Below are 72,089 nucleotides of genomic sequence, written 5' to 3' on the forward strand. Positions count from 1 at the left end.
CCTACAGTGAAAAAGAAATTAAACAAAAAATATTTTGCTCAACAGAACTCAATTGAACAAAAATATTTTTGCATGAGAATATCACTATTATTAAAGGAGTTTCAATTATTACTTTATATGCCTAATATGAACTATTTCACAGTTACAAATGAATGTATTCCCATAGTAATAAATGCTTCCAACTTTTATAGTCTATTTTCTATCAGGATGAATTTTCATGAATCTCCAATCAGTCTACCTTGGGATGGACCATCAGATTTCTTAAATAGAGAAGGCAATTCCCTTTAATGTTATCTGTCATTATGAGCTTTTCACAGGCTTCTTCTGGAATCCTCTCTTACTAAACATAGGAATAGAAGAAGAAGGGAAATAGAAAAAGAAAGAATAAAAAAAAGATAAAAATCAGAATCTCAGAAGACAGCAATTATAATGACTACCATGTGACTGAGAATTTATTATTTGTATAATGGATCACGAAATTATCTGTGATAAAAAGCAAATATACAATAATATATTCTACCTGATTCATCCAGTGTGTTTGCTTTCATGTTTACAATAATGATTCTGTGGCTCACCAATTCAGTATTTTCCACAAACTTCCATATCAGAGATACCTGTGACATCTTTGTGGTAATGAAGATTTCAGATGGTGCCTCTATTATTACATGTTAAAAATGTGAAGTACCACCTTCACTGTGCTGGTGCAGAAAGTTTTCCTTCATAGCCATGTGAAATACATAGAAAGTCTGAGTATATCTTTCAACTTGAATTTCTTTGCTTATGGTAAGGCTATTCACACATAACAAGTAGCTAAGCTTGGTGGACTTCTTCCACAGTTATCGTGGGTTTAGGTGCTATTGCTATGAGTTTGCAGAAGTTCCTTCAAATTCTTTTCCTGTTACATTTCTGATGAACTCTATGTATTACTCTGAACTCAATATTTTTCTTAGTTGACAACTGTGTCTCAGCACCAGACTACAGAGGCTTTTTTTTTCAATTCAATTTCTTTGCAAGCTAATTTCCATGGAAGTTCATGAACATTACCAGTACTTTGCAGAAGTCCAAACTGTTTTGCAGAGAATGGGATGGTCTTCCAGTTCTGATTTTTACTGTTTCTTTGATTACAAGAATATCCAGATGTCAAAAATATGGGGCAAACACAAAAACATCAGAGTTGTCTAAATGACCTGGTATCAACTATATACAAACAGTGATGCAATAGAAGACAGGTGACACATCAGTGTCATCGGTTACTGGTATGAAAAGGTTTGATGGGTAGATTGTAAGTCAGTTTTTAAGTCAGTTTTTTATTTTAAGTCAGTTTTTCTATTACACCAAGTAGAAAAAGAATATTTCAAAACAAGGAAGTTTTTAGCAGTCCCTTATCCTCAGACTAATCACCAACAAGAAGATGTACATGGATATTTCACATCTCGGTGCCCGAAATATTAATTAAATATGTTCACTTAGGTCTTCCCATGGCCTTTATAGCAATTAAAAGAATTATAGAAGAAAATGTTTGAAAATCTACCAACATCTTCCCATCTTCCCAGGGTTCTCAGTTCTTAAATACATGCAATCCAATTGCTGACTCCTAAGTACCAGTAGATTTTTAAGAGTAATGTGAGAAGAAAACAGTTTTTCCTATTAGCTTGATAGTTGTTGTCAAAGGCAACAATTGTGAATAATTCTGAATAATTTTCTATTTTGCTATTTATGTAACAATATTTTTCATAAAGTATGAAAATTCACAAACTATGAATTTTTTTTAATATATTTTGCTTTTTCATCCTTTGACAAGGGTCTCAAATGCTAATTAGTTGAATGAGCAGTTAAATAAGAATGAAAAATAACAACAAAACCCTTAAAAAATGAAATGCAAAATATTAGAACTCACTTGAGTAAGAAGATTTTAACAAGGAGACCTATTCCTAAAAATGCCAGAGTTTTTTAACGTTTCTACTTCTTTTAGTCTCTCTTGAAGGATCTACTAATAAATTTGAGCATTACATTTACAAGGTCATTTGATAATGTTCAAATTCAGATTTCTGTTGTCTTAGTTTAGCATCCTGCTTCACATACAAAGAAGTTGCATATTTTTTTAAGCTAACTTTGTGCTAGAAGTATTCCCGGCCATAACTAAAAAATTGCAAAGTGGAATGTGGTAATATCTTTCACTTACTGGGACAAGGAAGCCAAATTAGGCAAGTCTGAGATAAGGGAAAACAAACAAACAAAAAGTATTGTTTTTATTATTACTAAATGTATTTGAAACATGGTTGGGCTTTTTCTGTGTGCAGATCATAGCCTCTCAGAAAGTGGTGGAGATTAGGAGATAAACTGATGGGAATTCTAGTGAAACCTCTTTCTCCCAGTAAAAATTATTGAACCAAGATTTTAAACTTGAAAGCCTTAATGCTATCTCAATATTTGTAGTGCTTGCACCTCATATTCCCATGTTCCTCATCTCCTTATAATTATATTTGTGTTTTGTAAAAAAAATATGACTTTTGTGTACTATTAGAAAGGAGTTATAGTAACTAATAATTTAGTACTGTTTAGCCATAAGCTACTGAAATCACAGATAGTAACTTCTTAGAACTCATAAAGTGAGCTTTTGAATCACTTTGATTTAGCTTCGGGAAAAAAGACAGCTTCTGGAAATGTTTGCTTTTAAAACAGACAAGTTATCTTAGCTTAAGGAGGTGATATTCATTTGTATGATTTGGGATCTTAATAGTTTATTTGCTGACACCTGAATCTTTCCAGTGTAATTTTACATTAGTATTATTTCTTTCGATGCAGAGTATTTGGAACGCTTAGGGAAGGAATTAAAATGAGTCCATAATCCTTCTATGCTTACTGACTTGATAAGTAAATTTACCTTTACATTAATATGTACCTAAAGGAGTTACGAGCAAGTGCTAATTTGACTTTGCAGACTGACATGATTTTTGGTCTGGGATTCATTACAGCAGACTGAAAAAACTATGTAGATTGAGTTGTAGTTTGGATTTGTTGCTTCATTGTCATAGTGAGAGGGCAGTGAACCTCAAGTCACAGCTAGAACAGCTGTTAAAAATTCTAAACTGACAGTTTAAATTTTACAAGCAAGGAAAATACATACTTAGCTCACACTATAAAAAAGATTAAAAAAATTTATTCTAGGGTATGTGGTTATCATCAAATGCTCACAATCCTGGATGTCATGGACTCAGAACATTCCAGTTCATGGCAACCACACCATTATTCTGAATCTTTTCTGGCCTAGATAATGAAAGCCATACTAAGCTGGATATAATTGGCAAAGGCACTAACCTCTTGCTTCAACATTTTAAAATGGTTTTCCTTTTCTTTTGTTATATCTTTATGTTCTGTTTTTGACTTTTATTGATAGATTTCTGTCTGCACAATGCAGACATTGTTCACAGGAATAAATCTACTTCAAATACTTGCCTGACATAGTGGTACAACTATTTCTTTCACTTCCATGAGATAAACTAAGAAAGCTACATATTTATGCACTGATTGTTTTGGAAATTTGAGATTCCTGAGATTCCTAGGTTTCTTTCTTAGACACTTAGATGGTAAATCATTGAGTTAGTGTCCAGCCTTGTAATTTTCACAAATCCTTAATTTTCCTTCTAAAGCAACCATGATTTCAACAAATTTGAGGACTTCATCAAGATAGTTTATTGCTCACTTCGGAAGATTGTCACTCATTTCCATAGGAGATATGATGTGGTCAGACCTCTGAGTTGAGGCAGCACATACATGAGTCTTGTTTGATGCCTACAGCTCTCTCATTCTGGGCCACCTTTCCTTAGGAGACTATGAAAAACAACAAATACAAAGGAATAAGGGACACAATCTTTGGACCTTTTGCTCTCAGCCCTGCTGAAAGCAGAAAAGACTACATCTGACCTTCCCATTGAGGGTTCAACAATGCTCAAAAGACAAATTGTGGAAATTTTGCCTTATTTGTCAGGAAAATTAAATTATTAAAATTCAGAATATGTAAAAAGCAGTATTAAGCTGCAGAGAGGATTTTTACAGTAGGTTGGATTATTCAAGAAACTAGAAACCAGTTTGCTGGGTTAGAAAATTTTGTGATTATTTCATAGAAGAATTACTGTATTTGTTCCTACATTGTATTTGCTCCAACCAAATTCTGTTAATTAATTTCATTTCACCCCAGACACATCCGTCAGATGATTAATGTCTTTTCTTTCTTCTTTACTTGCCTTTTTTTTTAATGTCTCCTTTTCTCTAGTAGGTTCAAAGCTTTCCACTTGTTTACGAAAATCAAATTAGCATGTCAAGCTACTACTAATAATAGTATATGAGTATAGAATATGACAAGCAGGTTGTGAATAAGCCTTTTATAATAATAATTAAAAAAAACAGACAAAAAAATAGGAAAACAAAAAATCCTGGAAACAATGTACTGGAAAATTTTTAGGTAACTAGATGAGCTGTGGAAACTGTGATAATTCTTGAAGAAGCAAATAGATATCTAGATGCAGAAAAAACAGACCAAAATTTTGTTAAATAATGTATGTATATTATTAGTTTTTTTCTAAAATACATGCAAAGTAGCTATTTAGCTAATATATTCTGAATAGCTAATTTAAAAAAAAAATAACTAGATTGAGTTTTTTCTGTGCTAAAGTTGTGATACTTTCTAACACCGTTTGTTGTAAGTAAAATGATATCTCAAATATACACTCAGTGAAGAGTCTTTGGAGGCCGTATTAAATGGATGTCTGGTGAACACTCACCAATAAATTGAAAAAAATCTCTCTTGAGCCAGCAAATGAATGTTACAAGATGGCTATGAAATGGCTGACTCCAGTAGATGGCTACTATTTGCTATTTCTCTATGACACCTTTACTTCTTCAAGGACTTTTTTTCAAAGAAAAACAGTCATTTTGAGTAGGAAGCAGAGGGAAAAAAGCTGCACCAGGCTCAAACTACAAAAACCAGTGGACAAAGACTCCCCTGCAGGAGCATTTTGGAGGATGAAATTGTGAATCTCTGCTCTCTTTTTCTCTTTTCCTAAAATTGTGTTCCTAGGTTGCATCCCCTTCCCCGAGTACTTCATCTCTAAAAAACATGTTTCTCTTCCACCCTTCCTCCTCCCCTTTTTTCTGTTTGGGGCACACCTTTTACTAATTAAGTCACTAAGGACACACTTTGTTTTTCGTTACATGAAGAGCAATCAAGTCCACATTGTTTATATTCTTTCTCTCATTTACCCAATTATTTAGCTTTTCCTAAAATTCTATCCCCTAACTGGATGTTTTCCCTTAAATAAACCATTTGACTCATTTAGCTCTTAAGTTGGCTGTTTTGCAATTTGTGGTGCAGAACGAGCAGTGACCTATTTTTCCTCATAAACAAAATATAAAACAGTTATGGTTACAGTCTTCAGCATTTTAATTGGCATAGTTGGGAGGATAGAGGAGGAAAATATTGGAGCCTCCCCCTAACAGTGCTCTCAAATTGGAAAACTAACTCTTCATTAAAAATTAAAATTTAGATTACTTCTGAAACGGACAGTGAAGCTGTTTGTGCTAACACCAGAGGGGTTTAGGAACAGGTATTTCCCTTTTGCGAAGAGGAAGAATTTCATGAGGGTCCATTGGAAGAATCTCAAAACACATAAATACATCCCAACAGAAGGTATGAACAATTTGGTTTACAAACAGTATAAGAAGAGAGACTTTGAAGCCATTGTAGGAACCCTCAAATCTTTAGACAACTGTGCCACTCTCGATAAAGAGATGACAAAAACAAGTTTAAAAATTAGGCATAGATTATTTTAACTCTTGCTCCATTTTTCAGCTGGCTGCTAGGGTTTGGCAGGAGAAGGAGGAATTGCAAAAGCAATTAGAGAACAAATTAGAGATTTTATAAAATTTGACAAGTCTTGTGACCAGGACTTTGAGGCCTGCTGTGGGTCTGATCCACTAATAAAATTCCCATACATTACAGAATATATTACCAATGAGATAGAACCTGTTCCCCAAGAACGGCCACCTGAGAAATTTGTGCATTTTGCTTCCAAAAAAGTGAAAAGCCATTCCTCTGTTTTAAAAATGAAAAAGCATCTACAAGTGGCAAACATGCAGCCACTCTCCCACTCCCCCCTCTAGCCAATAATTTGCTAGAGGAAGGAGTAACAAAGTTAACCAATTGGCTCAACAATTTCATAGAATCTGGTGCTAAGAAAATTTATAAATCAGAGAAAAAGCTCCAACTTCCTGTACTTGTGTAACATTCCTCTAGTCAGTCCTGCTCCTACCATGATACTTCTGATAACTCTTAGAAGGATGAAAGAAATGTAAAACACAAATGCCTGTGCCTCATATTATGGTCTGAGCATGCCTATGAATGAGACACAGGACAGAGGCAGGTAACGTACAAAGAGACTCTCTATTCTCACTTAGAATTGGTACAATTGAAAAAGCAATTTAGTAAACTGCCTTCCAAGACAGATACTGAGTACGTAATCAGGGACTCAACCTCTCAGGGAGACAACATATTTCTGTCAGAAAATGCAGCCAGGATGCAGGGGGCCAGGAGCCATGCTAATTACTGGTGGTGATAGAGCTCCTTAGCCTCTGACACAATGAGATTCTTTTAATGTTGGATTAATTGACCCCACATCAAGAGGTGAACCCCATGTCTTGTGGGAAAAGGCCGCCACTGTGGTGGAAAACATACATAAGGCAAGTGTAATTCAAATACTTCATAATCATGTTCTGATACTCCAGATACTGACAGCCCTCTGATGCTGAGGGTACAACCAGAGAGGATGGACCAGAGAGGATAATTTTTCTTATCTGAGGGCAGCCCAGGGAATTAAAAATCAAGTGATACAAATTAAGGCTAAAATTGAAAGTTCATTAACGGGCACCAATTACACTCAGCCCACCTGGCAAATGAATTAGCTGAATGCGGCTGCAATTACAAGGTGCCAGAGGTTGATTATTTAAAGAAATCCTCTGTGAAAATCCTTCAGGCCCTGTCAAGCAACAATCAAAAACCTTCTTACGTTGCTATAGCTGCTATGCCCCCCCCCCCCGGAGCCTTTCTCCACAGGGTGGGGGAAGACACAGGGTGAATGGGCAGTTGTGAGCAGAGGTAGCAGACAACAAAACAACACACACCACAGCCAAGATCCCAGAGGCAGAGATGCTTTACAAAATGGGCTAAATTGGGACCTTTTGTGAGGCTTAAGGAGGAAGCCAGGAGAAAAGGTATCCCGTCTGCACTTTTGTGCCAAAATTTTATGTATGGTCTTCTAAAAACCTTAATAGAGGAACAGCCCACAAGGTCAAGTTCAGGGGAGAGATCTAGCAATTTGAATAATTCAGGAAACTAAAAAGCCCTAACTCTGCAAATAAAAAGAAAAAAAAAAAAAAGTGGCAAAGGGAGGAGAAAGGTAGGAATCTCAATCTAGTTAATTTAATTGACCACCTGAAAATTAAAATTATTGGTCAGAAAATAATAAACAATCAAGTCCTAAAATATCCAGTCCTCTAAAAGTTTGGCAAAATGTGATGATATCAGTTCAAAATAAAAATGGAGTTTTGGGATTTACGAATTGGGAACTTGGTGCTGTTGGGCCAAAACCTTATCTGTCACATTTGTGACAGACACAGGAGCACAAATATCCACACTACAAGCTAATCTGGCTAAACAATGTGGCATCATTTCGTTCCTAAACAAATATTTGTATGTGTTGCATTTGTCAAACCCACTTTACAAAAAAGAGCTAGAGTGTCCCTAAAATTGCTGGTAGAAGGAGAGATAATTCAAACCCAAATTGTAGACAATATTCCTTACAATTTGCTGGGAATGGATGCTCTCATGGGCCCAGTGTGGAGAGATAGGTACAGCCACTTACGGAATTTCAGCACATCCACAGTAAAAGTTGGATTGTTTCAATACCCTCCCCACTTGCCAGAAAGCAGGATTTCTAATGTGCGAGAGTATTCTGTCCCTATTGCTGCTAAAGAAGGCATCAAAGAGGTAATTTCTGACTTAAAACAAAGAGGCATTATTGTACCTTGTCACTCTCCATTTAACTTCACAATTTGACCTGTAAGAAAATGGAACCGTAAATGGAGAATGCCCGTAGACTACAGGAAACTGAACGCCGGCACCAGGGAATTTGGAGCAGCTGTGCCAAACATTGCAGACCTGGTGTTGGAGATCCAAGAAACAGTATGGTCTGTGCTTGCCTCCCTCAGTGTGAAAGATATGTTCTTTCAAATTCCCAGTGATCAAAAATATTTTGCCTTCACTTGGAATGGAATAACAGATGCCTTCATGAGGTTGCCTCAGGGATACAAACACTCACCTACACTGGTTCACCATGCACTCACACATAAGAGAAAATATATCCCCAGGTAAAAGGCAACCCGCTGTAAAGATCTATCACTACATCGATAATGTCCTGATAGGGGATCAGAGTGAGGAGGAGGTGAGAGCTGTTTACAATGCCATAGTTGGGCACTTAATGTGATGGCAAATAGAGATCTCTGAGGAGAAAAGATGGCCTCTGTCCCAGGAGGCAAAATTTCTAGGGATTAAATGGAAAGGGGGGACATGGAATATTCCTCCAAATACTTTGCCTCAACAAGGAGAAATAAAAGCACCCACAAATAAAAAGGAGTTGCAAGAAATGCTGGGGACCTATCCCTGACCTTTCAATAATTACCTATCATAGAATCATAGAATTGGCTGGGTTGGAAGGGACCTCAGAGATCATCAAGTCCAACCCTTGAACCACTACCGCTGCAGTTACCAGACCATGGCACTGAGTGCCACATCCAGTCTCTTTTTAAATATCTCCAGGAATGGAGAATCCACTACTTCCCTGGGCAGCCCATTCCAATGCTTGATCACCCTCTCAGTAAAAAAATTCTTTCTAATATCCAACCTAAACCTCCCCCAGCACAACTTAAGACCATGCCCTCTTGTCTTGCTGAGAGTTGCCTGGGAAAAGAGACCAACCCCCACCTGGCTCCAACCTCCTTTCAGGGAGTTGTAGAGAGTGATGAGGTCTCCTCTGAGCCTCCTCTTCTCCAGGCTGAACAGCCCCAGCTCCCTCAGCCTCTCCTCTTAGGATCTCTGCTTGAGTCCCTTCACCAGCCTGGTTGCCCTCCTTTGGACTTGCTCCAGCACCTCAATCTCCTTCCTGAACTGAGGGGCCCAGAACTGGACACAGGACTCGAGGTGTGGCCTCACTAGGGCTGAGTACAGGGGAAGAATCACTTCCTTGGACCTGCTGGCCATGCTGTTCGTCATACAGGCCAGGATGCCATTGGCCTTCTTGGCTACCTGGGCACACTATACTTAGTATGATTTATTAAAGAAACACCGACACTGGCAATGGGACCAATCCCATGATGAGGATTATTGCTATTAGAGGTAAAAACATTCCGAACACTGGAACCTCTTCACACAGATAATCTGACAACTTTAATAAACAACAAATAGAGTGAGGACTTTCTGCCAGTGTTTTATCATGTCACTTTTGGCAACAGGGACCTACTGGAGCCACAAGACCAATAGGTTTCTATTCTCAGTCTTTAAAAGATTCAGAGAAACGGTGTTCTATTCTGCAGAAAGATTTGCTGACAGTAACCATGCACTTAAGGAGGTTAGCAAGATCATTAAGGAACAAAAGGAATACTGCAAAAACTCAAAAGTCAAAAATATACAGTCAAATTGACTATTTTTATGAACTTTTAAAGAAGGCCCAGATAAACAATTAAAATTTCTGGAACAAATTGGATCCACAAAGGACAAAGATTTAATAATGAAAACCCTTAGTCCTATTAAAGAGTCTCCAGAGTATAAAAGTGAGAGGACAAACTCTTGGTTTACAGATGCTTCTTCCCAGAGAGAGGGGGAGGTCTGCTTATTTAAATCTGCTGCGATTTAAAATCACCTTCCATAGGTGAACTAATACTAAATCTAGATAAAGGTAATGCCCAGGTAGAGGAATAGGATGCTGTCTTTAATGATTTTGTAAAAGAAAGAGCCTCTAAGGAAGCCGTGTACACTTTTACAGATTTCTTTGCAGTCTTTAGGGGCTGTGTGTAATGGATGTATTTTTGGAAAACAGCAACTGGGAAATGAACAGGGTGCCAGTATGGCACAAAGAAAAATATCAGCAGATACTTCAAATTGCTAAACAAAATCCTAATTAATCTAATTTAAAGGATGAAGCTAGCAATCGGAACATCCATGCTGATGAATTAGCTGGCATTAATGTAATTGAAATCAGAGCAGCTCTCAATGAGGTAAAGTGCAAGAATGGGGAAAGCTGCTAGAATGGCTCAACTGTAAAAGGGGCCATTCATGTATCTTTGATCTGTATAAAAGAGCACAGCGTGCAGATGGCCAGTCACCTCTGACCAATGTAAAACAGTAATTTCTTCACGCGATTAGTGTAAAATTGACCAGGGGAACATCCCCTCACTACTGACAATTTGCATCTTGGATAAGGAAAACCCCTTAGTGGTTGTCTACCTGACAGGCAGATTACATAGAACCATTCCAAAAGTTGAGAAACAAAAAATATATTATTGCAGTTGTGGAAACTGTATCTGGATTAGCTTGTGCTGAGGCTTTTACCAAAGCAAATGGGGAAAACAGTTTCTTTTTTGCAAATGGTTTTTGGGGTTTTGCTTAAACCCACTAGCATTCAACCTGATAATGGAACCTGTTTTACTTCCCATCTTATGGAACAGTGGGCTCAAAGCAAAGTTGTCAAATGGACATTAAATGTCCCTATCACCCAAAAGCTACTTGCATAGTTGAGCATAACAATGGGTTAATTAAAATTAAAATTAAAAGACTGATCAAATCCCAGAGTCTGAATGGGATGAAAAACCTAATTATGCTGTTTCTACTGTTAACAATCGATGGGAGGTAAATGACATTGACCGCTTTCTTTTCCCCAACACCCATTCAAGATAACAAAGCTGATAAGAAGTCTCCAAGGAAAATCAGTCTCTACAGCAGGGTCAAATTGTTTTGATAAATTTGCCTAAGACCGGTACAATCAACCATACCTCCACACCCCACTGAATCCAAATACATCAACAGCATCTGATATGAATAATAAGCAACATAAAATTAGCACAGATTGGATAATTTATGTGGAATAAGAACGATGTTTTCTTTTACTTATGTTTATTATGAATCAATAGGTTTTTTCAGTTTTTTGTGTACTTATGTTTTGTGTGTTACTGTCGAATGATGTTAATATGTTGCAGGTCATGACAATTTAGGAAATCAGAGACACCCTGCATACAGCATCAGAGCTGACTAATCTGCTTCTGGATGATGGACAAGTTACTTAGTGACAGCTTGGCAAAGTGTAGTAAGTTGCAACATCACGTCTCTTTTTATGTCTGCTCATGGACTGTTGTTTCTCATATACTGTCTTGACTGTAATATCTGGTTTGGTTAGTGTGCAGAGGGTTATGTTGGTCCATGAACCATAGGACAGAAATTTGTTCATTAATTAGAGGCAGAATACAAGTAATGTTTTAAGTTTACAGGGTTGTTGGGTTTGTGGATCACATCAGGGGTTCACAAAATGGCCATGGTGGTGCACCCCATCCACACTAAATGGATGTTGCAGCCTAGTTCTAAAGTTCTCATTCTGTTCATTAGGATTTATTAGCAATTGAAGGTCATCAGTTTATTTGTGGTCACAAAGCTTACAGGAATCTACCATGGACATAGGCAGGTACATGCTATGTGGGGGTAATTTGGCCTTATTTCAAAGTTTTCCCTAATTAAATTACACTGCTTTTAAAGTTGGCCAGCATGTGGAGGTCCATTATTATAAATTTGACTGTGGCAAAATCTGGTCCTCAAAACTGGAAAGGTGACGAGTGGAGCCCTGAACAAATTATTATAAAAATCCAGCAACATGGAATCCCTACAAGATTATTAATGGAGCATGTGACCCAACATTTAATCTGAATCGAATTATCAAACTAGAAGTGGTGGTAGAATTGTTTGCTAATAAAAGTAGCCAAGCCCTGTGTAATGGTCCCTAAGTATTATTATTTTTGGTTAGGAGGAAATATTATCCACTGCACATACCTACCCCATAAATTGGAAAAGTAACCAAATTTAAGATTTAAGTGAATTAAAACATTTATTTAAAGGAAAAGAACACCACGCTGGAAATGGGAAGGAGTTAATAGTGGGAGAAAAATGCAGGGAAACTCTTTTTTTAAACAGATGAATCACCCAAGAGAGAGCTTTTAAGAAAAAAAAAAGTAAACAGATTATTGGTTTTCATCCTCTGTAGTCCCCAGAGAATCGCTGTCTCACTTCTGCCGTCGCTGTCTCGTTGAAGCTGATGATGTGGAAGGAAGTGGAAAAGAGTGGAGAAGTGGAGTTTGAGTGGAAGCGGAACCCCAGAATTTTCTTTTTTTTACTCTGAATTTTATAGTAAAAATTTTTCTGTTTCTCATCAATCGTTACCAGAGACTGCAAATTGGTAACTTCAGGCCTTCCATTTCATATTCAGGCATTCCAAGAATTCCTCGACTCTTGTACTGGACACCAATTAGTATTACCCGTCTGGCAACTTTGTATCAGGAGTCGTTCTGATTTGCATTTTATCTTATCAGCCTGTTGCTTCAAGGTGGTTGTTGTCATATCAAAGGAGAGGGGATATGCTGCTGAAAAAAACTTTGGTATCTTTTGAAGCGTGTAGTTAGAGCAAATGGCACTCCCAGCTTGGACATAATTTTGCTAACTCAAGAGACAAATTTGTACAATTTACTGATATGTCTATGACACCTTGTCCTTGCTAGCAGATGAATTAACTCATTTGCGAGATGCAGTTTATCAGTGAAAATTAGTGTTATATTATCTTTTAGCTTCTGAGGGACGAGTTTGTGCTAAATTATATCTCACTAATTGTTGTTGCCTTTAAATATATGATAATGGTAAAATAGTTTAAAATATTGCCGAAGAATTGACTAGAGTAGTCCAGTCTAGTCCAGTTCGAAACTTTTTTTTTTTTTCCATGATAATGCCAGGGAATGGATCTAAATGGATTTATGTCATATTTGTGGTTATTTTACTCCTTTTATTCCCGTGTATGAACACCATTTGTTCTTCCTAGATTAATTGTGTCTGAATGACATGACTTCAGCAGAGGCTCTCCCCCAGTCAGCTATGTCCAGATGCAAATGATGAACATTCCAGGGTCATCATTTGGAATTGAGGGAAGTGTGTAATAAATAATCAAAGCTTATACCTGTTATGCTTGTTAAGAACCTATGAACTTCAGTGCTTATTTATGATTAGTTGTTGCAGATATCTCTGGTTACACCTTGATTCTCAGTAAATGAATGTTATTGATGTTGTAAGCCTGTCATTTAAGTTGTTAAAATGTAAAGTTGCAGGTATGTTTTCTATTGCATTTAAACTTAAAATAGCTGTAGGAATGTCCAGTAATATTGACATTGTTGGGAAAAGTTTCCCTTGTTCCTTGTTAAAAACTGCAGCATCTGTTTTAGCCTCAGGGAAGGATTTGGTACATTGTTAAAAGGGGACTTTAGACCAGCAGAATGCCTGTAAATGGACACAAACTATCCTGAAAACACTCTTCTATGCCTCGAAAGCCACGGATTGAGGTGTGGTGAACAGACTTTGTTGCTTCAACTGGGCTATTTTCCTCATTTAAATTTATTGATTTAAGGTCCAGAAAGGGACCTGGACAAACACAGGGGGAGTCGCGTGGGTTGATGGAACACTTGGTGTATTTGGGCTGGTAAAATAAGTAGGATTGATGCCGGTCGCTCCCTGAATGGGAGACCTCTGGAGCTGAATTGTCCCGGGAAAGAGCTACAGGACCCAAAAAGAGCCATGCAGTGCAACACAAAAAAATACCACACACAATGGGATATGTATGCTAACTCAAGAGCCACAAGGTGAAATGTGGTGAGCACCCACCTATAAATTGAAAAAAATGTCTCTTGAGCCAGCAAAAGGCTGTTACGAGCTGGCCATGAAATGGCTGATTCCTGTAAATGCCACTCTTTGCTGTTTCTCTGTCACACTTTTACTTCTTTAAGGAGTTTTTTTCAAAGATAAACAGTCATTTTGAGTAGGAGGCAGAGGGGAAAAAATTCACATGGTGCAAAACTGCACTGGGCGTATACTATAAAAAACAGTGGGAAAAGACTCCGCTTTGTCAGACAAGACCAGACGAGGAAGGACAAAGTCAGACAAAGAAGACGAAAAAAAGAAGGAAAAAAAGCTGCAGGAGCATTTTTGAGAGTGAAATTGTGAATCTTTGCTCGCTTTTTCTCTTTTTCTGAAATTGCATTCATAGGTTGCATCTCTTAAAAACTTGTTTCTCTTTCACCCATTTTTTCTGGGTTAAGTCATTCAGGACACACTTTGCTGTTCGTTAAGTTGTTAAGAGCAATAAAGTCTTCATTTTTTGTATTGTTTCCTTCATTTACCTAATTATTTACCTATTCCTGAAACTCCATTCCCTAACTGGATGCATTCCTTTAAATAAGCGGTTTGATTCATTTAGCTCTTAAGTTGGCTGTTTTGCACTTCTCACTTGTGGAAAGTGAGAAGTGGCCAATTTTTCCTCATAAACAAAATATAAAATAATTATAATTGCAGACTGTGTAGGGTAAAAGGCTAGGCAACAAGGGAGTAGCAGTGTTTAATAAGTAAAGGAAAACAGTATCTTGTTACATTCAAAATAAATGAAATCAATCATTGTAATTAACATAAAAGCCAAATGTAAATAAATTTGTTTCCTGCTATGCTGTTAATTGAAAACATTTCTTTTCTGATTAGAGCAAAGCAGATTCATAACTGTCCACAAAGCACCAGTTTTCCATATCTACTGTTTCAGTTTCAGGTTTTTTGCTATATAATTGTGATTTCTCTAAGACATTTCTCAATATTTGGGAAAGTTTCTCCAGATAAGCCATAACATGAGCTACAAAGGTCACCTAAGGGATATTCCCCAGAAGAACAGAGAGGTTTCCACTCTGGAAAGAGGTAGAAATTTCTAGGCTACCAGATTACCAAACCAGTAAACTCTGGTTTCTACAGAATACCATACAGACTATTTTGTCTACCATATTTCTCATTGTCACAAATTAAAGGATTTCCACATTATTGCTTAGTATCTATCTCTTGTTTCTTAGGCTTTTTTCTATTTCTATTATTTCTATTGTTGTAACAAAGTTTGGAAGATACTTTCAGAGGGGAAGAAGAGAGGAGGCATGTTCTGCTGAGTCTGAGTTTAACCATGAGAAATAATTTTTCTTCCTTCTCTTACACTTTTTTTTTTTTTTTAAATGAGAAATTGTTCTGCCTGTTGAAGTATTCAGAAATGGTAGATGGGTTAATTTGCAAGAATAGTTACGGCCTCTTAAGGCATGATATTCATCCCACACACCTTCAGTTATGTCAGGAGTCACAAATGCATGTGGTAGCAATTGTGCCAGCTTAATGGGGTTCAGGTGATGTAATCTTTTGCATGGGTTTTCTCTGGCAAGGTTTTGGTAGTAGGTGTGCTACAGTGGTGGCTTCTGTGAGAAGATGTTAGAACCTTCCCTCACATCCAATGGACTCAATGACAGCCAATACCACTGGCCAAGGCTGAGCACATCAATAGAATCAGTAGTGTTTCTGTGATAAGATATTTAAGGAGGGGGAGGGGGAACCTGCATAGCACAGCTGGAAAAAGGAGTGAGACTCTGAGAGAAACACCAAGGTCAGTGAAGAAGGAGGGAGAGGAAGTGGTCCAGGTGTTGGAGTAGAGATTTCTCCACAGCTTTTGATGAAGACTGTGATGAGGAAGGTTGTGAGTGCAGCAAGTAGGTCATCACATTGAACTTGAAAAGTCCAAAGGCTTTTCCTCATTATTTGTAGACCTAGCTTTTCACAGTACATGCATTTGTTTGTATCCTGTCTCTCTATAGTACAACACAGCAATTTTATTGCCAAATGGGATCTTCAAAATCTTCAAGCAAGAGGAGAGTAAATTATGCAGTATTGTTCCCCTTAAAGAAATATTTTGACTGAGGGTTTAAATAACCAACCGTATTTAATCAATGAAGATTAAATTTTAAGAAGCTTTACAGGTATTGGCATGCAGTATGCGAGGATTTGGAAAATTCGTGTCTTCTACAGAGCATCTGGAGAATGAAATAAGGATGAAAAATAGGCAGAAAATCAGCATGATCTGAACAATAAGGAAACCATGCTAGACAATAATACTCAGGGTTTAAAGTTATAAATATTCTGTAAAACTAATAATGTTGAAAGACTTTCCTTCATTCTACTGCTATATCTTGTAGCAAGCATGAAAGAGGAAATAGTCTAAAAATCGTCATTTTATCAGTTTCCTTCAAACAACACTGCATAAAACTTAGCTTTACTTCAATGTCATTTGCATTAAATTTTCACAGAAGTATGTACTTCATGTTGCTTTGTGGTAATACTTTTCCTCCCTTTTTTACAGGACCCAAAAGCATTTGTTTACCAGCATCATATTTCTGAACTGCTTCCAAACCTCAAGCTCTTATTCTCTCAGCCACATGAGAAGCTTCCTAGGAGCTTGACACTGAATATTCAGAGAATATTAATTGCATCCAGACAAGATTTTAGACTAAGGCTGCTATAGGATTACCATGTAGAATTTCCCAAACTTAGATTATTTGGAAGTATCAAATTATTGTATTCATAGGCATGAATTGCACTGTAGTTGAACATTTGCTGGCAAGCTGGTCTTTCAGTTTAGCTTTGTACATTGAGAGAAGTCTGATGTCATCTGGTTTTCTTTTGAGCATGTTCTTTAAATACTTTCCTATTAGATCCACTCTCCCTAAAAGTAGCCTTTATATGCCAGCAAGAAGAATCCTTTATACGATCTAATCTTATTGTTTAGAAATACCTCATCTGGGAAAAAAAAAACCAAAACCCCCCCAACCCCCCAAAAAAAAACCCCAAAACCCCAAAAAAAAACCCAGAAAAGGAAAAAAAAAATTTAAAAATGTATTATCAGTATTCACCATTCAAAGTGAAAAGTTCCTATAAGGAAAATGGAGGATGTGCTTCAAATTGAATACATACGTATTTCTAAGTGAAAGTTATGTGGTGTTATGATGTTATTATGCTAAATTAAGACTCAGGGGAATAATGCTACAATTAATTTTCCTGTTTGTTTTTTTGTTTTGTTTTTTTTTTAATCAAATGTTTTAATTTTAATATATAAATTATAAGTATATTGCCTTCTATACAACTTAGGCCTGAATATTTTCTTGACCAAAGCTTGCTATGTAAAATTAAAAGAAAGCTTCAGCACCTTTCCCTTAGGCAATATTACCAAGCAGGTTTGGGGGCGTTTTTTGTTTTATTTGGATTGACTTTTTGGTTAGTTGTTTGGATTTTTTTCACTGTGGCTGGTTAGCAGGAAACTAGTTATATTCTTACTTTGGAATTTAGGTTACCAGATATTGATTAGCCAGCAAGAGGTATTTAACAGCTGGTATGCTCCTTTTTCTACATCTCTGGAAGCAACTATCTCAGACACATATATACAGTGAAGAGTCTACCCCTGTTTTTGGTATGTTTTTAAATTTTGTTAATTGAAGTGGGTTGCTTTAAATTATTAAACAAAGAGGGGATTTGAACTAGGTAGTTCAGTAAAATTATGAATTTTACTTATTTGTGAAGACATTAGAAAATTGTCCAGTGAGTGTAAGCAGGTCAGTGGAATGAAGTCTCTTCTGAAGTCTAGCATTTGAGAAACAGCCAAACAGCAACAGTGCAGGTAAATCTGTTTTCCACTTTCAATTTAGTTTTGAAGAAAACAGAAATATTTTTTTCTTATTTAATTTTTCTCTTGAGTCCTTTTTAGCTTGTAAACTATAAAAAACAAGTGATTTTACTTCATTCTCATTGCTCGTTCATGAATGCAACGTATTTGTTAAAAGGTGCTAGTAGCTTGTGCATGCATATATTTCAATAGACTATATCCTTGAGAGATAATTTCATATTTATGAAGACAAATAAGCTTTATTTGGAGTCCTGATGTTCACCAAAACCCACAAGGATTTATTGTTTAAGTTTTCTCTTTTAAAAGAGAGCTCAGTGTTGAAGATCTCTTATTTTATATTATTCTTCTTTTGTGATGTATTTTTACTCAAGCTCTATCTTGTCTCTGGGATAGCATAAAAAAATTTTTGGTTTTGCCCTTCCTGTTGCTGAAAAGTTTTCAGTCATGGATTTTTTAAATTTTTTTTTCCAGTGAATGAGAATATTAGTTTAGTCCCTGGACTGATCAAGAAATATTTTTTTTCAGTTTTTTCAGATTTAGATCAGGTTTGACACTCACAGATTTCGGTTTCACTTCTGGGAACTCCAACATATGTCAATGATAGCAGAATATAGTGGGTGATGATACTCTTGCAAGTCATTCTCTTCCCTAGAGAATTAATGTACAAGTATAGCTGCTGTTAAGAGAAATCTTAGTCATAATCCTCTGTATTTAACTGTTATTTTATTCTTTTCCTAAGTTCTGCTGGGTAGCAAATTGACAATCTTAGCAATGGCACTGAGAGCCTATTTTATTACACAGAGTTTCCATTAAATTGCCTGTTCTGTTTATATTTTTATATGCCAGTGTTGCAAAAGAGAGAAACTGCACATTTTTAAAGACCTCTCCTGTTCCCAGAAACATTATTGCTGGCCTTATTGACAGCAGCTCAGCACAATATTGCTGCTTCATATGTACCAGTCTGACAATACCAGTCTTTTATTTAGGACAAAATTCCCTTGGTTTATATGTATACTCAGGCTGACTGTTAAAACGCTGTTGCAACAGTCTTTCATAATGCCTATTCTCAGTATATTCTCAGCATAGGTTTTAACTGCTGCTTATATGGTTGCTTCAATACATGGGCTTGTTACAGTCATGTCAAAGTCCAGTCCATTTAGTGACTATAAAATGTGGTTATGAATCCTCACATTTGCAGGACTTCTCTTGTAGAGAGTGAGTTACTTTTGTTGAGCCTGAGTATGGATTCTAATTTAATAAAAATAAGTTAAATACAAACAAAGAGGTGATAAATTAGCCACTGCTCTTCTGTTTTTAGACTCAGAATGCACACCTGGACTAGATGTTATCTCTGATTTCAGCAGATGGATAACTTGAAACTATATAGTATTTGAGATCTTCATAATTCTTCAACTTTTTATTTTCAGAGAATGCTTCATGTGTAAGAATGAACAATTACACTCATATTATAAGCAGATAGCTGAGATTCAGAGGGCCAAATCTGTGCAAGAGCTGAAAGGGATATATTTAATCCCCCAATCAAGGAACCAGCAAAGATTTTCTAATCTTTCCATTAATCTAAATGCTTATGTTTCAATACCAGAAATTAATTTCCTACTGCTGATGTACAAGGTCAGGCTACTGCTGTGCAACAAAAATTTCAGCAGATTCCATATTTTAAACCCTTTCAGAATCTCCAGCAAAATACGGTGGCAAAGAAGCAGCATCATCTGTTTTACCATTGCAATTAGATAGCATTAAGTTCTAATTTACTCTTATTTGAAGCAGAATTTGACTGCTTTCCTGGTAGGTCATAAAGGTAGGTTCATCTCTAGATCCAAATTTAAAGGATATCTCTTTCATTCTAGACTGAATAATGCAAACAACGGAGCATTCAGCAGAATGGACCAGGTTCATAAATCACATATGGAAGAGAATATATATGAAAACAGCTTAAGCAGGCGTGCTGTGACACTATTTACTTAGAGGAGCCCTGAAATCCAAGTGCTATCTAATCTAAACAACCTCCAAGGACAGAAATGGAAGTCAAGGGTGAAGAGCATTAGAATTTAGGAATTTTTTGTCAATATTTCTCTTCAGAAACCTAAGTGATAGGAAAGTTTACATGCTGCAGGACTGTATGCATCTGCAGATTTAGGTGTCACTTAACTACCACTTAGAGAAACTCAGTGCTTCTGTTCAGCACCTAGATAAGATTGTTACTTTAGTTCTAAGTTTCTTACTGTAACAGTACGAAAAAGATCTGTTTTCTCTACCATTCCAGTTATTGAGCTTTCTCATTTTTATAGCTATTGCACCTTAAGAAAATGTAGATCTACTGTTTACAGCAAGACCATTGGTATCACTGATATACCCTGAGACCAAAGGGATTAATATTATGCTTTACAGTGTAACAAATGATGTTAAAGTTGGAATTCTCCTTTTGTGAGAAAGAGGGCTGCAGGAACACTGAGAAAAGGCTCAATTCAGGCAAGTTCTGCTACTAACATGATACATGTGTAAATGGAAAAATTTATAACTGAATAGCTACCTAATGAACATGGCATTATAGCATTTGTTAATTAGATACTTTCTACCATTGTGATTTTGTCCTGTTTGTGTTACTTTGTACTTTCCTTTGTTGTTTTATTCTTAAAAAAATTATATATATGTATATATGTATATAAATATTATATATATAAATTCAATCTTTTGTTGGGTTAATTAATTTTTTTTTAATAAATAATTTAGGATAAATGGGTAAAAGGTTATAATGTCACTGCTATTGCTACAAACTGAATTCATAATGAGGGAATTGCCAGTACCTTAGCCAGGATTTGGGCTTATTCTGATACACAGTCTAAAAAGAGTACTGAAAAACAGGTTTAAAAAATGTCAGGCACTATTCAGAAGATGCTGTAAAATATTTAATCTTGTTTTGTAACAGCAGTGAAACAAAGAGATGAAGCAAGATCAATGTTGGACAATTGACTCCTGATAAGCACAGTGACTGTAAAGTCAGGTGAGGGATCTCGTCCAGGTAAAGCTCACGCTGAGCTGAAGCCCCCTGCTACCTGGCCAATGACCAGCTAAGGACCATCAAGCTAGATAAGGGCCAATCTGGACAATATCTCTGGTGTGCTTACAATGGGATGAGAAACATGAAAGAAGAAACATTCTTGATGTTTGAATCTACCCAAGGAGCAATGTAAGGAATGCCAATGTGTTCATTCTGTGCAGCTGAGGACTGGACTTTTGGCCTGTCTAGAACTGGATCGTCACCTCAGGAATAAGGATTATAGAGATATCTCTCTCTCTCTCTTTCAAAAGCCTTGCCAGTTCTTTACCAAGTCACTTAACATTGCTTGTGCTATTTGTTGTCCACCAAATAAAATATTTTGTTTGCACCGGACCCATAGTGGTTGGACTTTGTTCTCACAGGATCCGAATAGTAAGTTACATTGACCACAGTGTGGATCATAACACAAGGTAATCTCTCAAAACTTTCAACAATTATAACTTTCACATATGCTTCTGCCAGCTCAATGAGTTCAGAATGCTTGCTTATTTATTATTATTTATTAGGCTTTGAAACTCTGGGTATGAAATAAATTTAATACAATGCCTTGATTCTGTTATTGTTTACCAATCTACTTAGCTAGTAGATATTTTTTTCTATGTTAAATAAGCAAACAGTAATTTTACTGTAATTATGGATACTTGTATAATTTAACTACTTTTTTATTCTCAATTTTTGTGGAAATCTTTTTTTTTTTTTTTTTACTTTATTAGGTTGTCATAATAAATACTTCAGTAGAAACACCTTCTTGCAAAAGGGTGGGTCTTGCATATTCCATCTCTACTGTTTTTTGAGCACACCTTAGTTTCCTGAATGCCCTGCTGTTGATGGAGATGGAGATTTTGATGGAGAAATACTTAGTATTTGCTCATGAGTTTGACATCTGGTTACTCCACGTTGAAATGATTCCACCATTCTGGGCATAGAAGCATATAGTTAATTTTCAGGAACATTTTTTTGAAAACATATTCGTAGTGGCTTCAGCTAGCAATTCAGTGGAGTATCCAAGGATCAAAACTGACATGAAAAATATGCCTAAATGGAGAACCAAAGGCAGGCAGGAGATAATGGTGATGTTAAGGGAACTTTCAGCTACCACATGCATTAACAGGTAACTTCACAGCCCTGCACCTTGTTTTGGATAAATAGACATGTCTGCCCTTTAACAATCTTAGTTGATTTGGAAATAACATTTCCATATAAATCTTAGAAAATCTATATCATTCCTTGACTGGCAGATTTGTTAATGTAAAAAAAAAAATTATAATGTTGAATAAAAATAAAAGCTATTCTGGAGATTTCTTCATAGTTTGTTTTTATGTTTGTCTTATGTGTGAATGTCCACACATTCATGTGCATGACATTTTTATTTTCCTACCTCCACATATAAATGAGGCCATTGTAATTATTATAAGTATCAGTTATACGTAGAAAACCACTTGATATGTGTGTTGATTATTAGCAATTAAACATTTGATTCTTAGTCAGCAGCCATATGTGATTTGATTAGCTTAATACTTTATTGTATAATTGGTTTTTTTATAAGTCAATAAAATGTTGGTATTAAAAGGTAGTAATAGTAGAAAAATCTGGATATTCAGCACAATATAACTGTAGTCTGAGAAACAGTGCAGTAGTGCTAATTATATGGTATATAATGAATGACAGCTTGTGGAGTTAACCTTAGATCTATGAAACAAAAGATTAGCAAAATAACTAAAGTGCTTTAACTGTTGATTATGCACTTCTTTTTGACAAAAATGTCCTACACTAAGGGAGTTGTGATTCAGCTTTAGTATTTTACCTGAAAATGGCAAAGTAGCATAGAGAACAATCCAGCAATTTACTTCCTTTGTAGGAAAGGAATGGCTAATTCTGCATTGAGATGAACACAGATGTTTTATTTTCAACAATAATGACACAGGAAAAATGGCAGATTACCTTCAAAGGGTATATGAGATTTGCACAGAAGTCAAAGTAACCAAAGTACTGATACTCTTTATATCAGAAAAAGATATTTTTCTCACATAAATATTTCTGCAATGACTACTGTACATTTGCAGTGTGAAATTGTAAAAACATTACTACATTCTTTTCTGTAAGCACAAATTCAGCCTTTCCTTTGGTCACCATGGAGAGCAATTTTTAGTAGTACAAAGCAACAGTATTATGTGAGGTAAGGGGGATGGAAGTAGTTTAGAATAAAAGCAAGCAGCTTATTTGTGTGCTTTATGGCTGCTGCTATAGCACATGCCATGAATCTGTGTACAGTCTTTCTCGTAGTGACCCGTATATCATATGGGAATTGATGTATTTAAAAAATGCCAGCAATATGCAGGAAAACCTGCTTAAGCAATGAAAATATTTTTCTGATCAGGGAGGTAATTTACTGCAAACTTTTCTGCACACAGGGCACATAAAACTGTGCATCTTCCTCCGCCAAGCTGGTCACCTCCTGTTTGCATGTGGCTGATGACAGGATATATATTAACATTTGATGAGCTATAGTAAATGAGTGTGCAGAGAATGGAACTGAACCTGGTATGGCACTATGAAAACACAGAGGAGTGGAATCTAATCTGGCATCTTTCATGCCACTGAACCCCAGATATTTCCTCAAAGGGCTGTCCTGTATTACTCTGCTGTATGAGACAGATTTACACCCAGCTTCACACTGTAGTGACAGCCTTTATTCAGTTAGTGGTTTGTTTTCAGAGACAGGAAGAAGTATTAGCATGCACAAAGCCCTTGTAGTCTTTGAAATACTATGTTGGGACAAAGCACACAATTATTATGAAGCCTCTCAGCAAATATAATTTTTATATTTCAAACATTTAGCTTGCATTCTGTCAAAGAACATTAGAACCTTGCCTATGCTTATATTCTTTAGTATTTCCCTCTTCTGCATGGTGGAAAAACTTGAACTGAGTGCCCATGCACAGTAGTATCTTTCTTGTATATAAACAAAATAACTTAAACTTCTATGCACCTTGTTTGCTTGTGCAGCATATTAATTTCTAAATGTTCCAAAATCTCATTTGTCTTAATATACAGGAGGGAAAAAATGAGAAGCTAGAGTACCAACAGTCTATCTTATTTCCTCTGGTAGGAGCTCATACTTCATAGAATCATAGAATAATTTGGTTTGCAAGAGACCTCTAAAGGTCATCTAGTCCAAGCCCCTGCATTAATCAGGGACACTCTCAACTATATCAGGTTGCTCAGAGCCTCATCAAACCTCACCTTGAATATCTCCAGGGATGAGGTCTCAAATACCTCTCTAGGCAACCTGTTCCATTTTTCCACTGCCCTCAAGATTAAGAACTTTTCTTAACATCCAATCTAAATCTTATATTCTCTAATTTAAAACCATTGCTTCTCATCCTGTCACTCCAGGACCTCGCAAACAGGCCATCTTCAGCCTTCCTGTAGGCCCCCCCGTTCAGGTATTGAAAGGTTTCTATTAGATCTCCCTGGAGCCTTTTTTTCTCTAGGCTGAACAACCCCAGCTCCTTCACCCTGTCTTCATAGGAAAGGTGTTCCAGCCCCCTGATCATTTTCATGGCCTTTATCTGGATCCATTTCATCATGGGTCCTTCTTGTATTGAGGGCTCCAGAGATGGATGCAGTACTCCAGGTGAGGTATTACCAGAGCAGAGTGAAATGGCAGAATCACCTCTGTACCATGCTTTTTCTGGACTGCAAGAATGTGTTGTTGGCTCAGTTGTCCATGTCATTCTGGATGATATCCTGACCTTCTGGCTTATCAACTGCACCACTCAGCTTGGTGTCATCTGCAAACTTGCTGGTGGTGCACTCAATCCCACTGTCTATATAGTTGCTAAAATTATTAAACAGTGTCGGTCTCAGTACAGATCCCCGAGTGACACCACTTTTCACTGGTCTCCATCTGGACTTTGATCATTGACTACTACCCTCTGGATATGACCATCCAGCCAATTCCTTATCCAGTGAACAGTCCACCCATCAAATCTGTATCTCTCCAATTTGGTGGATATGGAACAAGGTCCCCAAGGAAGTGGGTGCAGAACCAAGCCTGCCTGAGTTCAGGAAGGGCTTGGATGATGCTCTAGAGCACATGCTGTGATTCTGGGAGTACCTTAATCTCTTGGGTCAGTGCAGTGGTGTTTTGGAAGCAGGATGGGCCACAAGGGTAGCTTTTCTAAGAAGGTGCTGGATGCTCCCTCGGTTTCAATCCCTGACCTGTCTCTGCCCAAGGCTGAGCAAATGTGGGAATTGAATGTGCCTCTGCAAGTAACATATTGAAGAAGGGGGAAATAAAGCTGCAAAAATATAAGAAAAAGACCCACAGAGCAGAGCAGAGCAGAGGATTAAATGACAGAGAAATGCCAGAGAAAAAGCACCAAGGTCAGTGAAGAAGGAGGGGGAAAGGTGCTGAGCAGAGGTGGTATGACAGCTGTCCCCCTGCAGCCTATGAAGAAGTATAGGTGGAGCAGTTCTTGAAAAACCCAGTGGGGTATATGTTGATTTGTAGCAGCCTATGCAGGATTTCAGAGAAGGGCAAATGTAGATCTACAGCTATGGAAGACCCCGTGCTAGAGAAAGTGACTGTTACCAAATCAGACCTTGACTCTGTGGGTAGACCACTCCAGAGCAGTCCATTCCTGAGAAACTGCACCTGGCGAGAGGGACTCATGTCAGATGGGTTCATGAAGGTTCATGGGTTCCTCCTGTTGGAAGAACCCTGTGTTGTGGAAGAACATGAGAAGTCCTCCCCTTGAGGAGGAAAAGCAGCAGAAACAATGTGCGGTGAACTGACCCTAAACCTGCACTCCTTTTCCCTCTGTACCACTGAGGGGGAGGCAGGAGTGAAATAATCTGAGCCTGGGAGGAGGGGACATGTGGCCATATTTCCTCTTTTCTCCTTGTACAGTAAATTAGGTTTTTTCTTTCCCAAGTAGGGCCTGTCTGGGTTTTTTGCCCGTTACTGTTGTTGGGGAATGCAAACCTCCCAGTCCCTGTCTAAATTAATGACCCTTAAGGTGGATTTCTCATCCTTGCCCCACAGTGGGAGTGGGGGCTGAGTGAGCAGAGGCCTGGTTGATACCAGATGTGCCTAAGCCATGACACCTACACAGAGCAGGAGTTGGAACTGATAATCTTGATGGGTTCCTTCCAACTCGGCATATTCTCTGATTCCCAGGGTCCTCCTTACTACCCTTTCTGAAAATGGTGTAATATGTCCTTTCTTCCAGTCACCAGGGACTTCGCCTGACTGCCATGACTTTTCAAATATTATGGAGAGTGGCTTGGCAACTGCACCCATCAATTGTCTCAAGACTCTGGGATGCATGTCATTAATCAGTAATATCTGAAGGGTCTGACGCCGTATAGCAGAAATTCTATATATTCTTCATTCTACCAAAATCAAAAGAAAACTTCTAGGCGTGCTAGAAGATTAAATAAAAAAGAATATATGAAATAAAATTTTATATTACTGCATATAAATACAGTACAGCCTTTGGTGCTGGGTTTAATTTTGATCATCCAACAAGGCCATATTTATACCTGTTAAACCAAATAGCTAAATATTCTAGAAAGACTGTGAGCTAAATTGGTATTTGTGTTGAAGATTTTCTTTGTATGCAAGAAAATAAGAAAGATTGGTTTCATTAATTTTGCCTAGAAAATTGGTTCCTCTGCTTGAGAAAGGATACTTGGTATACTTCTCACAAATAAGTAAATAAAAAGAGAGGGGCTCATTTATCATGTTTATTTAATTCTTTAAATCTGTATTATTGCTCTTGCTTTGTTTCATTTCCTCTGGAAATGCAGTGTCAGTAAGCATATCTGGAGCATATCTAGAGAGAGGTAACAAAGCTCATGAAGGGCCTGGAGCACAAGTCCTGTGAGGAGCAGCTGAGGGAGCTGGGGCTGCTTAGTCTGGAGAAGAGGAGGCTGAGAGGAGACATTATTGTTCTCTTCAACCACCTCAAGGGAGGCTGGGGGGAGGGAAACAGCCTCTTCTCCTTAGTGGACTGTGATAGGACCAGAGGGAATGGATGGAAGCTGTGCCAGGGAAGGTTTAGGCTGGATGTTAGGGAACATTTTTTCACTGGGAGGGTTGTCAGGCATTGGGATGTCCTGCCCAGGACAGTGGTGGAGTCACCATCCCTGGAGGTATTAAAGGTGCTTGAAGCTGATCCTTAGGGACATAATTTAGTACTTAGCTTATGGTGTTGGTCAAAGGTTGGTCTGGATGATCTTGGAGGTCTCTCCCAATTCAAAACATTCTGTGATTCTATATAATGCAGGCAGCCTGCTGTGGCCAGAATAGTAGCTTCATACAGCAGTGTAGAGGTAATCATGTCTCTGAACTCCATGGAGATAGCTTGAAAATGTTTAAACTTTCTTACTGAAATGAGGACTGGGTTTTTTTCTTGAAAATGTTTTTATTTCACTATTTGGACTGCATCTTATGGTGCTGTAATACATGGTTGAAACTTAGATCAGTATTGTGTCATTTTTAGTTTCAAACTTTGTTCTTGATCTATTTATTTACTGAGAACAGTTATCTTTAGGTAGTATTATATATTCTTCTTAGCTGAAATGCAAGTCAAAATAATTGTATATACAATCATATTAACAACCCTTACTTGATAAAAATGTAAGCATCAGCTAAGAGGTAGAGTTTGTTCTACAGAAAAAGTTGGTACATGTCAATCAGTAACACAAAGAGTTTTATCAGGGACTAATTCTTCCATTTGTCTTAAATAATTATAGACCTGGTCACTATGTCTGCCCACTGTGCCACTGAAAGCTGCAGTGTAATATGAAATGGGTTTTGTACCTGATCTTCATCTTACAAATAAAGTTAGTTCATACAGATTTGGAAAATGACAGCAGTAATGTTTCCCTCTTAATGCTGGATCTTAGCCCTGTAAGACAAATTAAATCCATTCCCTATCCTGGCCTCGAATGACAGCTCCATTTTTTTCTTGTCTGGTTTGAATTACCTCAAGTCTGTAACCATAAAGAATTTATCCCTTTCAAGAGACTTCTCCCAGCCTATAATAAATTCGCATGGGTCACCCCATCAGTGTGATGAATTTGCATTATTATTTCATTATGGGAAAGGAAGAAAGAGGATTATATCTCTTGCAGTGGCTAATTCAACCTGAACACATGATTAAACTTGGCATTTATGACTTTGAGTGTCACAGAAAACTAATTGTAAACTGAGAGGTATGGATAATTAGGTCCTTTGTCATTAAACATTTTTTTTTTCCTATTTATCACAGGACATACTACAGGCAATACTAGTGTTTTCATTTAGCTCTTGGTTATTTTAAGCTTATTTATCCAAATGAAAATCCATCTAGTTTCTCAAATTGAAGGCTTTACGTAAATTTTGTTTCAATCATGCTGTTAAACTATGAAACAAGGTGGCACTTAAGCTGCAGTATGAATGACACTGCAATTTGGATTGTGTCGCTCATAAATCCGCTTCAGTTTTAGTGTATGGTTAATTTGTTTCACATGAATGATACTGAATAAGAAAGTTACTTAAACTATTTTCTCACAAGAGACAGTTTCTCTTGTCATTTATTATCAGTCATGTGTTCCTTGCATGGATTTGTTTTGTTGTAGAGCTGTATACATCAGAGTTTAATAAATTACATTTAAAGAGAAACTACTTCCTGAGATTCTGAAGAAAAAAGTTATGATTATAACAGGTTTGATGTGCTTTGTTGGAAAACAGCTACAGGAGTAGTTAAGGCTTTTGTCTTCTGTTAATTTAGCTATTTTTAATGCATATATTTATTTATTTAATTTTACCAATTTTGTTTCTCCTTGGAATGGATTTAAGATAGGAGAGATTATACATGTGAAGAGCAAGAAATTCTGGATGTTGCAGCTGACGCAAGCTACAATTTTTGTGCGTTTCTTGAGTTATTAGTATCTGAAGAGTACATCACATGGGCCTCTAAAATTTCAAAATATGAAATGAAATATTAATTTTAAAAGGTATACATAAGAAATATAAAATCTATTAAAAAGACTAGGAATAAGTTTATGATGCATCACAATAAAATATTTATGATCAACTAACAGCCGTCTGCAAGACAGAAATAATGTTTTTTTGGGGTTTTGTTTGTTTTTTTTTCACAGTAATGTGAAATTCATTGCCTCAGAATATTGTTGTGACCAAATATAACCGGCTTACAAAAGAGGTAACTTCATTAAGTGCTCTCTAACTTGACAGTCCTGTATGAAATCCTGAGGCAAGGAACTCCTACGTTTACCAGTTTCTGAAGATGGAAGGAATTTTTTCACTCTTCCCTTTATTCTTCCTGAAAATCCCTGCTGGATACCATGATAGACAAGAGACATGAAAACAGAATTTAGGTGTGACAGTTTAATGTAATATTCCCAGATTCCAGAAGGAGGTAAATAGTGACAAGGGACTTAGTGAGACTGATAATGCAGCAGAAATATTTCAAGGTTCATCAATTAGGAAATATTTTTGAGTTTTATTAGACATGAAATAAAAAATAGTTGTTGCCAATAGGAAAAATAGGACGAAAGCATATATATATGTATATATATATGAAAAAACCCTTAGGATGTGAACTATAATAAGATATTGAAGTAGCATCAGACTCAGATCTTAATCTGACTGATTTTATTAAAATAATGGCCGTTGTTTTCAGTTATTTATTCTGCTGCCTCCAAGGATCCATGTTTTAATGTTTTGTGCGTGAAAACCAAGTTTCTGATGGAATAGCTTTTGACTGTGATCAGACTGGAAAAACAAAACCAAAGCAGCCCACAACAAACTTACTGTTCATTTGTTCATTCTTTGGCTACTGGGTAAAATATTACATTATTCAGTTTTTGCTCTGGAGAAACTTATGCTACAGTTTTAAAAACAGACAAAGTACAGATCCATTCTTCTACATGGTGACTAAATCAAAAGACTGCCCATCTCAATACATGTGGAGAAGGCAGCTCCAGAGGTGTCGAATTAGAAAGTTTTACTTACAGACTTGAGCTGGGTTTTTTCAGTCCAAACTTGGCTTTTTATGAGTTTTATTTAAAAATTCTGACTTGTGTTTACCTCTGCATCTCATTGCAGACACAGTTAATTTAGGTTATGACACAATCTGAGTTTGCTAGATATTATGTGTTTCTTGTAAAATGGTGAGTGCAATTACAGATCAAGTGGGCTAACGAATAAATATGTTTAGATGCCAAACTAGTTGCAAGCATTCTTGAATCAGGTGTTTAAATGGGTATAATACCTAGACCAGTTATAATAAATCCAATTTAATTACGTGGTAGATTTGCATCGGTAGGAAGCAAATTATGATAGAATAGCATGCTGCAGAAAAATAGATTTCTTCTGAATCAAAGTGTTACAATTTTGAAAATAATACTGAATCACAAAGAACTAACATATTTGTAAAACAGTTCCAAGCAGGAAGTCACACCGATAAAGGTTTTTAGATAGTATGTTGACACATACAACCCTACTGATTTCAAAGGCACTGCCGTGCTTAAAATTTTGGTCAATATGGTTCCCAGTATTTCAACTTTGTTTATATATTCATCAAGGCTTTATGACACTGTCTTCAGGAGCCTGGAGTGGAGAAAGAAGCATATAAGAGAATATTACAAATATCAAAGTGAGTTGATAGTTTAAACTACAGCTAAGATAATAATGGCTTTATCTGCAAAGAGAGACTAGCAGTAAAACTTACTGACAGAAGCAATAGATGCCAATATATTAATTAATATATTAAGACAATATTTGTCATAAGGAGACAAAAGGTGAGGAAAGAAAAGGAAGATATAAAAGAAACTTTATATAAAATGTATCATCTATGAAATAAATACATCTTGTGCTTCACCAGAAATAATGGGAAGAAAATTAGGAGGTTCTTGGAGAAGCAATATTTATACAAGAGTTCTACAAGAGCATTTATACAAGAGTTCTAGCAAATGCAACAAAACCTTAGCAAATCATGGAAAAGACAGTTTTTAACTCAAAGGAAAAACAAATGAGGTTTTAATGTTCGAATACATAAGAAAGAGTAAACCAACGTTAGTACAACACTTTTTCGAGGCAATCTGTCAAAGTTCTAGGTTACAGTAAAACTCTAAACTTAACTGCCAAAGTGGGGAAAATGATAAAGTAAAAAAAAAGAAACCTGAATTTTAAGTAGAAGCAGCAGTTCACCAGAAAAGGATAACATAAAAGATACAAATGGATTTATATGGATATTTTAACGACAATAGAATATTCAGCTGAGGAGGGGAAAAAAACCTGGATTTTGGAAGGAATTTTGGTGACTTCCAAGGTCTCTAAATGAATGATTTAAGTGAGAGAAATCACTTTCATTAGAAAGAAATGGGGGATTTTAGGTTGGTGGAAGGGATATCAGCTGGGGTGAAAAATAGGTCTGTAGGAATCATTAGCATGGAAATTATCTGGTTTCTGAAGAAAGCTGACGTTATGTATTATGATAATTCACAGGAACTGGTGAAATTAATAGATAAGGAGTAAGTTTTTTAGTTCAACACTAATAGAATATGAATTAAAGAAAACGAGACACAACAAAGTATTTGGTAGATGTGATAATATTAGAAATGTCTGTCATCAGAGAGTCTAGAGCAGAACTACTTATCAAAAAACAAAACATTTGACATTAGAAGTTAGATTAATCAGAGAATGTAATAAGTAATTTTTCTGGTAAGACACCAGTAAAAGACAATATATATTGGATAGCAGTACTGGTAATACCATGAAAAACATAGCATACAACAAAGAGGAAAACACCACAGCTAAGGACAATCAGAGCTTCTAGAATTTCATTTATACAAAGGTCATCAAAAGAATGAATGGTTGAACTGTGTCAAGGAAGACTGAATATGTGGACTTGGTTGAAATCAGAAGATTCACTTCTAAGTAGAGCTTAACTTCTACTACTTTGACATTACCATAAGTTTTAACGGGAGAAAACTTTTCAACATATTTCTACAAGGTGATTCATATACTTTTACCTGCAGAGTGCCATCTCACTTCTAATGTAGTGAGATTACACCAATGATTCAGTCTGGCATTTTTTTATTTTTTTTTCGGCCTGTGTAAGGGCTCTTCCTGACTTCCTTAGAATCTGGATCTGGACCTTGTGGCCATTTGTTCATACAAATGGGTAGGAGGGAAAGAGTTAGTTGTATTAATTCCTGCTGTCATTCTGTCCTCAGGATAGGGTAACCTTAAATTGTTCTAAGAATCATGTGAGAACATTCTTTGCTATAAGAAATGTAATAATATAAATTATATTCTTTAAAAATTTCCAGTAATAAGGAATTATTTTTCCTTTAATCCACTATAACTATGCTTCAGAACTCTTTGTAGTATTCATTTTTAAAATAAATTTTCATTTCCATTTCTGTCTGGGAAGCCTTGTCTTCAACTCTTTTGCCAGATTTATCCAGGAAATCAGACATTCTGAGGTAGCAGCTTGTTGTAAAGCTACTTCAGTTCATTGAAAAGATTTAATTTTTTTCCTAGAGGATATCCTTCAGCACTTTATAGTTCCAATCTTGTAACTGAATCCTGTTAAATGATCTTTCTTGCCCCACATGTATATATCAGAAATTTGCCTAATGAAAAACAGCTAGCAACATAAATAATAAATGACCGTTTTCAAATTTCCCCCTAAATCACTAAATATATGTTTTCTTAACTCCAACAGAACCATTAGGGGTGTGTCTCCAAAATAAAATCAGATTCAGGAATTGATTTGTTTGCAAGATAAATACATTTAAAAATTATGATGAGTTCATGCACAGAATAAAAACTGCATATGCTTTAAAAGTAGACTTCTACTAATAAATTACAGAGGTATATTCACGTTAAAAATCTATCTTACAGTTCTATTTAAATGAAAAAATATCAAGACTTTTGATCTTATTGAGGCATTTACATTCCTACTATGAAACTGTCCAAGTATGCTCTTTAAATGTAATATTTCATACAGAGAAAAAACAGTGAATACAATAGAGACTAAGATTATAATTTTACTCAAAGGTTATGGTCTGAGTTTTGTCTTACTGACTGAGACATATGCAAGAATAGAAAGAACTCATTCCCTAGAGAAAATGCCAAGGATGTCCAAATATTGATATAAGGCTTTTCAGCTCTGTTTTCTTCTTGTTGTGCTCCATAGGTGTTTATGATGAATACTCAGTGGCTGTCTACATCATTACCCAGCAGTGCTTGCCTTCATGGGATTTATGAGATAATGTATGTTGTCTGAAAAAATTTAATTTTTCAATTAATTAGGCTTCTGTTAGGAGATCTGATAAGAACCAAACCCAAGGTTTAGGACAGTATTAGTTGCTTACTGTAAATTATTACTTTACTTTAAAGACAAGATGGTTAGACTTTCAGCAGAATGTAAAAAAGACAAACAGACGAACAAAAAACCCCAACAAGTTTTGGACAACCAAGAATTCATTAAAAGAAAGATAAAAATGTGCCAGGGGTGTTCACTTTCTAATTCAAAATACAGTTAATTGTGTAGACTTGGGGACAGGTATCTACTAAATCCTTGCATATTTACCTGCTGCAAATCATCTCTCTGTTTAATTGTACTTGTCATAGCTTGTTACTTCTACACCACTAATGAATATAATGTATAAACGTCTGCACAAAACCTGCAGTGTTGCCTGGAATACACCATAGAACTAAACCAAATATAGGACTTCAATTAACTATTTGGAAATTTCATTTTATTATTGTTGCATTTTATTATACTCTGTACTTTCTTCTTTCTAAGCAACACAGCAACGGAGAAATTTTGGAATTTTCTTTTACATTACTTGAAGGTATGTTGCACTGAATTATCTTAGTCACTACGATATATAAGCATCAGTACACAGCATCTCAAATAGCAGCACCTGAAATTCAAATAAAAGAGTAAGGACCAGCCTCTATGAAGTGTAGACGTCTTTAGGTTGCAGCTGACATAAGTGAAAGTAGTCATAGGCAGACTACTTTCTGTGCCTTCCTGCATTTCTGAATCACTGACAGAAGACAGTATCAGAGAAATGTAGTTTAGTGATTGTGTTTTGAGGTGGCATAGAAAGTGATGTCTATGTTTACATCAAAAATAAATGGTTGTTGTTCACTGGCAGGGTTTACACATACAACATTCTTTCTTTGCTCTTTTCTGATTCCTCCATTTGAAAAGAACTGGAAATCTTTACTTCAGTTCCCCTTGTTTTACACCAGGGAATGTTTATGTTGAGTGTATCATGAGTATTATATGATTTATAATATTTTTTCAATGTGACAAAGGCTAATTATTTCTAGAATTACCAATTTCTGAGGCTGTTCTTCATGCTGTGTTCTGACAAGATCATAGCCACTAGCTGAAGACTCCAGATGGACAGTGATGAGAAGTTTATTTTGCTCAGTTGTTTGAGAGATTAATTTAAAGTTCCTAGCTATGCAAATAACTTTATTGCTCCTCTAACTGATGAATGCTGAGGTAGGAATACACATCATGATTCCTAAAATATGCTGTTCTCAGACTTTCCCTCAAGCCAAGAGAGTCAAATTACTAAATCATTTCCCTTAAGAAATCTTCAGGTTTCTCATTTTTTCTTGGGACATTAAACCTATCACTCCCAAAGAATTTTAAAGAAAGTATGACAAGCCAGAATCTGGCTGTTTGTAAAAACCCAGCAAGTTTTAATCAGCACAGTGCTAAGTCTTGAAAGCCCCAAGAGGATAGCCAGGATTTGCATAGGCTAAAATCCATATTTTTTATTTTCACTTTGATTTCCAAGTCTGACACCTTAAAACACTTTTACAATATTTTGAGGATTGTTTCCAAAATTCAAAAAACTTTTATAACTGGTCTGCTAAATTTTCATGGTGGTTCATTCAGAGCTTGCTTTTCCACTTGAAGTGTTATAAAAAATTTTCTTTTCTTCAGCCACACCCACCATAAAAAGAATACTGTTCTGAAGGCACTTAAACTTTTTTAACCATATATCTTGTGATGATGCACAGGATGCACCCTGCATGACTGCAGGATTTCAAAGTTTTAGGGGAAAATACATTGCGAGAAGTAATAAATAAGAAAATTTGGAATGAGTTTCTTGCAGCTGAAAATTGCAGTCTCCCTGCAGGTGCCAAAACATTGTGGTCCTACCGACATCTTCGAGATGAGGCTATAAACATAGTTTTACTTGTCACACAGGAAAGCAATACCTGAATGAGAACTTGTGAACTTGTATATGACCAGTGTTCTCCTCACTTCACTAGATATATGGCCACAAGACAAGCTAGGCAGCTTCTGGGAATTGGTTGTGAGTTGTGAAATGAAATGAATTATATGACAGAACAGATACTGCAAATCTGGAAGACAGATTCCACTGGAACACAGGTTAGAAATCTTGTAACTTGATTATTGTCTTTGTTGTGTCCTTCCTTTTTAGCCTCTCAAAGTCTCATTCTGACACTGTATGGTCCACAAGTCTTCAGCACTGCCTGGACAGAGACATTTTTGAAGCACACCAACAAGAGAAGACAGCCTGTTGTTTACAGAAACTGCAAACATTCAAGTGGCTGAGGAATCCACTATGCTTTCCTCTTTTTCTGTTTGATGTTGATATAGGAAGGTCAGTGCCATAGTCACACTTTTCACTCATCCTGCTTGCACATTTAGGAAGAAAATTTGGCCAAACTTTTAAAAAAATATCAAATCCAAAAAATGTCGATATGTATGGCTTACTTCATATACCAACAATACAAAAAACAGATCTTTCACAATTTATGTTAACTGTGTCTGCTTATGCAAAGAATGCACTTAAAAGCCCCCGCTCATAAAGATATTTCCGTGTCCATCTATCACTGATTTCAGTGGGAATTAGAACTGTAAGACTTAGAAACTGAAGATTTTGGCTGAACTGGAACTCCTGTTTCTCTTGTCTTCTTTTAATAGCAAAAAACATGCTTAGTCACTGCAGCTCTGAAAACTGAGCATGAGCAAAAGACTTAAACTTTCTGCTGTAACAAACTCCAGGAAAACTGAGTGTAAGAGTGGTGGAAACTATTTGAAAATTTTTTTGCTTGTGGGTATTTTTCATGCTGTGGTTGCTTGCGTAAGAGGCAAAACCAAACAAAATATGAAGAATTAAGATGAAAATGAGAACTAAATTATTAATATAACAAAGTACTGCTGCTTTCTCGGTGCTCATTTCCAGATCTATTGGATTTTCTCTCATTGTTCTGCATAAATTGCTTCTGACTATACAGTGGACTTCAGGGGGGCTGTAACTTTCAGGTTTTTGATTTTTCATAATTCACTCAAACGCCAGCTCAAAGACATTAAGTGGAAAAATAGAAAAAAAATGCCTTCACTTTTCCACAGAAACAATTTTGAAAATCCATTTACATGGAAAATAAAGAGGCATTAAACTCAGTGCAAACCTGCAGCTGAATACAAAAATCTGAAAGCATAATATTTTATTTTTCCGCTAATGCAATGCAAACTGTTATTTACTGCCTGAAAGGGCTGAAGAGTTCTGAGTTCTGTGGAAGTTGTTTGAGTTTTTTTAATTGTTTTTTTGTTTGGTTGGTTAGGGGTTTTTTTGATTGTTTGTTTGTTTGTTTGTTTGCTTCCCTAATCGACAGTGTGGTAAAATAACTAGCTAAAACACGTCTACTCCTAGGCTTTTTGTGTGTATTTTGTTGTTGTTTTGGTTTTGTTGGGATTTTTGTTTGGTTGGTTGGTTTTTGTTTTTGGTTCAATTTATTTTTAAGAAAGCAAATGTTAAAAGGAGACATTCTCAAGATGGTTTTAAAAAGTAAAGTATTAGTGTTTATTAAATAGGTTTTGATTTTTGTTCATTGGTACTAATACTTCTCAGAATGCTCAGTCCTTGAAATTATGTTGTAAGGTTTTTAGCTCCTGCAAACCATTTACTACTTACTACTATTAGATGCAGTGCTCAAGTGTTGCTGAACAAGATTATCATCACACAGTTAAGGCAGGAAAATAGAATTGCTATACTAAGAGGAAAATAACTAATCCATGTCAACTGAGTAAAAGAAAGTAGAAAAGACTTTCAGTAATATTGCAACTATTTAATAAAATTGTGCAGTATGTAACCAAGAGATCTCAAATGCTGTAGCATGAGAGTATGGAACTATACTACTGATACTTGTGAAAATATGTTTTAGTGGTTTAAGTATGTCCTCCAGCTGCCCAAGCTCAGGTATTGGGTTTGTGGGGCAAAGTTTTGGTAGAGGGTGGGAGTGCTATAGAGGTGGTTTCTGTGGGAAGATGTTAAAAGATTCCCCCACATCAAATAGACCCAATGCCAGACCGCTCCAAGATGGATCACTGGCCAAAGCTGAGCCCATCAGTGATGGTGGTCATGCCTTTGTGATAAGCTGTTTATGAAGGGCGGAAAAACACAGCAGCAGCTGGAGAAAGGAGAGAGACTAAGTAAGAGAAAAAACTTTGCATTCACCAAGGTCAGCGAAGAGGGAAGGGAAGGAAATGCTCCAGAGATTCTGCTGCAGCCCTGGATGAAGACCATAGTTAGGCAGGCCCTCTACAGCCCATGGAGGTCCATGGTGGAGCAGATATCCACCATGTGTGGAGGACCCCACACTGGAGCAGGAGGCTGTGATTCTGTGGGAAGCACATGTTACAGCAGGCTCCTGGCAGGATCTATGGACCCCGTAGAGAGAGAGGCCCTTGCTCAAGCAAAGCTTTCTGACAGGACTTGTGATCCCACAAGGGATCCAGACTTGAGCAATCTATTCCTTAAAGACAACACCCAGTGGAAGGTGTTCACACTGGAGCAGTCTCTGAAGATCTGCAGCCATAGGGAAGGACCCACACTGGAGAAGTTTGTGAAGAACTATCTACCACAAGAGGGACCCCATCCTGGGGCAGGGAATGATTGTGAGCACTCCTTTCCCCAGGAGGAAGGAGTGGCAAAGACAACATATAACTAATTGACCACGGCTCCCATTCCCCATCCCCCTGTGACCTCAGAGAGAGAGGATATAGAGGAAATAAGGAATTAAGCCTAGGAAGATGTGAGAGCTGGCATAAGGTGTTTTAAGATGTAGCTTTTATTTCTCATTATCCTTCTCTGATTTGATTGGTGATAAATTAAACAGATTTCCCCAAGCTGACCCTGTCTCACCCTTGATGGTAATGGATGAGTGGTCTCTCCCTTTCCTTATCTCAACCCATGAGCCTATCATTATATTTCCTCTTTGCTGTCTATCTGAGTAGGGGAGTGACAGAGCAGTTTTGGTGGGCATCTGGTCCCCAGCCAGGGTCAACACATCACAACACAAAAAAACCCCAGAATATATCAAATGTGAAGGTCTCTTTTTTTTTAGGCCTTTTTACTTACTCTGGTGCCACGTGGATATTTTTGCTGGACAATTATTTATACATGTTGCTAGAAAATGGAATTTATGCATCTCCAGTACTGGGAAAGTACTGGCATAATTCCAGTCAGACATCTTGAGGTGATGCACAAAAGGCCCAACAGACAAGAGTTCTCTTTTAGTTCCCATATCTTTGATTTTCCTAGAAGAACCTGGAGAGTGTGTGTCATGGTCCATACCTATTATTACTTTATATTTGGTTTGTGAGGAAGTATTAGCCACTGGCGCATACATGCTGCACAAATTGCAAAAGCAACTACCTTTATTACAGTGGTTTATTTAGGAAACACCACGCTGGAAAGGAGTCTTAGGAAGGGTTAATAGTAGGAGAAAAAATGCAGGAGAACCCCTGGGAGAAACTTGGAAAGGGAAAGGGAAAGGGAAAGGGAAAGGGAAAGGGAAAGGGAAAGGGAAAGGGAAAGGGAAAGGGAAAGGGAAAGGGAAAGGGAAAGGGAAGGGAAGAGGAAAGGAAAGGAAAGGAAAGGAAAGGAAAGGAAAGGAAAGGAAAGGAAAGGAAAGGAAAGGAAAGGAAAGGAAAGGAAAGGAAAGGAAAGGAAAGGAAAGGAAAGGAAAGGAAAGGAAAGGAAAGGAAAGGAAAGGAAAGGAAAGGAAAGGAAAGGAAAGGAAAGGAAAGGAAAGGAAAGGAAAGGAAAGGAAAGGAAAGGAAAGGAAAGGAACAGGTTATCATTTTCTCCCTCCAGAGAAATCGCTGCTGTCTCACTGCCGGGGTTGCTGTCTCTTTGAAATCACTGGCGCTGCTGCTGCTTGTCACTGCTGCCCTCTGCTCCTTCAAGATGGTCTCACTGTTGGTCTCTGCTGCTTGTTGCTCACTGCTGTTTGCTGCTCCATTTTCTCCTTTTTCCTCTGCATTTTTATAGTTAAAAAATTTCTTCTCATCAATTATTTCCAGAGGCTGCAAGTTGGTAAGTTCAGGTCTTCCCTCTGTATTCAGGTTTTCCAGGAATTCTTCAGCTTTTTTATTTGATACCAATTTGCATCACCTGTCTGGCAACTCCATCAGGAGCCATTCTGATTGGCTTCTTATCTTTTTAGTCCTGTCAAAAGAGGGATGCGGGGGTGTCTGTTGAGGAGGTTAATTTAATCAGTGCCACCTCATGCCAGCTTGGATGTAATTTTGTTGATTCAAGAGACAATTTTTCTTATTTTCAATATACTGTCATCTCCACAACATTACATGTGATCTTGCCTTGCCAGTTTCTAAAGTCAGCATCATGTGTTGGAGAAGTTTTGGCAATAGATCACGCGAAGCATGAGGAGGATTGCTTTCAAAGATACACCATAAGTTAGTGTCAGCATCCTGATGAAATTCAGAAAAAATTCATACTTACATGTTTACAAAGCTGTAAAAAATTTATGTCTATTCCAGAAGAATTAAATCTCTGAGTCAGAAGAACATCAAATTGCCAAGATATGAGAGAATTAAAAAAGAAAAACCCCACAAAAAATTCTGGCATTCTGTGTTCTGGCACAAAAGCTAGGATCAGCCCTTAATATCCATATCAACAAAATATTAAATTGCCGCCTAAAGTGAAAGTACTTTTAGGAATAAGGAGTAAGATATGTATAGGTCTTGCTGGGATATTGCTTCAACCAGTTGATAAATGTCTATATTGTAGTGTGGCAGAAACAATAATATTTAGGGGTCTTATTATTATTATTAAGTGGTATCATGTTTAAGCTAAAACCTTAAAATTGAAAATGTACCAATAACAAGGGATAGCATATTTAAACAGAGAAAGTTGATGAGAAATAACTTGATTTCATGATTGTATAAATGCTGGTTTTTCCATAGAAAACAGTGACTGCAATATGTTCTCAGAATTCCTCTATTCTCATAATTTCCCTATTTTTCTCCAAACAATATTAGAGGCAATATTTATTTCAATTGTTCCCTCTAGTACCTTATGATCTTCTGAATTATTATAAAATGTAATATAAAAAAAAAGCCAACACTTTTTTTTTCCAGTACATCCACTTACACTGTGAAACTGCAGAAAATATTGCTCTCATATACAAAGACAATCCTCCAGATTCTAATGTGTGTTTCATATCATTTAAGATATCACAATACAGCATTTTGCCGTGTTTTATTTCATTTTTTTTTTCCCTAGGAGTCATTATGACTTGATTTGCTTTCAGTTCCTGCCTTTGTGCTCGCACTCCATTAAGAGGTTAGTTTGTGTCCTTTCTAGGGATGACATGAAATATACATGGTCATCATTATTTAGCAAAACTTTGCTCTGGACAGTTCTCAAGTACATCCTTGCTTACATTTAGCAGAAATCTGGAAATTATGAAGTTTTCAAACAGAACATAAAAGTTCATCAGAGCTTTTGTCTCATTCTATCCAGACTGACACCTACATGCAGGTGTCAACACAAATCAGGAAGAGGAAAATTGCTCTCACAGTATTTCTGCAGCAGGAATCAGTCCTCACAGTAAGCCATGGTTTTCAAGGGGAGTTGCTTAAAATTAGAAACCTAAGCACTACTGAGGTGACATTTTAACATTTCTAAAAACAAGCTATGTGTAAACAACTCTTTTAATACTTTACAAAACACTATATTTTATATTTTAAAAGACTGAGTATAATGCAGATGGTCTGCATAAGGCATAATCTTTACAAAGATTCTTCAGTTCCGTCTAAAGTCTGAAATGTCACTATTCATGAACAGATGCTGCAATGCCTCCCTAAATTACTTCAGTCAAAGATGTGATTGACAATACCAAAAAAGTTGGCTCACTTTTCCTAACCTTTCTGTTTTCCAACTTATTTTTCTTCTGTCTCAGAAAAATACAGTGAAAGCTATCACCACCGCAAATTTTTATTGAGATACAAAGTCCTTCCCACGTTGGGATCCCAGAATGTTAGCAAAGGCTCATCAGTCACAAGCCCTGTGTGACACTGAAAACCTGGATGATGGGCTGGGCTAGTGTGGGTCTTCTGGAATACAGAAGCATAGAAAATTGACATAGCAGCATCTTCTGCTCAATGATTTATAGTGCAGGTGGCAGCTGCTCCAACAATTTCCACTTAATGCTCTGCTTACCTTTTCTTAGCAGTGGCAATGGAAGAAGTACCATGACTCAAACTTTTGAAAGCTTTAACCTCTGAAGAAATCTGGCACAAAATGTTAAGGCACTATTTCAGTTAAAGAGAAAGCAACCACTGCCTGCAGTGGTTTTATCTTGCCAGATTAGCCTGTTGGCTTGCTGCCTTGCAGATCAACAAGAATATAGATGTTTAGCATGAATGGTTATGATTAGCATGGCAGGAAGTATTATAATAGACAGGAGACTCAGACTGCTACTGCAGAATGCAGAGCATCTGGTGGATACGTAAGTGAACTTGCCAAGAATAATTAGAAATACATATGAAATTCAGAAATTGATTCGTTGCTGTCTTATAAATCAGAAGTTGACCATTGTAAGGTACCAACTGCAAACTCAGGCTTTCATTTCATCTTTGCTTCAGTTGTTGGTCAATTTAGTACATGTGATTCTTGTGAGGATCCATGCAGTGCAATTTTGAATTTTCCTTGCCTCAAATGACAATGTGGCAAATGGAATATTAGGGTGTAGACTGACATGGACTGAAAACGTTGGGTGGAGGTTCTCGCCCAGGTGGAGCCAGCAAACTGCTGATGACCACCAACAATAGGGATGGCCAACAATAACAGCCTTTTTCACGGGGAGAGGAGACCCTCCTGGCAGGTGAAATTCCTAGGGCCTGAATCAACCCTGAGAGTGGTGGGAAACAGTGTATATAGGGAAAACTAAGGTGTTCATTCCTCATCGCCTGCCACTGACCTGCCAACCTGCACTGGACCTTTGCCCCATCTGAAATTAGATCTACAACCTAAAGAAGAAAAATCGCTGGACATTGCTGAATCTGTGGGTGGTGATAACCCTGACTTTCTCTCACTCTTTTCTCTCTCTCTCTCTTTCTCTCTCTCCCTTTCTCTCTCTTTGCCTTGCAACGTATTTGCCATATCTTCAAAGGGTTATATCACCTTCCTGATGTTATTTGCCAAATAAGACTTCATGGTTGCACCTGACACCCAGGGGGTGCAAGACTTTGTTCTTGAGGATCCAAAATTTTAAGTCACATAACGATATAGTCTGGATTTGACAATAGATTCTTATTGTTAAATCAGGTTAAACACTAGTGTTGTTATTTATTTCCTTATTTTTCAGTAAAGGTGAAGAGTCACACTGAAAAAAAGTTTTTATGATATCCACATTTTGAAAATTTCAGCTTTCTTTTGAACAGCACAATCATATTTATTAGACAAAAGGAGAATTTAATCTGTTCTCATAACAATACCTTCCACAATTGTAGTTTGATACTAACTGCAGTTTTTAACCATCTGTCTACTGTATCTAGGAAAACACATAGTATCTTGCTTTATTATAGGAATATATATTCCTATATATAGCAGAAATAATAACAAAGCAAAGAGAGCATTTTAGAAATACTTAATAAATGACAATACATGGACTAGCAAAGTACCACTGTGGTAACAATAAGATTATCTGAATTGGATTAGTTCAACTAGGATTTTGAATCCATTTGCTGCAGTTTGCAGAACAGACTGTTAGATGTATTTCAGTTCTTTTTCCATTGTATTGCTGAATCTATTTTAATTTAGAAATATATGCAAGCTTAAGATGTTCGACTACAGAGGAGCTCAATTAACCTACAAGACAAAGATTTTTCACTGGAGTAATGAACAAATGACATAAGTAGACGAACAACATGTTTAAAAGCAGGTCTGCAATGTCACTTTTGTAGATCAGACATTCTGTGTGATCAGAAGAAAGAGTGCATCAAAGGAAGTTTGTGGCCATGATAAGCTAGAGAAGACAGATTTTTTTAGTTTATTGATCAGCAAAAGAGAGTGTGGGTTTGTGTTAACTAAACTTTAACCTCTCTTGAGACAACATAGCTTGGATTTAAGGAATCCAATTTTCTATTCAGTAGAATCAAGTATTAGGTGTCAAAAAAAAAAACCAACCTGAAAGATTGTTCACTGCAAAACTCAGTTTATCATTTACCACTTCATAATATTGTGGAAAAAAATAACAATACTGTGAAAAATGGTGACAGCAGTATTACCTTGGTAGCTGACACATATACACACTGTACAGGTATTACTGTATATTTATCAATGGGCCTAATTTTTTTCTTTCTGTTGTTATAAGCATGTGGTAAATGGACTGTGTTGTGGTAACTGGACTGTTTCCCCGCCGTTAAATTTATTGACTTTTGAGCAGAAGGGGATCTGGACACATATTGGAGGAGCCGTGTGCGTTAATGGCATGCTCGGTGCATTTGGGCTGATAAGCGCAGTAGGGTCTACCCTGATTGCTCCCTGAATGGGAGACCTCAGATCTGGGTTGTCCTGGCAAAGAGCACAGAGCCCCCAAAAACCACGTGGTGCAAGTTCAAGAATACCACACAAACTGGGACATGTATGCTGACTCAAGAGCCACGGGTGAAATGTGGTGAGCACCCACCAATAAATTGAAAAATGTCTCTTAAGCCAGCAAATGACTGCTCAAGCTGGCTATGAAATGGCTGACTCCAGTGAAAATTACTCTTTCCTATTTCTCTGTTACTTTTTACCTCTTCAAGGACTTTTTCTCTAAGATAAACAGATATTTTGAGTAGGAGGCAGAGGGAAAACAATTTACATGGTGCAATCTGCACAAGGCAGAAACTAAAAACCAGCAGACAAAGACTCCCTTTTGTTGGACGAGGCCAGGAAAAGGTGGACAATGCCAGATGATGACACACAATGAAGACAGAAAAGAAAAATAAGAAAGAAGAAGAAGAAGAAAAAAAAACCTGCAGTCTGCTGGAGCATTTTGGAGGATTAAATTGTGAATCTCTACTTCTTTTTTGTTTGTTTCTCTTCCTCCCCCTCCCTTTTTTCTGTTCCAGATACACCTTTAATTAAGTCACTAAAGGCACACTTTGTTGTTCATTAAGCTCTTAAGAGCATTCAATCCTGCATTGTTTGCATTGTTTCCTTTATCTACCTAATTACTTACTCTTCCTGAAACTCTGGTCCCTAGCTGGATGCTTTCCCTTAAATAAACCATTTGATTTGTTTAACTCTTAAATTGGCTGCTTTGCAATTTAAGGTGCAGATGATCAGTGGCCAATTTTTCCTCATAAACAGAATATAAAATAATGATAATTATGGACCATGACAGACCAAAAAAAGTGTAAATGACACTTTGGAGTGAGTTTGGAAAAGGCAAAAAAAGTGATGTAACGAACAAGTTTATCCTTGATACAAAAGAATCATAAAAGAAACTGAAATTAGTATATATGTGGGAGAAACAGGAAGCATTCATTTCATAGAATTGCCACCCCTAGTGGATCATAAGGTCTAGAGAACTTGAAAATGGGTGGAGAAGTATATAAAGAGTTTTTATGATATATTGAGTTGAAGGCCAGGATGATGATCCACAGCCTAGGACTTTTGGTTTCTTTGTATCTATGTTTTTGAGTGCTCAGCAATAGCACAGAACAATGCCTTCCTGTGATTTTCTTTCTTTCTTTTCATACATAGCTCTTAATTATAAAAACAATTATTTTATACTTTTTTGAAAATAAAATGTAACTAAAGAATAATTTTATAAGTCCATGTAGATTTCGCACACAAAAATATTTTATGAGGTTTTTTTAGCTAACAAAATCCCAAATTTTTGATGATTCAGTTTACTTAAGCTACATAAAGTATTGTTATTAAAGGAAAATACTGTTACATAACAAATCCATATACCTTCTATTTAAGGACACTGTCTTTTCCATATGGATAATTCTATGTGTAAGAGTGTAAATTAAGAACTCTTTTAGAATAATTGGAAGTGTACATTGAGAAAAAAATGTAATTTCCAATATACATACTTGTTTATCCCGTGTACAAAGCCTTTTTTTTTACTGTCGTATACTTTACCAAAACTCTACTTGTCTTTTAAGCAGAGTCACCTTTAGTTTACAAGATTACACAAAGAGTTGAATTTATATACTGTAGATCACAGTGACTGTATTCCTAAGCACACTAACACAGTATAAGTCCCTGTCCTTCGAGTTTTGGTCTCTACTGTGAATTCTCAGAGGAATCTTACAGGAATAATCTCTATGTACTTTACAACATGTGTAGGAGAGGCAGAAACACTACAACTGGCATCTCTTCCATCAAGGAAGAGACTAGCTGGGAAGAGGTAAGATTTAATGTGTCTGTTTTTCTCCTTGAAAAAGTGATTTCAGGCTCTCTTCAGGTGCCAGTAGGATTTAGTCTCGATTTACATTCCAACAATTTTTCTGTTTTCACATGACTTCGGGATTTAAAATGCTAGAATTGACACTCCACTTAAATGGTTGCTCCATTTCCATTTTGTCATTTTTTCTTCATTTCTGGATATTACTGTGCCTTGTTAAAAGTTTGTTAATTCATTCAAGCATAAAATTTGCATCTAATGAACAAAAAAATGTTTGCTTTGTTTCATGTAGTATTATTTGTTCAGTGTTTCTGTCTGGAGAATGTGTGTTAAAATGGGATATTTCTTGAAGAACAGCTGCTGAATAATTATACTTGTTCCTCTCTGTCATAGTTTTAGATAGTAACTAGATGACAGATGGTCTCCTTTATTCCCCACTACCCTCTCAGGGGAAGATGAAGAAGGGAATAATGGAGAGAGACTTTAAGATTGGAAGAAAAAACTTGGATAAGCTTAATGAGGTAGTAATAGTGAATTAAAAATGTGTATAAAAACATGTAAATATGAAGCTTGCCATCCTTCGTTGCTAACTACTTATCAACCAGAAAAGTCCCACACTGGACCGGGCAGCAGATGGGAGTGCCCAAATCCAGGGTCTGCAACAGTTTTGAACCAACCAAGCTGGTCCTACTTGGGAAGGCAGAAGGTGACCTGTGCTGGTGAATGATGTTCTTCTCTTCTGAAGAAATGCAGAGTGGCAGTGATGGGAGCAGTAGACATGCCTTACCCCAGCTAGCACACCAGAGGGCTCTCTTGGGGGCCATTTTAAATTGAGCACCACAGGAAAGAATACTGTGATTGGTCCCTTTGGGTCACCTAACCCATCCTCTCCTCCCCATAGGCTCAGCTGTTCCCCACTGCTCCATCAACAGGATGTAGTTGCTGATGGTGTTACAGGTGTTTGTTTGGGATTTTTTTTTTTTTTTCTATTCTGGTCCTCTTTAAACAGGACAATATATGTCAGGCATGTTGGCCACTGAGAGATCCAGTATAAATTCAAATTTGGTCCAAAATTCCACAAAATAAATTCTGAAAAGGAATTCACACAACAGAACTTCCTGGCTTTAGTTATTAAGCCTTTAAGTCATGTCTGTGAACCCTCTCACAGGCAGAATGGATGCTTTTGCATCTATACTTCCTGTGGCAGGACTGCCAGCTTAAATCCTTCATTGTTAGGGCCAGACAGATTAGTTTGCTCCATTTGGTCCAGTCTCCTATTTATGATAGGGCTGAAGTTGTAGCTAGAAGTTTCTGGGACCAGAGGAAGCAGAAAGATGGCTACAGAAAGGAAGCCAAGGATCCAAGGACCTTCCCTACAGTACTTGCCAAAGAAAAGAAATAACAGTTCAGGCCTATGAGGTCAGAAAGGAAATCACAGTTTATAATTTTCTCACTGGCAGAATCACCCTTTTTCATTAAAACATTCTTAAGAACAAGTAATATATACACATACGTTTAGATGCACATAAACATATGAAAATGCTATGCTTGCCACTCTGACAGTAGGTCAAGAAACAGTAATATATTTTTTTACACATTATTTCTAGGCTAGGAAAAAATAATGTAATAGTTTTTGTCATTCCAGAGTTTACAACAGTTCAAGAAAACTCAATATTTAGTTATTTAAATAATTATTTATTTAATGGTAGATTCTGACCCATCCTTTAAGCAAGCATAGAAGAAAAGGGAAAGACATATATCTACCTGTGTTCATGCTTCGTTCTCCGTCAGAAAGAAGCTGCCATCTCGTTCCTTTGTGTATGGAAATGAAGCAGCCTGTGTTGTCCTTAGTTATCCCGTGCTTTGCAGTGGAACTGCAGGTATGCATTTGGGAGTGTACACAGTGACAGAAACAGATCTGTTCCAATTTAATTTCTTCTAGAAGCAGTGGAGGTAACCTGTTCCGAAGGCATTCTAATGGCACAAAGTAAATTGTTTCTTTTCCACTATTCTTCCATCTGTCTGTACATGGCCAATTATAGGTAATTTGTAAATTTGTAAATGGCATTCATTCTAGTGAAAACTGCCTGGGGACAAACTGTATTGTTTGTGGGCAAAATAACCAGCAGGCCTTTATCCATGCTTTTTAAAAGATGGATATGGAGCAAGACACGACAGAGAAACAATGTAAGATGGAAAAGGGAATACATGGGAAAAGTTTTAAAAAGTTGATTGGCAATGAAGTCAACTGAATAAGCAAAACGCTTTTTTTTTTTTTCCTCATTCTTTCTAGTCAAACCTCAAACCATTGTGCAGTTGTATAAAACTATTTTGGATAAGCAGGCTAAATCTTTTTAAATCTCATTTCCCTCAAAATGATACGTAACAAATGGCTATGACATTATGTCCATTTTCACTAGGTTACATTTCTCTATATAAAGATTGTATTTTTTTTTTCTCTTATTGTTTTGTTTTGGTTTCTTTTTGTATGAGGGGTTTAAACAAACATTTTGCTTAAAGAAACTGGGCAATGAATCGTTCCTAAGCTAACTTTTTCATAGAATTGTCTTTAGCAGAATCACTTTTAATCACTTCAAATCAACCGTGGCAAGAAAATAATGGGTTTTTTGTGATTGCTAAGTTTATTTTTCACTTTTATCTTGGCTGTGTGTCAAGATAACATCACTGTAGCTGTTTCAAAGATTTCGGGACTTTTGTGATCTTGAGTACTTACAAGGGATCTTAGGTACTTACAAGTTCATACCTTCCTTTTCGCACTGATCATTTGTGGAGTTCAGTGAGTATGTGTGCTGTATAGCATTCAAGCTTTTGTTGTCATCATAACAACAGAGATGAGAGACCTAGGTGAACACCAAAAATATTTCATAATTTGAATATAGCAGCTGGGATCCTTCATGTTGTCACCAAACTTCAGAATAGGACAACACCTAGCAGTAGGTTTTCTACTGGACTCATTGCAAAGATGACAGTCTTCACCTTAATGAAACACTGAAGTGCTTTAACTTCTAGAAAGCATTTAATACATATGCCTTAGTGCATTGTACTTCTTGTTACTGTTCCTATTACCTACAAACCTGAAAAAGCAATTGTCTTGTGCTTTCAGTGTTTCAAACTGAGAACACAAAGGCAGATGCAGGGGCTCTAGCTCTTGGTCCTTAGTGCAAAGCTGATTTCAGTAAGATCGAATACCATGACTGGGCAATTTATTTTTTACCACTGTAAATAATTACCAAGCTGATAACTAACTGACTGCCTCTTTTTCAGCCTCTAGTCTGATGAAGATTTAAAGTCTAAAGCTGATCTTCTAATTATTAGTTGAAATTCCTGATAAATGAGAAAAACATGACCTACATTTTTGTAAGTTCTTTGTCTTTGGAAAACTTTTGTTGAACTGTATTGTAGACTTTTTGACAAAAACTTTCAATATCTAGGCATCCTCTTCTTCCAAGTACTGAGCACTCAGCAATACAACAAGACATTGATGTAGATATTTCAGTTCTGCAGTTAAGATACATAAGCAGAGCATATGCAAAAGCCTTTAGGAGGAAGACAAAATTATATCAAACAGGAAGCCATGCAATCAATTCAGCTGCTCTCCACACACAAATTTATCTTCCAATATATTATTTGTAAAATAGAGTGGGCACAAATTCAAGCTGCTAAGTTTACTGTCTTAAATAGTGAAAGCAATGCTATATTCTACTAATAGATTGGTGGTCACTGAAAGTGATTCAGTGGTTACTGAAACTTTGTAATTATAGTTCTGTATACCACAATAGACTTCAGACACCTTTTCTTAGGATTTGGCTACTTGTGCAATATAATGTCTTAATGTTTTCTTCTCAACTCTTCTTGGAAACCCATGCACTCAGTCCTTACAGTTAGTGGAATGCATTCTGTTTTTCCCTTCTTCTGTGTTTTTTGTTTTAAGTTTTCTCTTCAAAATTTTCCATATGCCTTAGTCTTCAGGGAGAGATTTTTTAACTTATGTTGCTGTGCCATGTAAGCATAATATATTAAAGTTTCTGGCATGTAATAAGGAATTTCACTCTCATATCAGATTTAATGATTTCAAAGATCGTTGGTCTCTCTCTCTTCACTGAACTTCTGCATCTCCTTGTCTCTAAGACCTGACAGCCCAGCAACCTTAATCACTGCTCAGCTATATGGCCATTCTCTGATTTCTGATTTATCTTCTGCACAGATTGTCTAATGCTCATCTGTGACAGCCACCACAATTTGCCTGTTTCCCATTCTTCCTCTGTTGTGCTGTAACTAGGTGTTCCATTTATTTCTCAAAAGCCTGAATCAAGCAAGTGTTCTGAAGACATGTAACAACTGAACTGAAACAAAATTTCAGGAGGTATTTGGAATCACGAAAAGTAGGGAAGTTGGGAAACGCCTCTGGAGTCTAGGCTTGAGATGGATGCTCAAATATTTGGATGCTGTACAAACCTATACCAAGGGTCCAGGGCTTCAGCTATTCCAAACACAGATATTTTGGGTTTGGTTTTGAACTTAAACACCTAATATGTCAGCTGTGTTTCTCAGAACATTTCAGTGTAGCAGGAACTCTTAAATGCTCCATATGCTACAGCTATATTACTTCCAGATGTGAATTGGTACATCTGGCTGTATTTTATAGTGTTGTGCCCATGTGAATGTCCTAGCTTGTTTTATTCAGTCAGCATTAATATAGGATTTGTTATTCATATTCTGCTGGAATATGCATAGCTTTTTCATATTACCTTATCTCTCTCCCTCTCTCTCTCTCTTGATCTACCTATCTATCTATCTATGTATGTTAGCAGTTTACAGGCTTAAATTCACTTCTCTGATATTTATTTTTTCTGGTCAATCATGAAGGGAGTTCTAAAACTCCAAAGAATGATCATGCAGGAACAGTCCTCAAAGATTACAAAGTTAAGTGCCTTTGAAGGTTCTGAAAAGACCACAGTGGCTAAAAGGGTTTGCTGAAACATTAAAAATTACTTAAGAAAAAAGAAAAAGAAAATCAGAAAGTTTGATAAAAGAGAAAATTTTCCCAAAGAAAAAGTTATTTGGACCAGATTGAATAAAATATAAAGTTCTTCTCTACATGTAGCTAAGTCCTATCTACTTCACTTAATTTTTCTGTGAGTACTGCCTGACTGAAATCCACATTAGGACCACAGAATGAAAATATTCTGAATAGAAAGGCTGGTACAACATTGTTGTAAGAAGAATATAAGGTAGGATAGCTGAACAATTTCATCACTCAAAAAATAAACCATAATCGTCATTAATTAGACAACTTGTGCATTCATCATCCATAACATTTCAACTCAAGGTTGCAGTAAATGATAGCAGCAGTGAAAGCATTTAATGATCTGTGTGATTTAATGCTCAAAAATGTTTTGTCTGGATGTATTTATAACCACCTTCTGCAAGTGCTAAAGCTATGTATGTGATGATTCATTTGTTGTGCTTGGAGAATTTCTTTATTTAGGACTGCATGGGAAAAGAATCCCATTATTTCATGCTGAATCTCTAACTATATTTTACTTTTTATTTATAGACTTAGACTGCATCCCAGTCTTGCTTTGGCACTGTGTGAAATCCTGAACAGTTTTTCAAAAGAAAAAACTCTGTAAAAACTCTCTTAGTTACATATATATTTTTATGGTTTACCAGTGCTAGGTTGAAACCTTATTTTCAAGTTTCTACTTTATTATTTCTACATTGTTTGTTTGGTTTTTTGTTTGTTTTTTAAAGTGAAACATGAATTTGTTATCTTTGGAACTCCTATGCCTTCATGTAGTTATGTGAAGGAGTGTTTAATCTAAATCATAGTACTAATTACTTCTATATCTTAATGTCATATAGAATTCATAGAATGCCATATAGAAATTATAGCAATGCAAGTGTAACCTAAAACTACATCTATTTTCTATCTTTATCCCTTTTCCTTATACAGTTGTTTGTAGGGAACTGTCTACAACTTGTAAACTCAAGTTTTTATGAAGGACCATCTAAAAAGGTTTCCTTTCGCCTTTCCTTTTTACTGACCCATCTAGTTTTCTTGAGATGTTGTTTACACTCATCAGATTTCCACACAATTATCTTTTTAGGCCAAGTAGAGAAATAATAATCACTATTTTGTATGATGTCTTTACACGTACTGATTTAATGGGTTTTTTTAGATTTCCAGGAAAGCAGTTTTAAAATACAAAATCAAATTACTGGGAATTAAGAGATAACACTGTAACAAACTCAGATAAGTTATCACCATGAGGTTTGAAGAGAAATAAATGTATTAAGTTTCTGAAGATCTGTATCATCTTTGATGATAAAGGACTCATATTGTATTACTTTTTGCCTTATAGTTTTTTGCTTGTCTTGTTTTTGTTTTGTTCAAAGGAAATAGTAGCTCTGGTCTAGAATTTCCTGCTTAAAGATCACAGTCAAAATTCTAAAACAACTGTTGGAAAGCATAATCAGTCCACTGTAGGCATGTATTGATTCTTTCTACTTCATTGTGCAAAGATGGTGTAAATGAGTAGTAACAAGAGGATGAAAATGTAAATAACTTAGAAAGAGAAGTAAAGATAAGATGAATCTCATGTATAAATTACCTGTAAAGTCAGAAAGATTTTGTCTTCTGGTGAAGATTCTGTCCTTAAGCAAATTAATTAATTATTCTTTATTGAACTTTTTACATATGTAGGCTGAAGATTTTCCTATTAGCTAAAAAAACACCCATGTAGTGATAGTATACTGAAAAGTTACAATATCATTAATGCAACCACTGTTTCATAGGGATTCCCTCTTGTACTTACACATAACTATACTGAAAGATATTGTTAAAGCTTTTTTCAATGTTTTCCATATTCTACATGAGTATGAGTTCTTCAGCTATCAGATTTGCACAGATTTGAAATATAAGTCACTCAAGAAAAGCATGCTTAGAAGCTGTATTAAAAGTGATGGCTGTAAGGGACTGGGATAGATGAACTTTGCTAAAGATTTTGAGCCAATAAATATTAATAATAGAGCATTTTTAATCTACCCGTGCTGACAGCTCTTACATCCTGAGGATATTTTTGTTTTATTTTTATTTTGTATTTGTTTGTTTTTCTTTTCCTTTATAGAAAATTTGCCAGTTTTTTCTTTAGGGCCGAGCAGGGATCGAGGTGTGTGGCCTGTTGTCTAAACATCATTTACCTGTGTGTAAATATGGTGAGTGGTGCTCAGGAGATGAAGTCTGAACTGGTATTCTTTGGAAATGTTCTGCATAAAGTATATGTTTCATTTCACCACTAATGTGTTCCATGACTACTCAGACTACATGGTATTTTGGTATATGAACTAGTATACTGGTCTGCATTGTTCCTCTGTCATTTCAGAGAAGCAGGCTGAAACACCAGAAAAGAAAATTAACCATGGAAAAATATGAACAGTTCTGTAGAAATACAAAGTGAACTCTTTCAGGGTGATGTCATGGACACGGCAGTACATTGAAAAGGAAGTCTCTTGAATCAGCAAAATTACATCCAAGCTGGCATGAGAGAGCACCATTTGCTCTGTCTACACCATTCAAAATATATCAAAGTTATTTTCAGCATCAGACCCCCCTTCTTTGATATAGTAAGAGCCACAGGAAAATGCAAATCAGAACTGCTCTTTGTATAAAGTTGCCAGACAGGTAATGCAAAGTGGTGTTGAATACAAGAACTAAGGAATCCTTAGAATGCCTGAATAGTTCATGGTACATGGTATCCGGAACAGCATTGCCAGCAGGTCCAAGGAAGTGATTCTGCCCCTGTACTCAGCCCTCGTGAGGCCACACCTTGAGTACTGTGTCCAGTTCTGGGCCCCCCAGTTCAGGAAGGATATCGAGGTCCTGGAGCAGGTCCAAAGGAGGGCAACCAGGCTGGTGAAGGGACTCGAGCATAGACCCTACGAGGAGAGGCTGAGAGAACTGGGGTTGTTCAGCCTAAAGAAGAGGCGGCTCAGGGGAGACCTCATCGCTCTCTACAACTACCTGAAAGGAGGGTGTAGCCAGGTGGGGGTTGGGCTCTTTTACCAAACGACTTTCAACAAGACAAGAGGGCATGGACTTAAGTTGTGCCAGGGGAAGTTTAGGTTAGATATTAGAAAGAATTTCTTTACGGAAAGAGTGATCCGTCATTGGAATGGGCTGCCCACTGAAGTGGTGGATTCTCCGTCCCTGGAGATATTTAAAAAAAGACTGGATGTGGCACTCAGTGCCATGGTCTAGCAACCGCAACGGTGGTTCAAGGGTTGGACTCGATGATCTCTGAGGTCCCTTCCAACCCAGCCAATTCTATGATTCTATGATTCTATGATTCTATACCAAATGGAAGGCCTGCAGTTACCAATTTGCAGTCTCTGGCAACGACTGATGAGAAGCAGAAATTTTTTACTATAAAATTCAGAGAAAAAAGGAGAAAATTCAGTAGTAGTGGCAGAGGTGGTGTTCTGTTTCCACTCAAACTACTCTCTTCCACTTCCCTTGACATTGTCGGCTTTAATGAGAGAGTGACCACTGCAGGCACCTCAGAGGGTGAAAAACGATAATGTGTTCCCATTCTTTTTTCTTTTTTCCCCTTTTTCCTAAAATCCCTCTCTCTTGGGTGATTCATCTGTTTAAAAACCCTCTTTTCCTGTATTTTTCTCCCACTACTAGTTACTTCCTGATACCAATTTCCAGAGTGGTGTTCTTTTCCCTTAAATAAGCCATTTTAATTCTTAAAGTTACTTTTGCAACTTGTGGGGTGAGTTTGCACAGTGGCTAATGTTTCCTCCTAAAGAAAATATTAAATTATAATAGTTACAGACCATGAGACGTGACTTTCTACGTGTAAGTTGAGTTCAGAAAAATAGTCACTGTTTTAATTAAGCTTCTCTGTCATGGGACTCAGCCAATGCAGCTGCACAGTGGGTTATGGTAGCCCTGGGTGACCCTGCTGTGCCTATGAGAGATTTCAAGTGTAACCCTCAACCTCTTTGTACTGAGTATTCATTGTGCTGAGTTCTTAATTTGTCACCAGTATTTTCCAGTTCATGAGGAAATATCTAATGTACTACTCGAACACAAGGTCTGCCAAGCTCCCCTCTGTTTTGGTAGCTTCCTCTGTGGTCCACAGGTATCTATAACTGTGGGACTATCTTTCAAAAACTGAAGACACCACTTGTATTATATTCCTAACTGAAGACAAAAGTTCCATGTACCATTTGGATTAATAATCTGTGGGGGAACTTTTAAAAATAAATTTTGAAAAATTACATGGCTTGTATGTTTTAATGTTGCAGTCTGAATGCAAATAATTGGTTTATTTTGGGATTGGAGCCTTAATTTTTCTTGTTTGTCTTCTTCACTTTTTGTTTCTGAGAAGGGATGGCACTGTGTGGGTATAGAAAACTGTACAACCAGACCTGGACTCTAAAAGTTACTGATGTATCTTCATTTTCAAAGTGGCCACAGCCTCTTTTACTTGCAGTTAACTAGGAGTATCAGCCTGGGGGTGTTTCTGACAACACCGACTTCCTGACAAAAGTTTATTGTATAGGGGAGTGGAAGAGCTCCTGAGATCATCTTCTGCTTGCTGTAGACATTATGTTGGACATTAAGTTTAATGCAGAATTTAATCAATTCAGCCTTTTATTTAACATAGAAGTGCAAAAATGGAATAAACAGTGTTTACTATTGTTTGTTTTCATACCAGAAACAGTCCTTAAGTAGAAAACTGAAACAAAACTGAACATCAAAAGCATTTAAAGAGATTAAAAAGCAAACAACCTTTTTCTCACCTAGCACTAGTCATGCACAATACACAGGATAATGGACAGGCTTGTTTTATTTTGAGTGCAGGAGGAAACATTAAGAGACAAAAGCAAGCAAATCAAAGCCAGTGACAGTTTTATGGAAAGGGAGGAAAGCAGAGCCTGACTAAGTACATGTTCAACAGTTAATTCTATTAATTTATTTTTGAGAGAAGTATAGCTGAAGTGGAAAGATATATATTATTTACAGAAAGTTTTCTGCCAGGCCTGCTGTCTTTGATACCAACTCTTGTTACAGATGAATGGAAATAAATAAATAAATAAATAAGAAACCCCAACTGATGAGGAAAGATTGGATTAAGTAGTTAGAGAGGGCACTTCAGAAACTTAATAAAGGCTTAGCAATTGTATTCCCATACCTACTGTGATCTAACTTATTTTTATAAGTTATAAGTTTATAAGTTAGATCTGCTATTCTTATTTTTTTACTCATAGAAAGTTATATTTTTCTATAATTACCACAAGCAAATCTTTCTTTGGCAACTCATGCAGTGATAAATAGCATTTTCTTTATTACAGCAGTGGTAGGCTTTTGCAAATCCTCTGTTCTATATAGTCTTTAAATTTCTGTATTACAGAGAGTACAAAGTGGTTTGCTTGTGGTAACAAAGACAACAATTACCTATATATGTTACTTATCTCAAGCTCTCAGATCGTGATCTTCTTGAGGCCGCCATAGCTCTCCTCTCTGGGTTTGTGTAACTACCAAAAAAGATGAAAGAAATGCCACCGAGGCTTGTCACTGTAAGCTGACTTTCCTCTACATTTCTCACTATCAGATTCCAAGAAGCTTTTTGTATATCCTAGAAATCTGTTGTTCAAGAGCAACTAAACATCTCAGTGACCAAAGACGAATGGAATGCCCGTTAGACAAGTCAGACATAACAAAAAAGAAGACTACTTTAAGGTTCTGGTGGCACAAAATCAAAGAACCACAGAATCATTCTGTCCGGAAAACACCTGATGATTCAGTCTAACCAAAACCTAACTCCAGCAAGTCCAGTGTTTAAACCATGCTCCTAAGCACCACATCTAGATGTCTTATAAACACCTCCAGGGATAGCAATTCAGCCACCTCCCTAATCAGCTTATTCTAGCATTTAATTACACTTTCAGAGAGAACGTTTCCTCTAATATCTAAAAAAAAACCTCCAAAAATAACCTTGCCCTGTTGCAACTTGTCTTTGCTTGTTACCTGGGAGAAGGGACCAAAACCCACCTTGTTACAACCTCCTTTCAGGTAGTTGTAGAGAGCTGTAAGGTTTCCCTCAACCTCCTTCTCTTCAAACTAAAAAACCCCAATTGCCTCAAATGCTCTTCATGAGACTTGTTCTCCAGTCCTTTCACCAACCTTCTTGCCCTTCCCTCACTCCAGCACCTCAGTATCTTTCTGGTAGTGAGGGGCTCAAAACTGAACACAGTATTTGAGGTGGAAGCCTCACCAGTGCTGAGTACAGGGTGACAAGCACTTTTCTAGTGCCACACTCTTTCTCATACTGTTGGCATTCTTTGCCACCTGGAGACACTGCAGGATTACATGAATCTGGCTGCCAATCAACACTCACAGGTTCTTTTCCTCTAGCCATCTTTCCAGCCACCCTTCCCCAAGGCTCTAGCATTTCGTGGGGGTGCTGTGGCTCAAGGGCAGGACCCAGAATTTGGCCTTGTTAAATCTCATACAATTGGTCTTGGCCCATAAATCCAGCCTGTCCAGGTCCTGCTGTAGAGCCTTCTCACCCCAGGCAGAACAACACTCCTGGTGTAATATGCAAAGTTAATGAGGGAACTCTCAGTGCCTTCATCCAGATTGTTGATAAAGATATTAAAGACAGCTGGCCCCAATACTAAGCCCTGAGGAACACCACTGATGACCAGCCACCAGCTGGATTTAACCCCATTCATCACAACTTTTTGGACCCAGCCATCCAGACAATTTTTTACACAGCAAAGAGCACACTGGTCTAGGTATTACATAGCCAGTTTTTCCAGAAGAATGCTGTGTTGAACTGTGAGAAACAGCGTTGAAAGCTTTATTAGGTCCTGGTAAACAGTATTTCTAGCCCTTGCCTTGTCTACTGCATGGGTTACTTGGTCACAGAAGAAGTTGTGGTTCATCAAGGAGAGCATGCCTTTCATGAACCCATGTTGACTGGGCCTGATTACCTGGTTGTCCTGCATGTGCTGCATAATGGCACTCTAGAGTATTTGCTCTAACCTAAGGTCAGACTGACAAGCCTGTAGTTCCCTGGATCCCTGTCTGGGCCTTCTTGTAGCTGAGGCTCACATTTGTCAATTTCCAGTCTACTGGCACCAATCTTGTTGTTGTGTTTGCTGGGAACACAGCAGTGATTAGCAAGCAAATTGAACTACAAGATCCTCTAGTAAATCTTTACTTACCCACAAGCATTTTTCCTGGCTGTGTTTTGTGTCTTGATTTGGTTGGGTTGGTGTGGCAATGTTTTGGTAGGGGTGAAGAGGCCACAGGGGTGGCTCCTATGAGAAGCTGTTGAAAGGCTATTTCTGGCCATGTCCATTAGTCTGGCCATTTATGCTCAGGATAGTAAAAATTGTTTTTATAGATACATTTATAATACAATGAAGCTCAGGGAAAATCTCCATTCCCTATTAATGGGAGAACATAGTAATGGGAGACAAGGAAAAGGCTGAGGTACTTAACACTTTCTTTACTTCAGTCTTTAACAAAAATACTGACTACCTTGAGGGCAGTTGGGCACCTGAATTAGTAGACAGGGATGGGGAGCAGAATGCCCCTCCTGTAATCCAGGGGGAGGTAGTTTGTGACCTGCTGAGCCACTTAGATCCCAAAAAGTCTATGGGGCCAGATGGGATTCATCCTAGGGTGCTCAGGGAGCTGGAAGAACTGGTTAAGTTGCTCTCCATCATTTATCACCAGTCCTGGCTAACCTCAAAGGCCAAAGATGACTGAAGGTTGGCCAATGTGATACCCTTCTACAGGAAGGGCTGGAAGGATGATCCAGGAAACTTTAGGCCTATTAGCCTGACCTTAGTGCCTGGCAAGGTTATGGAGCAGATAATCCTAGGTGTCATCAATCAGCACGTAGAATACCAACAGAGGATCAGGCCCAGCCAACATGGATTTAGGAAAGGAAGGTCATGTCTGACCAATCTCATCTCCTTCTATGACTGGGCCACTGACCTAGTAGATAAGATAAAGTCTGTGGATGTGGTCTGCCTCAGCTTCAGCAAAGCCTTTGACAGTTTGCTAGAGCATCCAAGAGTTGGCAGTCCATGGCTTGTACAGGTGCACCCTTTGCTGGGTTAGAAACTGGTTGGATGAACAGGCCCAGAGAATGGTGATGAATGGTGCTGCATCCAGTTGGTATCTGGTGACCAGTGGTGTCCCCCAGGGATCAGTACTGGGCCCAGTCCTATTCAGCATCTTTACTGATGACCTGGATGAGGGAATTGAGCCTACCCTTAGTAATTACACCAAGCTGGGTGGGAGAAATTCAACAAGACCAAGTGCAGGGTCTTACACTTTGGCCACAATAACCCCACTCAGCCCTATAGAATGGGGGAATAGTGGCTCGAGAGTAGCCCAGCAGAGAGGGACTTGGGACAACCAGTTGAGAACCGGTTGAACATGAGCCAGCACTATGCACAGGTGGCCCAGAAAGCCAATGGCACCCTGGCTTTTATCAGTAACAGTGTTGCCAGCAGGACTAGGGGTGTAATTCTCCCTTGTACTCAGCACTGGTGAGGCCACAGCTTGAGTACTGTGTCCAGTTCTGGGCCCCTCTCTTCAAGAAGGATATTGAGGTGCTGGAGTGTGTGGCAATGAGGCTGATGATGAAGGCACTAGGGGAGAGCTTTTCAGAGAAGTCTTTTCAGGAGAATTAAAGGAGATGGGGTTGTTTAGCCTGGAGGAGACTCAGAGGTTATCTTAACACTCTCTACAACTACCTGAAGGGACATAGTCACGTGAGGGTTGGATTTTTCTCTCAGGCAACTTATGACTAGTGAGAGTGCATGGCCTAATGCTGCACCAGGGGAGGTTTAGGTTGGATATTAGGAAACACTTCCTCACAGAAAGGGTGATCAGGCATTGGAATGACTGCCCTGGAATGGGGTGGAGTTACCACCCCGGAGGTGTTTAAAGAAAGTCTGGATTTAGCGCATAGTGCCATGGTATAGCAAATGTGGTACTGTTAGGTCATAGGCCAGACTTGATGATCTCAGATGTCCTTTCCAGCCTTAATAATTCTGTGGTTCTGTGAAAGCTCTCCAGGCTTCAAAATCTTCTCCTGGCTCTGGCCCATTAGGAAAGGTGGATGTGTCTGCAATTAACATATTCAAGAAGGGGAAAATGATTTGGAGGTATAAGGAGATTTGGAGGGCAAAGGAGAGGGGGAAGCAGAGATACCAAGTTAGGTGAGGAAGGAGGGAGGGGAGGTGCCCAAGCAGAGATTTCCCTGTCCATGGTGAGATGTCAGGCTGTCCCTCTGCAGCCCATCAAGGAGGAGCATAGTAGAGCAGCCTGTGAAGGACCATGGTAGAGAGGATATGAACCTGCAGACATTGGAAGATCCCATACCAAGGCAGGTGGTTGTGCCTGAAGAAGGCCGTGACTCTGTGGGAAGGCTGCCATGGAGCAGTCTGCTGCTAAAAGGCTGCATGCACATCGTAGGAGGGACTTATATCAGAGGAATTTGTGAAGAACTCTTTCCCATGGGAGGGACCCCACACTAGGGTACAGGAAGACTGTGAAGAGTCCCCGAGGAGGAAGTAGTGGCAGAAAACAATGTTACAACCATTGTTTTTAAATCCCATCCCCTGTGTCCCTCAGTTCCACTGGCAGGGAGGAGGTAGAGAAATTGGAAAGTAATTTGGACCCAGAAGGCTGGGTGGAGTTAGGTATTTAAGATGTAGTCTTTGTTTTCCCTTGGTCCTGCTCTGATTTGTAATAAGGTAAATTGATTTTTTTCTCAAAATCTAGTTTTCTTTGTCCATGAGCATAACTGGTGAGCAAACCCTCTCTGTCCCTCTCTTGGCCATAAGTTTTTAGCTGTATTTTCTCTCCTCCATCCCACAGCTGGGTGAGAAGTGAGTGGATGCATGTTTTTTTGCTGCCAGCTGGGCCTAAACCATTACATTAGTTTTAGGATTGGAACTGGGGAGCTTCCAGCAGCTTCTCACAGGAGCCACCCCTGTGCCCCCCTTCATCCCCCTTTCCAAAACACCACTATATTAAACAAAGACAATGTTGATAATCATTCTTCTGGGACAGGGTTCAAATTTCACTGTGTATAGGTCCCCTCAGGTAGCTGTCCTTCTGCCATAATATTGATCTATACTAAGTTTTAAAAGGGTCTAAATTAGGTTGTATTGAAGGTGGGGTTTTCAGCACCTTTTTTGAATTGAGTTCTACTGAATATGAAGAAGCATGGTACATAAAATGGTACATACATTTTATGGTACATAAAATGACATCAAGAAATATTCCTGTTTTCTCTTTTGTTCAGTATTTACCTCTGAATTAGTGTTTGCATTAGATGATGTGTGTGGTGGACAGAGGTGTGGACTCAGTCACTTTTCCAAACTGAGACAAAAGTTTATTAAACTGAGGGTCCTATTTATAATCTAGCCCTCCCCTGGGGTCCTCCTCAGGGTCCTTCCCTTCTCCCCCTCCCCCCACCCCAAGTTTTCTTGGTGTTTTTCCACTTCTTTTCAGTAATTTTCCACCACCCCTTTTTTAAGCAAGTGGCTTCATTTGCACATTGCTTTCTTATCACTCACATCACTCACCACTTCCCACAGATGTGAGTCTGCATAATAATACATTTTCAAGCAGGTCTTGAAATGTGTATTTATTCCAGTAGGAGACCCACTGCATGGGAGCTGGAATAACGCCCATGCATAATGCAGTGGATGGCATTCTGTAACAAAGGACATTTCAGTTTAAAGAGTGTATATCTACACATACCAGAGAAGAATCAAGGCTGAAGTGTATTGTTTTGTTGTTGTTTTTCTGTCGTGTTTTTGATTTTTTTTTATAGAGAGAGTGAGTGGAGGGAGAGTTGCACAAAGTTTTATTTCATGTCCTTAGCATGCAACCCACAACACAGGAGCTCAGCAATGTTCACCTTTTCACAGCTGACAAACTTGTGTACAGCTGAGTCTATGAGAAGTTAAAATTCTGACCTTAATGTGAAAGGCTGGGCCATGCAAGACCTGTTATAATACTGCTGGCACTTGTGGTACATAATGATCACTGGATTAACATAAATCCTGACATTATGTGACTGTTCTCTGTATCTATGGCTAAGCATTTACCACAGGCCACCTTCCCTGATGACCCACAGAGGATACAAGATCTTACTGAGTTCAGCTAGAGATTCCTAGTTATTTTTTTGGGCAGTAGTGCCTTGTGTTTTTCCTTCTGAAGTCCCAAGATTAAACTTTCATATGATTCCTCAAGACAACAGCCATTTCACCAGCTTGCCAGCCTATCTTTCAGCAACTGATGCTTGCCCTTGAAGGTCTCTTCTCTTCCCCAAAGGTGCTGATCCACTTTCATTCAGGCTTCACTTAGGGGAAAAGTAGTAAGAAAAATATCTGAATGTATCTTTTTTTTTTTTTTTTTTTTTTTTTTATGTGCATGTGTGTGTGTGTTCATTGCACTAAAATTACTCTCACAGAGAGAAATGGGGAGAACATTTCAGCATTTCTGAAAAATAGTCCATGTTTATCTGCTATATAAACTTGATTGGATACCCTTTGCAGTATACAGAGTTGGTACTGGTGACATAAGCTGTCACTCTATTTTACCCTGTTAAGGATTTGTAACATATAGGAATAGATGCTATACTCTATAATCAAGTATGCTTTCTAAAGGCATTAGAAGAAAACTCAGAACAACCTGAGGATGCTAAATGCATTCACATGATGAATTCTCTAAAGTCTATGTCTTCCTCAAGGGGCCAGTAGCAGGAGAGGTGATGATCTCCCTTTGGTGACCAGCAATAGGGCACATGGAAATGGTACAAAACTGTGCCAGAGGAAGGCCAGATTGGACATTCGAAAAAGATTCCTCACTAAGATAGTCATGAGTTACTGAAACAGGCTGCCAAGGCAAGTGTTCACCAGCACCACAGCTATCAGAGTTCAAGGAGCATCTGGACAATGCTCTTAGTCATATGGTAAGCTTTTACATAGTCCCATGAGGAGCAGGGAGTTGGATTCAGTGATTCTTATCATTCCCTTGAGATATTCTGTGATTTTATGATTCTAGATAGCAAAAAAAATCTTAGTAGTACTGAAAATGAACTGTGAAAAACAATGCTGAGGGGGTTTTGTAGGTTGTAATATCAGCTGAATAATGGGGTATGTGCAAGTTACTCTGATGATCATTTTGTTCAGGTTAAAAATACCTTGGTCCTGCTTTCATCTTGATTAGTCCTTTACATAATAACAGATTGTGCAGGATTCTGAATAAAGTGGTCAGCAAAGATTTATTTAAAGAAAGAGCACTTCTGCAGTAACAGGCTAGATATCTGCTTTTAAGGTACAGAGTAAAAAACCTGCTCTTTTGATGGTCAAGCTTGATTTTAGTTGTTCACCAGAATGTACACATTTTGGTTCCCTTTGTTCTAAATGGAACTATTGATTGTCTCCCTGGGTGTGTTAGCAACAGAAAAATACAATGATTAAGAAAGAAAACTGTAAATAATTTCTGTAAAATGGAAATAGGTCGTTTGTTACTAAAGCCATCTAGGTTATGACTTAATTCACTCCCATCCCTGCTTCCTGAAATTGAAAAATGTTCTGTTACTATGATAGATTCATCTTCGGTATAATACATCCAGATTCAACCTGCTTAATCAATGTTGCTGAGTGATAAAAGAAAAAATTCAGACATCTTTTCTCCACTTGTCTCTTATCCATTAAGTGTAGAGTAATGGAGGAGAATTCTAAAAGTTATTAGCATATAGCATAAGATGAGGTGTCAGAATCAAACTAGACAATAATCAATGTAAAATAATTGATAGTGGTTCTCATATAAAGTTACAATGTGCATCAATAGAGTAATTTTTTTTTTAAATTAAAAGAACAAAGAGGACACAGAGGCATTCTAAAATGAGCTCAAAAGGGAGATTTCAACATCTAGCAGCATTAAGTACTAATGTAACTGCTTGCTTAAAAAGCAAGAATTGCACAGATAAAATTATTGTATAGAGCATGAGAAAACCCTGGAGAATAAGCTGAAAGGCACTTTGACAATTTACTAGACCTGAATTTCTACATGAAAAATGGACCAAATCCTCAATGAATTCGCTTACAGTTTCCAATCAGAAACTTTCAGAGGTTTCTGAGCAAAAAAATCTTTTTATATGCTTGACTTGGTAGTCTCAATAGATGAAAGACAATGTTTTAAAGACAGGTGATCCATACCAAGACAAAACTTCTTCCTGACTTGTTATTATTTCTTTCCATACTGCTCAAGAGTTGTTGTTGGACATTGTTGTTGTTACTATTAATTAAACATGATAGTTTGTATATTTGAGGGCTAAAATTTGCCAGCTTTTTGCAGTCAACAAGTCCTTCCTTCCTTCCTTCCTTCCTTCCTTCCTTCCTTCCTTCCTTCCTTCCTTCCTTCCTTCCTTCTTCTTCCTTCCTTCCTTCCTTCCTTCCTTCCTTCCTTCCTTCCTTCCTTCCCTTCCTTCCTTCCTTCCTTCCTTCCTTCCTTCCTTCTTCCTTCCTTCCTTCCTTCCTTCCTTCCTTCCTTCCTTCCTTCCCTTCCTTCCTTCCTTCTCTTCCTTCCTTCCTTCCTTCCTTCCTTCCTTCCTTCCTTCCTATCCCTTCCTTCCTTCTTCCTCTTCCTTCCTTCCTTCCTTCCTCTTCCTTCCTTCCTTCCTTCCTTCCTTCCTTCCTTCCTTCCTTCCTTCCTTCCTTCCTTCCTTCCTTCCTTCCTTCCTTCCTTCCTTCCTTCCTTCTTCCTTCCTTCCTTCCTTCTTCCTTCCTTCCTTCCCTTCCCTCCTTCCTTCCTTCCTTCCTTCCTTCCTTCCTTCCTTCCTTCCTCTTCCTTTCCTTCCTTCCTTCCTTCCTCCTTCCTTCCTTCCTTCCTTCCTTCCTTCCTTCCTTCCTTCCTTCCTCCCTCCCTCCCTCCCTCCCTCCCTCCCTCCCTCCCGGTGCTTTCTTTTTAAATATGGACAGAAAGATCCCATGACAAAGTTATTCTGTTGTGAAGAGTAAAACTTGGAAACTATTTCTCCCATTTAAAGAGCACCAGTTTCTATATATAACTTTACTTTTGCAGTTTCAAGTCTTTTTATGCTTTTTTTCCCCATAAAAGAGAAAATTATCAAGATAAGTAGTAGACTGGAACACAAAAATATACGAGACACGAAAAATAAAACCAAGCTCATGGGCTTAACACAGAATGATGTCTCTTCAAAACAAGAAGACTATGTCTAAATCAAGAAAACTGAATAAAAGCCTCCTGATTTATAACAAATAATATCATGAAAATACACATTTTGTCAGGTCACTTTTTCCTTCATTCGTTGAAGAGAATATATGATGGGTTTGTTTGCGAAAAGACTGAGAGGGAAGAAAGAGGTATGAAAGACTAATAACTCAATGAATCTCATGCTTAGATATATCCATTATGTGACTTATATGTATATGTGTCTGATTGATTTTGTTTTATTTCAGATCTCATCTGTTTAATCACACAAAGAATACTGCTTGTATTAGCCTATTTTCCTCATACTTTCAGGAGATCAAGACAAAGTACAGAGGACCAGTTAAAACACATGCATTCTGAAGGAAGGTTCCCTCCATCATCATATGTTGGAAGAGATGAGGAAGACTATTCTATTTCAAGTTGAATTTTTATTTGATACATTCTCAAAGTACTGGAAACTTATTGATTCTTTCATACAAGTTGCCATAGTTTTGGGGCTTTCCTAAGCTCAGGGGATCAAAGTTGGCCTGAATTAGTAGAAAAATAAATTAAACTCTATTCCTCTTCCACTGGTAAACCTCTTCTCTTTGGGGATCAGTGTAGAAACATCCTTGACCGTTTTGAATCAGAGACAGCTTGTTCATGACAGCATGAAGCACAGGCAGAACAATCTTATGTTTTTATACAGTAGATTAAGCTGTTGATATGGCTGGAGAAAAGGGGCAAGAACAGGAGTCAGAGAGGTAGCAGGGGTGAAACAGGCAACTTGCATTACAAACACAAGACCTTATGCAGTTCAGTGTTTTAAATTCATGGTGATAAATACAGAAGCAGCAGTGATTCATCTTAGTGATTACAGCCTTGTAAAATATATAAGCAGTATTTTTAATACTTTTTTAGTTTTCAAACAAAATTACTCTCCTTTAGTGATGTAGCACATTGACTATTAATTTTGCATGGAATATAACATATTGGTACTATTGTAGGTATTACTACAGCCTTTTATTACACATTATTTGTTCAGGAACATGTACAAAAAGCTACTAGCAATCTCGTTACATGAATGTAAGACAAGTGTGTTGAGATGGTTATTTAAGGTGTTTTTGCTGTAGGTAGGAAAATTCATGGATAAGAAAACATTTATGTTACCTGTAATGTAGTCCTGTCAGTTTTACAAATTAAATGCATGTAGCTTGCCATAATGTCTTTCATGAATTTCTATTTTCTTTAAAATGGTCTGGAGTAAAAATGAGGATGAGATAGGATATCTTAGTAGTTGAGAGAGAGAGGGAGAAAGTGAGAAAGTAAGTTCAACCTTCTGCTAAGGCTGCTGGTCTGGATTTATAAAAATGCTCAGAAGTGCAGGTTTTCTACTCCTGATCTATTTCTGGAAGTGTCCCATGCAGTGGTCCCTCCAAAAAAAAAAAAAGTTGTTTTTTTTTTTTTTGCTTCATTGATTTTTCCTATAGTCAACAATCCTATGTAGAAGACAGCAGGATAGTTCATGAAGAAAAAGACCAATAAGCATTAGGAGCTTCCATACAGGAAAAAGCAGGATTAGATTTATTTTTCACAAAGGGTACTTTGCAGAAGTCCAAATACATCCAAAGCCTAACTGAGGAGAGTGTCAATTTGTGTTGTTTTATATCCTGTTTACCAAATGTTGTTCTGCTATTCAGTAACATAGTTTCTATAGCAACTGTAGCAAAATATAGTACATATACTATAATATTAAAGAAATGAAAAGGACATATTTCAGTTTATTCAGGGGAAAAAAAAAGTAAAAAGATATGCACAAAGCACATTTCATAGTTGCACATACAAAGCTAGCATACTTCACATATATCTAGGACACAGAATATTTCTGAAACCTTTTAGTGCGTGCACAGGTCATCTGATTAAATTTTTATGAAACTGTGAAAGTCCTTAGTGATCCAATTTCCTCACATCCATGAAAACTTGCACTGAGTTCTGTTGGGATGAAAATGTACTCCAAATAAGCCTTTCCTCTCTGCTTATTTATTGAGAAAAAAAAGACCATATAAGGAGCTGTAGTAGGAAATAGCAGAACATTTTAGACAGAGCTCAAAAAGAATTCTTTATTGGGTCTGTAGCTGTGTGCCAGCAGTCCAGTGACTCGGTAACGGTGTTTGTAAAGGAGCATGAAACACTTGAGTGTGTGGTATAATCAAGATAACATGGGTCTTCAAGTAAGTATGCAATTCAGTACCTGGAAGTGAAATAATAATATAACACAAATTGAAATAGTCACTGAGCCAGTGTCCAAAGGTTCCTTGAAACAACATAGCAGAGCTTTAGAAGCCACTATATGTTTAATTTTTCTACCTTTGCATATGGTGAAAAGGTATATGTTCTTGTTCACTTTGTAAAAGCAAGAATTCTGCGGGGTTTTTTTTGTTTGTTTGTTTTTTCTTTTTCTTTAGGCATGCAGAATTAACATCTCACAGTTAAGCTGTATCAAAATAAATACAATTCTAAGAGGAGTATGTGCATGGTACAAGTGTGCCACATTTTCATTCCTTAAAAAATTTCTCATATGCTCTGTCTTTGCAATAGATAAGAAATAAATAGGTCATAATACAGAAGTGTGACATATTTAGGAGAAATTCTGCTTCTTGCAGTATTTAGCTAACTCCAACTTTCACTAACACAAGTAAGTGTCGCTTCACACTCATGCTGGATTTTACAAGGACTTCAGTTCCAGTCTGACCAACCTCAACATTTGCAGAAGGGCTGACTAAGGCAATTAGGTCAGCTGAATATTGTGCATCCAAATAACTAATTACATGGTTGTTAGGAAATCAATTAAAGGATTCTCAGCCATTAATCTTATGCTCAGCAATGCACGGAAGACAGTTTGAAGGCTAAAGCTGTCGGCATGAAGAGCTCTGTGTGCTATACCTGTATTCTCCACAGAACAGGCACTGTAATCCTATCTGACTTTTAAACTTACTGTAAATGCATGCTAGCTTGGGGAACTGCCTCCTTCTGGGTACATATCTGCAAAAAGATTAATGTGTCTGTTTCAGCTGTCTCAAAGATGAGGGAGGAATGCTTATCTAACCAGAGCATGATACGCTTCATACACCTGAAGAAAGCAAATCCGATTGTTCCTTACAAAGTCAAGCAGACTCCATGTGGCTTTGTAGGGAAGGCTAAAATTTCAGAAATTGAAATACCTTATAAAAGTGTATTTGGGTTCAGGTGAATATCGTTGGTAGGATAATGAACCCCAAACTAGATTTGCGTGCACAAATGGGAACATATTCAAGCGTAATGCTTGAATACCCAATCTTATCCAAACATTGGTTCCGAGAAGGCACAAGACAGTGTATACACAGTCCTAGGATGCAATTTTAAGACACTGACAAATTGATCGTTAGTATGTTTGCATACTTTTTGTATTTTAAAATATTTTTATAAGTGTTCTTCAAGTGAAGTTTAGTGTTAATGTTAGATACCAAAAAAGTGTGTGATACTGAGCTAGAATTTTTTTTTCCTTTAAATGTTTTATTAGGAAAAGATTTCTTGTTGTTGTTTCTTTTTTTTTTTTTTCTTTTTTTTCTTTTTGTCAGATGCATAATTTCAGGTGTAAGGTGTAAGTCTTACAGGTGTAAGTCTTCATACCTACTATGTATGTACATGATATATAAAACACTGTCTAGAACTTGGAATTTACTGATGTATATTGTTACATTTGTGATTTTACCAAGGCAAAAAGCAGGAGCAAGGAATAAACAGCATTTTCCACTGCCCATCTCCCTGGAATATGAGGCAAGATGGAATTGTTATATGTAAGTTCTGTGCCCATTTTCATTGCACCTTCAGCCACAGAGAATATGTGAGGCTTGTAATGTACTATTCTTGATCTACTATGTTTGAAAGGCTTATACATCTAATAGGATGGAAGTCAATAATAATCCTTGTCAATCAGTCCAACATTTAATTTTCTTTTGTGGTGCTCTTTTGGAAAACAATATAGAATAGAACAGAACATAGATTATTGAATCATTAAGGCTGGAAAAATCTCCATGATTCTCGAGTCAAACTACCAACCCAGTACCACCATCTCTACTTAACTAAGTCCTGTAGTGTAATACCCACATAGTTTTTGAACACATCTAGGGATGGTGTCCCCATGACTTTCCTGGGCAGCCTGTTCCAATGACTGACCATTCTTTCAATAAAGAAATTTTTCCTCATACCTAATCTAAACCTTCCCTGGTACATCTGAAAGCCATTTCCTCTCATCCTATGATTATGCAGGAGAAGAGACTAACCCCTGCCTCATTTCAACCTCTTTTAGGTAGTTGTAGAGAGCAGTAAGATCTGTCAGGGTTCCCTTCTTCAGACTAAATAATCCCTCTGCTTCTCCCCATAAAGCTTGTACAGCAGACCTTTTACCAGTTTCATTGCTTGTTTCTGGACACAGTCCAGCAACTCATTGTCATTCTTGTGGCAAGGGGCATCTGGGTAATCTAAGCTTAAATGTCCAGCTGAACTACTAAAAACAAAACCCAGTACTTATTTTTAGAAAGCCCAAGTTAAATGGAACAATCTATTAATAACATGGTATTGATTAACTTTTCTTAGTCTTCACAGTTTACTGTCCTTGTACATACATCTCCTGAGCAAGATAATACAAAAATTACTCTGTGGGGATGAAAGTTAAAGCAGTTTGTAACACTTTTAAAAATATCTAGATGTTGCTTGAATAAATGCTGCAATAATTAAAAAATATCTACTTGTAATGAGAAAAAAAAAAAATAGCCTTGAGCTAACAGGTATTTTATATACATTCTCTGCCAGTTCTAATGGTGTTAATATTAAAGCTGCACCAAGGCAGCTGTTTAATTTAAAAAATCTGCTAGCTTACAGGCTGAACTTTGCCTGCTAGGTCTGACTATACTACTAATACCAATTACAAAGAGAGACGGAAGGGGTTTTTTCTCTACATTGTGTGTATGACTGCTTTGTATTACGGTTTTGCTGCTTCTAGACAGAGGTAACTGTGAGAGGAATAGAGTGGCTTTTGAGAGGTCAGTCCCTTTAGGGTGTGCAGATGATGTTGCGGAGGCATTGTTACCACTGTAACACATCTGAAAAACAGAGCACACCTTCACTTTGGAAAACAGGCAGGGAATCAGGACAGAGGAAAAGCAGTGGAAAGATATAGTAGGGCTTTTTACACAGGTGTGTAGTTAGAGGACTAGGGGAAATGGTTTAAAACTTTAAGAGGGGAAATTTAGACTGGACATTAGGAAAAAATTCTTCCCTGTGAGGGTGGTGAGGTGCTGGAACAGGTTGCCCAAGAAAGTTGTGGCTGGCCCCTCCCTAGAAGTGTTTAAGGCCAGGTTGATGTCCCTGCCTACTCAGGGGGGTTGGAACAAGATGATCTTTAAGGTCCTCTCCAACCCTAGTAATTTCACGATTCTATGAAAAGTGTCTCAGAAAATATCTCGTCACTACTCTGGGATTTGCATTGAAAAGAATTCGGATGGTCCTGATCCTCTGTCTACTGTAAATATAATTGAATCTCATTAAAATAATTTGTAATCTGTTTATCAGATACCATCTGGAAAACCCAATAGCATGATCCTCACAAACACTCAGGCTCCCTTCAGGCTGAAATCTCTTCTGATTTGTCCCTGTTGCAGCCACTGAAGAAGTAAATTGTCTAGACAGTAGCATTGTCTGATAGTGTCAGAATCTTTGAGGAGAGGAGGGACCAAGAAAAACTTACAAGGATTAGGAGAAGACAATTAGTATACTAGCTGTGTACTAGTAGAAGGCAGAAAAATTTGGTCTTCTTATCAGTTTTACTAGCCATTGCTTCAGGAGTGGCATACCATCCTGTAAATATGCTTTTAGAAGGATGTTATTTCTAGGGTAAATGAGCAGATCTGATAATGTTAATATTAGAATATTTTGTGAACTGATGATATTCTAGACACCCTGTGGCATTTCCCTGAGTGTCTGACAGCCTGTTTGCATATCTTGCAGAAGTTTCTCCTGTTTGACTAGTAGTGCTGCCAAGTTCTTTTGAATCCAGTTATGTGGACAGTTTTTCTCTTTTTTGAGAGACTTTTTAACCTTCAGGGCCTCTGAGGTATTTCTTATCTGTATCAATAACAGAAAGTGTTTCCAAAGACTTAATCCCTTTTTCCATTGAGAAAATCCGTCCTTACTGTCATTATTGTATTCTGTTTTTCTGTTCAGTATATTAATTATTCTGAAACTGTAATGCCTCAAAGAATGTAAATATTCTAATAACTGCTTCTAAAATATACAAGTTTCCCATACAGAAAAATATATAATTGCTTAAAAATAAATTCACTGCATGGATAAAAAAATCAAACTCCATACTGACAAGAACTAAGAATTCTGAGAATTTCTAAAAATTTTCAGATTTTCTTTTTTTATAAATATAGGGGCTGTAAACTTTGAATTCTCTCTTCTTAGCTTAGTGTAAGTGGCTGATGAGTTATTGAATGCCCTCAGCATGCTCAGTGTCATGAAAACTGGAGAAAATATTTCCCAGTTGCAGGAAAATCAATAAAGTTTTCAAGTGTGATTAGTCCTGCTTGGTGTGAATTTTGGTCCTATGCCCAGTGTGCCAGTACTGAGATGGCTTAGATAAGTGTAATGAGGTAACACAGGTAAGGCTTTTGCACCTTGTTACAAGTTGTATTACATCTTCACTTTTTCTGCACTCCCCAGAAACCATAGAAATTCTGTTCTGTTCTGCTAGACTTCTGTTCTGAAGTCTAGCAGTCAGTCACAGCTGTAGATCTGGAACACTGAACACTGACATGAAGGTAGGTAGCCATAGTCTAATCATCATGGGGTCATGATAGAATGTTTACAATTGCTATCCATTTATTCTAACGACAGACTCTTCATTTGTACTCAAAAGAACAACACAGCACAAGAGCCTGCACAACAGAAGAACTCATCAGGCAAAATAGGCTGTCATATTGAAAATCCTAGAAATTTCATAAAGTCCTCTCGGTTTTTCTAGTACTTCGCTAGTATTGCATTTCCTCTTTATTGCTATTAGAG

Source organism: Calypte anna, chromosome Z (assembly GCF_003957555.1).
Source record: "Calypte anna isolate BGI_N300 chromosome Z, bCalAnn1_v1.p, whole genome shotgun sequence".
Classification (NCBI taxonomy): domain Eukaryota; kingdom Metazoa; phylum Chordata; class Aves; order Apodiformes; family Trochilidae; genus Calypte; species Calypte anna.